Raw genomic sequence first — 72,089 nt, 5'->3', positions numbered from 1 at the left:
GGGATGAAATGTTCTGAATATATCTGTGATGTCCATCTGGTCCAGTGTGTCATTTAAGGCCTTTATTTCCTTGTTGATCTTTTGCTTGGATGATCTGTCCATTTCAGTGAGGGGAGTGTTAAAGTCCCCTACTATTATTGTATGATTGTTGATGTGTTTCTTTGATTTTGTTATTAATTGGTTTATATAGTTGGCTGCTCCCACGTTAGGGGCATAGATATTTAAAATTGTTAGATCTTTTTGTTGGACAGATCCTTTGAGTATGATATAGTGTCCTTCCTCATCTCTTATTATAGTCTTTGGCTTAAAATCTAATTGATCTGATATAAGGATTGCCACTCCTGCTTTCTTCTGATGTCTATTAGCATGGTAAATTGTTTTCCACCCCCTCACTTTAAATCTGGAGACGTCTTCGGGTTTAAAATGAGTTTCTTGTAGGCAACATATAGATGGGTTTTGTTTTTTTTATCCATTCTGATACCCTGTGTCTTTTGATTGGGGCATTTAGCCCATTAACATTCAGGGTAACTATTGAGAGATATGAATTTAGTGCCATTTTATTGCCTGTAAGGTGACTGTTATTGTATAGTTTCTGTTCCTTTCTGATCTACTACGTTTAGGCTCTCTCTTTGCTTAGAGGACCCCTTTCAATATTTCCTGTAGAGCTGGTTTGGTGTTTGCAAATTCTTTCAGTTTTTGTTTGTCCTGGAAGCTTTTAATCTCTCCTTCTATTTTCAGTGATAGCCTAGCTGGATATAGTATTCTTGGCTGCATGTTTTTCTCTTTTAGTACTCTGAATATATCATGCCAGCTCTTTCTGGCCTGCCAGGTCTCTGTGGATAAGTCTGCTGCCAAGCTAATATTTTTACCATTGTATGTTACAGACTTCTTCTCCCGGGCTGCTTTCAGGATTTTCTCTTTGTCACTAAGACTTGTAAATTTTACTATTAGGTGATGGGGTGTGGACCTATTCTTATTGATTTTGAGGGGGGTTCTCTGAACCTCCTGGATTTTGATGCTTGTTCCCTTTGCCATATTGGGGAAATTCTCTCCAATAATTCTCTCCAATATACCTTCTGCTCCCCTCTCTCTTTGTTCTTCTTCTGGAATCCCAATTATTCTAATGTTGTTTCATCTTATGGTGTCACTTATCTTTCAAATTCTGCCCTCATGGTCCAGTAGCTGTTTGTCCCTCTTTTGCTCAGCTTCTTTATTCTCTGTCATTTGGTCTTCTATATCGCTAATTCTTTCTTCTGCCTCATTTATCCTAGCAGTGAGAGCCTCCATTTTTGATTGCACCTCATTAACAGCTTTTTTTATTTCAACTTGATTAGATTTTAGTTCTTTTATTTCTCCAGAAAGGGCTTTTATATCTCCTGAGAGGGTTTCTCTAATATCTCCCATGCCTTTTTCGAGCCCGGCTAGAACCTCGAGAATCATCATTCTGAACTCTAGATCTGACATATTACCAATGTCTGTATTGATTAGGTCCCTCACCTTTGGTACTGCCTCTTGTTCTTTTTTTTGTGGTGAAGTTTTCCGCCTTGTCATTTTGTCCAGATAAGAGTATATGAAGGAACAAGTAAAATACTAAAAGCGTGGCAACAACCCCAGGAAAATATGCTTTAGCCAAATCAGATGAGATCCCAAATCGTGAGGGGGGGAAAAGGGGATATCAAGAGGTTCAGAAAGAAGAAAAAAAAAAAAAAAAGAAAAAAGAAAAAAAAAAAGAAACAAATAAAAAAAGAAAACCAATAATGAAAAAATATAAAAAGGAAAAAATGTATATATTTATTAGATAAACTAGTTAAAAAACGTTAGAAAAGAAAAGGGTAAAAGTTAAAAAAAATTAGCAGAAGAAGAGAAAAAAAATTGAAAAAGAAAAAAAAATTAAATTAACTGCAAGACTAAAGAATCATGGGGAGAAAGCCATGAGTTCCGTGCTTTGCTTTCTCCTCCTCTGGAATTCCGCTGCTCTCCTTGGTATTGAAACTGCACTCCTTGGTAGGTGAACTTGGTCCTGGCTGGGTTTCTAGTTGATCTTCTGGGGGAGGGGCCTGTTGTAGTGATTCTCAAGTGTCTTTGCCCCAGGCGGAGTTGCACCGCCCTTACCAGGGGCCGGGCTGAGTAATCCGCTCGGGTTTGCTTTCGGGAGCTTTTGTTCCCTGAGCGCTTTCCGTAGAGTCCGGAGGACGGGAATGAAGATGGCGGCCTCCCAGTCTCCGGCCCAGAGGAGCCGAGAGTCTGGGGCCCCACTCCTCAGTGCGCCCTCAGAGAACAGCGCCCAATTGCTCCCATCACCCTGGCCTCCGGCCGCGCTCCGAGCTGACCGAGCCTGCGAGCGGCTCAAGGTAACCCCAAGCTTAGAGCTCACTCCTCGGCTCCGTCTCTGTAGCCGGCTTCCCCGTTCTAATACCTGCGAGCTCTGCGACACTCCGACACCCCCGATCCTTCTGTGACCCTGTGGGACCTGAGGCCACACTGACCCCGCGTGGGCTTCAGCCTGGTTAAGCCTCTGGAGCGATGTCCCTCAGCGGAACAGACTTTTAAAAGTCCTGATTTTGTGCTCCGTTGCTCCGCCGCTTGCCGGGAGCCGGCCCCTCCCCCCGCGGTCTATCTTCCCGTCGCTTTGGATTCACTTCTCCGCCAGTCCTACCTTTCAGAAAGTGGTTGATTTTCTGTTTCTAGAATTGCTGTTCTTCTTCTCTTCAATCTCCCGTTGGATTTGTAGGTGTTTGCAATCTTTAGATAAGCTATCTAGCTGATCTCCCGCTACCTGAAGTAGTCTCAGCTGCTACTTCTCCGCCATCTTGACTCCTCCCCCTGGGGCCTGAGAATTTTTATTTCTAATAAGCTCCTAGGTGATGGTGATGCTGCTGGTCCATGGACCACATTTTGAGAATCACTGCTCTATCAGTCGCGTCTGCCACTTTGTTTGGAAATCATTTTCCTTTGCCAAAAAAGACAAAGGAAAGTTAAAAATTAACCATGAGTGACTGTAGACTCCAGGAATCAAACTGAGGGTTTTAGAGAAGGGGATGGAGGGATGGGTAAGCCTGGTGGTGGGTACGAAGGAGGGCATGTATTGCATGGGGCACTGGGTGTTATACACAACAATGAATCATAGAACACAACATCAAAAACTAACGATATACTGTATGGTGACTAACATAGCATAATAAAAATTATAATAAATAAATAAATAAATATGAAATAATTCTGCCTTCCCCTTGTAACTCAGGAACATCACGCCATCTTCTCAGAATTCATTCATTTATTTAACAAATGTTTATTGAGTAGCTACTATGTGCCAACTACTGCACTAAGCACTAAGAAGGCAAACGTAAACTAAAACCCCAGCTCAAAGAGATGTACTTTTGGACTTAGACTAAATACTAAACAATTAGAATCTTCTTGGAAAATGCTGTGTTGAGGTTTGCCAGGATCATGTGAGGGACCAGAGCAGTGCCTATGTGTATTTTTTTAAATTCAAGTATTGTTGACACACAATGTTGCATTAGTTTTAGACTTAGTGTATTATTCATGAGTATTTTGTAGGGGAGGGACAGTTCCCCTAAGAGGCAAGAATTGTTCTGTTACCAAGAGAAGTGATTCTGGGCAAACAGAATCCACACTCCACTTTGGGGTTTGGGGAAGATTTTGAAGAAAAGTTGACAGCTATGAATTATTCCTATAAGTCTTTCTTAAATTTTTTTCTGTTATATTAACTTTTATATTAGCTGTTATATTAACTTTTAGTAGCCCTTATTTACATGCATTTCCCTTTTACACTTGAAATCATTGATCATTTCACAAATAATTATAAGAAAATGAAATTTTAAAGTATTTTGAGTATCCTTTCCTCAGGAATTAGAGACAAAAGGTCCATGTTCCTACACCTGCCTGCTGCCCCCTGCACTGAGTGGGACTAGAGCCAAGGCCCTAGAATATGTTACACAGTATCACACCTACATCAGCACGGTCAGTTTACATTTGTAATCCAGGAAGCAGAGACATGGGAGAGGAAAAGGGAATCATGGGAGATACACCATGAGCTTTGTCTGATGTTGTTCTAGAAATCCAAATCTTATAGGGAAATCCAAATCTTATAGGAAATTATAGGGAAATTGAGTCAGAAACCAAGAAGAGGTAGGCAACGTCAGAAATGAAGGTTCTAGGTGGTACCAAGGAATTTTTCCAGAATATTTCTTTTTATCCTCCCCATGATTTGTGTTGGACTTTTGGTCATGATATACGAAAGGTTGAGTTCAGCCTTTGGCATAATTTCAGGCACAGTCTTTTTATTGGGTTTGAAAAGGCCCACAGCATAGATGCCATTTAGCTTCTCATAATGTGGCCTCATCTCCTCATAGGGGTACCCTGAGACAGCACTCTACTCCCTCTGAGGAGTAACAGAGCAGGCTAAGCTATAAAAGAGAAAATTCCCCCAGTCTTGTCTTGTACACATTACTTTTACTTCTAAAGGTAAATGACTCAAGGTATTTCAAGCTTTCAGCTTCTGTAACCCACGTAACCTCTCTTTTTTCTCTCTCTCCCTCAATGTGTGTTCTCACGCGGGTGCGCACACACACACACACACACACACAAGAATATGTTAAAAAAAAAACAACCCTGCATTTTCCTCTGGGTCAGGAAAAGTATTGGGCAATTATCACTTAACAACAAATATTTATTTAGGCTCTACTAAGTGCCATGTCCATTTTAGGTGCTTGGGATTGCCAATAAATAAAATAATCAAGACACCCTCTCATCCTTGTAAAGCTCACTTTCTAGTGATCTTGTACATCCTATGTGAGTGAAAGTATCATATCTTTCCCTGAAATGATATTTAAGTAGGAGGGGGCCCAGTTAATAAAGTATAAAATAAAGTGGGAGAACCACAAGGAACATGATGTGGACAAGTGACTTCTCTGAGTAGGAGAGTGGGTAGAAAGGGGATGTGTGACTGAGGTAAATTCAACCACTTTATAGTTTTGCTTGGGGTAAAACCATCTGTTTTTTAATAAAAATGGAAAAAAAATCTATTAAACTAGAAAGCATGCAGGTAGGCAAATTTTAATAAATAAAGCCATTTTCTTTTTCGTCCCAACAAATCTGTTTCTGGTATTAAGGCTTTAACATAATCCACCTACTAATCAGTTGGTCAGTCAGTCAGCACCTTATGCTTATAGTTTTACAGTAGGGTGCTTCCTAGATAAGAATCCCATTCTTTCTTTTTCTTACACAGTTTCAAGAGATGTCTGGCAGTCAGACTAATGAATTGAATTCAAGGGTGCTTTCAGATTAGTGCCATGAAGCAGACAATTCACCGTATCTCCACAAGCTACATTACTGACCCCCAATGAATGATGTCTGACAGAAACAGTAAAGAGTGGCTTATCTAGCATCTAACAGGCATTGCTTTTCCCAGGATGGGCAGAGAAGGGGATGCTGAAGGGAGGCATCACATGTAAGACATAGCATCACTGAGTAATCACAATGAGTACATTGTAACTAAGTCGGCCCACACCAACCACTGTGGCTGGAAAACTTAACCTATGGCACCTATCCTTAAACTGAAATTACATTTCAAGTGCGATAGAATAAAAAGTCCAATTTTCTGGAAACTCTGAAAAGAGATCTCATGTGTTCCTGGAGAAGAAGTGGCCTCTGAAATTATGTATGAGACCAGAGTGGGTTTGATGGTGGACTTTGTTGCCAAGTCTTGTGGGATCACAGGGCTAAAGTTGCTACCAACCATTCACCATGGGGAAAAGTATTGTCCTGGATTTTCCATTCAGTTATGGGTATGATGTCTCAGAAATGCCTACAGAAGTGCTGTAGCAAAAAGACCCTGCCAGGGGCAGTTAGCTAATCAGTTACCAACACTGTTGGCTGCTATTTTCTGTTGGAAACAGATTGAAGAACAGTGCAAGTAAATAATCTCATCCGGAGGTAGAGGAAGACTTTCCTAATCCTTAACAGTGTTCTTTGGGACTTGTTTTTGAGTTTCATAGAATCGTGGATATCACTGGGAATCAGCTCCAGATTTCCATAGCATTCTGTATTGTGAAAATTGCTACATCAAATGAACAATGAATTGGTTCACAGTTACTATGGAGTAGATGGGTGGGAAAAGCCACAATGGTTGATTCCCAATTTACAAACCAGTAGGATTTTTTTTTTCCCCTTGAGAATTTGGATACATAATGTAACTATAGTAGTCTGATACTTAGTTCTTCATTTTTTAAGAACCATGAGAAAATGTCTTCTATATTCAGTATTTTGTGTGCTAGCATCAGTGGAGAAAGGGCTTAGGGAGGGTGGATACCATTTTATAAAATAATTATTAAAAATCTGTATGGGGTGAAAATTTGAAACAAATACTTTTCCTGAAGTTGTAGATTCAACCTAAAATTAAATCTACAGTTATTCCAATGTGTCTAGAGGTGGTAATCAAAGATTGAGTGGATTTGCTTCACTGCGGGGTCCCCACTCACTACCAAATCCACCTCTGGATTGAGCCCTATTCCTGTAATGTAACTGATTTGGTTCTTTGGCACTTTCCCCCCTTAAACTCTAAAAGATTCCTGTGGCTTTTGTGTTCTATTTTCATTGTTCTTATCAAATAATTATTCCCATCCCATTTTGCTCATGCTTCTTTGCATCATCTCTTTTGTTGTGCAAGATTTAAACTTGCATGCACTCCCTCTCATCTCCTCCCTACTAATCCCGCCCAGGAATCATTCTATGGATGAATAAAAGGTGTTGACTTTCAGTATGTTTTCTGTGTATTTATTACTGCCTCTCCCCAGTTCTTTACTGCTAAGAAGCATGGAGATGTTCATTTAAATCTCTAGGCTTCTGTCATGTCACAATAGAATGGATGTCTGGGATCGGGTGGATGCTTTGAGTAATACTGAAAGCTGTGTCTAACTTGTGTCAGCAGTGAAGTGGCAAAGAATGCAAAAATACCATCCTCAGAGGATACAGAAAAAGCCTCTTCAGAGTAGAACTGTTTTCCAAGAAATATGAAGCTTACTAATTTCTAGTGTCCAGGGACTTGTAATCATAGTGAATGAGCTTAAAGTTTGAGATTTTGTAGTTGTCATTCAAAGAATATTGGAGATCAAGATATATCCTCAAAGTGCAAGCACAAACTGCATTCATCCTGGTACTTTCTTCTCTGCTAAATGTCCATCAATATCATCTATTTCTTTCTGAGCATATCTCAGTTTGGGGCCCTATGAAATATCATTGAAATAGGTGGCCATTAAAAGGAGGGAGTTGAACCTTATGACAAGGAATGATGTTCCTGCTACCTTGTTAAAGGAATATTCTTTGTGCATTTCATGACCTGCCAATTTTGTTACGTGCACACCAGACACACACACATAACCCAGGGAACAAAGAATTAAATTACATACACCAAAACATTAGCAGGGATATCTCTAAGTGCTGGGATTGCAGAAGATTCTTATATTTTTCTTTATGGTCATCTTTGTTCTTACAGTGAATGAAACAATATTATATATTATAAATTAAGCCACAGACAATTTGACTTCATATGTAGAGGGCCTCCAAGGGGCTTGGACTTATAAGAAACAAATGGAACAAAAAGTCCATGTTATAGTTGTATGATTTCAAAAGGAGTAACTTAGAGGCTTCATAATGATTTACTTATGAAGTAAATGAAAACAAGTTTTGATACATTTCAGTTAGTTTTCATTGAGGCTTTTAGTGTTCCTATTCAGTGTTCCCATCCAGTGTTCCAATGTGTGTTTTGCTTATATCTAACACTATTTCCAGATGGTTTGGAATGAAGAAAACCAAAGTTTTTTTAAGGCAGTGTCATCATATTTTATTCTCATATTTGGAAACAAACAATTTCATTGTGCCCTTCTTTTATGCATACATGTATGACCTTCTTTTGAGATAGTTACAGAATAATTTTCTACTTCCTTTTATGCCTTTTTGCAAGTTGGATCTTTTTAAAATTTATTTAGTGCTTTTTGATCTCCCTCCAAAAGCTTTATGACAGCCGAGTTTAAGTGGTTGCTTCAGGCTATAGAAGTCAAAGATGAAATTGAATTATGCTTCCAGGCTTGGCATACAAAATCAAGAAAAATTTCATTCATTATGATTAATTAATCCAGAGGCACAGTGGCAGTATTATGATTATATTGTATCTGGAACTTGGCATATTTTCAACTGACATTTACAGGGTAAAGGGGGAATGGTAACTCTGTGCCTGGTAAATTGCTCCATAATGGGCTGGGGGGAAAAAAGAAAATAAAAGAACAAACAAGAAATCAAGGAGAAGAAAAGATGTTATATATTGCATGTGGGGGGTTGGGTCTTTTGAGATTCCTCTCCCTTGATTATCTCTTGGAAAATCCTGTAATATGGGATAATGAATGGCTTACAAGTCAGTTACTCTCAATACCATTTTGACTATATGATTCAATTTGTCATATATGGTGTTATAGTGAAAGTTACTCACAATGATAGTGACATACATAAGTGAATAATAAAAACATTTCAAAAATGCCTGTTAGAGAAGAGGCATAGCTAGCAAGAATTGCCTACTCAAATCCTTTTATATGGACTTCTTTTCTTTGTTGTGATAAACTTCAAAATAGACTACGTGGGATTTGTATTACTATCTAGCAGACAGTTGATGTGTCTACTGGACTAGCACCAGCTGAGGAGGGAGACTTCTCAAGGATGAGAAAAATGGAGAAAAACAGAGAAAAAGAAAGGGAGAGAAAGAAGGGAGGAAATTAGAAGGATAATGAATCCCATTATCCACTGCTGTAATAACACTGGATAGAACAAAACAAAGTGCCAGTGGCATGCAACAGTAAATATGTATTTGCCATGCATGTGTGGGTCAACTCTGCTGGTTTCTGCTGGGTTTGCTCATGCATGTGCAAGGTCAGTTGCCCTAGGCTATTTGAGATCTACTGGGCTTCTCAGCTTCAAGATGCAGGTCTGTAGGTCAGCCTGGGGCTATGCTCCCCATCTTTCCTATCTAAGAAAGATGCCATATTCTTTTTATGGCAAAGACAGAGGCCCAAAAGAGCAAGTTCCACTGCAACAACAGCCAAAAGCCTAAATGCCATGACATCTGTAAATATCTCACTGGGTCAAAGAAAGTCACATAGTCTGAGCATAGTGGGGTGGGGAAATAGGAGATCCTGGAGAGAGAGCAAAGAACTGGGAGAAGTAATTCCATCATCAAAGAGGGTGAAAGCAGAAGGGGGAATGAGTATGGAAACAAGCAATTTCCTTTAGATCTTCCTCAGCTGATGGCCAAGCAAATAAGGAACTCATATTGGTAATGGTTTTGACCCTTCAAAGTGTTGGAATCTTCATTAGAATTTATTTTGGAGGTTTCTTGCTAATAAGGTGGTGATTTGGGGAACACATTCTGTTGTGGGTCACAATCTCCACTTTGTCAGCAACTTTCCAGTGTGTTGGCATGAAGTATTTTCTGAGTAGTGTGGGAGAAACTTTTCTGGGGCCTGTGAATTTCCATTTGTCATTAATTTTGAATCACATTGTCATCATGACAGCTTCGGGCCTTATGGATGCAAACATCAGCTAAGGCAGGTAGGTGTAAATCAGGTTGCTCTCTGAAAAGTACGCTTCATAGGTGTTATATATGGATGAGGATACAAAATATACTCCCTACATGAGAAAACCAGTTAAAGACAAAGAGCACTTTAAGGATGGTCAAATTAATTTTGTACTTGAATTTCTCTATTTCATCGTCAACAGAAATGTACTTATGTCATCAAGAATACAGTAACTATAAAATTTGTAAGACATAAATGCTGAGTTACAAGAATTCAAATTTTGCAAAATAAGATAATTTCATTATAATAATTTTTGTCTAATATTAATATAGTTACTACAGACAGTTTTTTAGTTGAAAAGTTAATTCTAAAACACATTTGGAAGAAAAAAGAACTAAGAATAGTCAAGATACTCCTGAAGAACTAGTAGAACAAGGTGAAAGGACTTGATTTACCAGATACAGATTTATTCCAGAGCAATGATTAATAAGGTAAAGTGGTATTGTTACTTTAGGGAAACTAACAGAAGAGAATGGAATGTCTAGAAAGAGACTCACATAAATTGGAAACTTCATATATGAAGGGCTGGCAATGAGGATCTGTGGAAGGTAAACTAGCCACTTCAACATGCTGAGAAAACTAGCTATAGGAAGGGTCATACTTTACTCTTTTTTTCTCTCTACACAAACACACACACATGCGTGCACACACACACACACACACATTTCAGAATGGTTTGGTGATTTATCCATGAATAGCAAAACTCCAAAATTTTAAAACTTTGAAAAGAAAATAGAATAGTGTTACGATTTCTTGGTAGGGTTCAGTAGGGAAGACAATAAGATAGCAACATTAAAAACCATGAAAGAAAAGATTTGTCTTGCCTTTGACTGCAGTTAGTTCCTGAAAGACACAGAATTCCAGTCAGATAAAAGTCAAATGCTTCAGATATTGGTCCTTCCTGGTACACCACACTCATCAGAATCATGTCCAAATGACTGGGACATAACAGGAACACAGAGTTAAAGACTGAGAGAGGGTGTTGGATAGACCAGGTGTGTAGGAGCACAGCCAGATGAGTGCCATATGAAGAAGACTTACTACCATTCCAGAAAAAGAAGATGTATAGGAAGGATAAAGTTCAACATGGAATTTCATATCACATCTCATTGTAATGTCTTGTCTTTATTTTCTGTCATATGATCCCTAATATGGATTTGTGGCTTCATTTAATATAAATTTTGTTTAATGAAAACCCTTGTAGAACATAACAGTTATACATAAATATATTCCCATAAATATGAAGCCTTCAAAACACTAAGATAGCTACTGATTTTTTTAACCACTGAGTGTCTACTGTATTTCAACATAATGTAAAATATCTTAAAATGTAATGGACTTGGCAAAAGGCTCTATTGACATTTTGAGGACTGAGGGGACAAACAGATGACAGATCCCTTCCTTGGAATGAAAGGACTGTTGTAGGTGAGGTGGAGAGTAGAATTGTAAGGCAAGACATGGAAGTGGAGAAATGAAAATGGGCAATCTCTTAGCTAGAATTCATGTACGAGAATAACATGTCCTTGACATGGAAAATTATTTTTCAGTTTTTATACTATTGCAAAAGTTCTTCCAAGGAACAGAAACCATTTTAATAAAATGGAAGTCTATCCATAATAACAGTTTAGAAACAGGTTGACCGATAAAACAAGTTCATGTTTAAAAAACCACTGCATCTCTTAGAACATCATAAACAAAACCTTGCATAGACTAATATCCTTGAACAAGGACAGGTATTTTGCTTTTTAACATTTTTTAAAAATTGGGGAATAGCTTTCCTTATTAAAGATTTCCTTACATGTTAGATAAAATCACAAATACAGGGGATAATGTCTTAAAAGAGGATATCTAATAACCTTAATCTGAATATGTAAAAGCATATAGGTCTCAAAATTAGTAGACCTGAGTTCAAATAAATAGTCTTGAGAACTTGGGCAAATTTCCAACGTCATTACATTTTTATTTTCTTGTCTGTAGTATGAGAGTATTGTACAAAATGATATCAAAAACAAAAGTGAAAATCCAGACAAACAGAAGGGCAGGCCTTAAGCACCAGGCAAGTTCCAGACTCTGAGTATAATAGCAAGTCAGAGAGGAAAACTTAAGAGCACAACAGAGCTTTACTCTTCAGAGAAACTGAGTATCTAGCAAGCTAATAAAACAGACAGCATTCAAGACAGGAAAAGATACACTAAAGTTAGAGGAGACTGAATCCCTTAAACCAGATGAAACTCCAGGCTGCAGAAGTGGGGGGTCTAAGGAGGAGGCTGCTTTCGCTGATAGATAGACTTGCTGCCATGTGTGGAACCAGTGCTCCCCAAAGCACCTTTATCTTTCTCGAGTCTGACATCGGAGTTTGGGATTGGGAGAGCCTGATCTAAGAGACGGAGCCAAGGGACTCTGAAGGAAGGTGACAGCAGAATCTGGGGAAGCAGGAACTTAAATAGCACTGTGGCTTTCAAGACATTAAGTCTCTCACAGAAGAATGAAGATCTCATTAGCACTTTTGTAGAGCCAGAAAACATAGTCCTAGACAGGCTATATGGCTGTCAGCCCAGAAACTTCACTGTAAATCATTTGGAAAATCATGTTTGTCAACAGAAAATTAAAATGCCTTTAATGGTAGTTGCTTAAATGTCGTCTGGTGTTTTCACCACAGCCTCTTTTCCTGGGGAGAAAATTTCAAATTTGTCATTATTATCCTCTCTTAGAAGTGGCTCAGGGCAGTTGTTGTATGAAACATAAACCAAAACACAACAATCAACTTCCAAATGGGATGCCAGTGTCGTATATGGAAGCAGCATGTAAACCACAAAGGGAGGAGGGTAGCAGCACATTTGTCAGGTTGCCAATACGAGACAATGTCTGCATTTCCATAACTAGATCTGCCTTTAGAATATTTTATGTTTTCCAAATCAGACCTGGGGTTTTCTGGAATGATGAACAGTAACACCCTAAGCAGCAAACTCTTAATCAGTACTACTCTGAAATTTGTAACTAAAAATTAATCAAGTCTCCCTGTTGAGGTTAAGGACATGATTATGTGATAATGTTGCTCATTTCACACATGGAAAAATCCCAGGGCAGTTAGGGGTCCTATTAAGCCATTTGTATTTTTAAATCATTTATTCAGATTCGACTTTTCTGGACTTGGTTTAGAAGCTGTTGCATTCTATAAAATCTAAGAGACGGAGTGTGTTAATCTCTACATCTCTCTGCCCAGTTTTCTTTCCTTATTTTAGTTAATTAATTAATTTATTCTTTTATTAACATATGATGTATTATTTGTTTCAGGGGTACAGGTCTGTGAATCATCAGGCTTACACAATTCACAGCACTCACCATAGCATATACCCTCCCCAATGTCCATCACCCAGCCACCTGTCCCTCTCCACCCCCCCACCCCAGCAGCCCTCAGTTTGTTTCCTGAGATTAAGAGTCTCTTATGTTTGTCTCCCTCCCCATCCCATCTTGTTTCATTTTTCCCTCCCTTCCTGCCATGAATCCCCACCTTGCCTCAAATTCCTTCTATCAGAGAGATCATATGATAATTGTCTTTCTCTGTTTCACTTATTTTGCTTAGCATAATACCCTCTAGTTCCATCCACATTGTTGCTAATGGCAAGATTTCTTTCTTTCTTTCTTTCTTTCTTTCTTTCTTTCTTTCTTTCTTTCTTTCTTTCTTTCTTTCTTTCTTTTTTGATGCTCTGCCCAGTTTTCAATACAATGTAATATCACAGGAAAATGGCTCATCTTTACCACATACTTTCTGAGAACCACTGAGTCAGGTATCTAAACTTTTGGAGCCTTTCTCCAGTCTGTAAGGATAATCATACCCACTTCACAGTCTTGTTCTGAAGAACAACCTGAGGGAACCTCTATGCAAGGCCTGGCATTCAGCACATGTTAGTTTCCTTCCTTGGTTTTCAACTGACCCCACTCTACCTACTTAACCACATTTCCTACTCACTTCTAAACCTACAAATTTCATTCCTCCAGCAAGGCAAGTCTCCTTAATGTTCCTGTCATGCTAATTCTTACTTTCCACTTTGGGTTATATTGGTGGGCCCATTCTCTTTACCTAGTTTCTACTCATTTCCAGGTCTATAAGGCAAACATGTCTACACATAAGTATCAAGAAAATGGAAATAAGTCATGTTATTTTATTTTACTTCTACCTCTAACAGTTTTTCTTAGCTACCTATTTGTGTAAGATGGTCATTCCTCAATTTGTGGATATCATGGGGAATACATAAAATAGACTTAATAAAGTTCATTTGTGTGACATGTATAATTGTAGAAATATTTATTGCTTGGCTACTAGGCAGAGGATATAATGTTGAGGGAAAAATAGTCCCTTCCCCTGTAGGCCCATTATTCCCCTGGGAAGAAAGTTGAGTGATACGCATGTTGTATTTTCACTCTGCTTAGGTAGTTTTTACGAATTATCTTGTGTCTTTACACTTGGTAAAATTCAAGCCATAGCCTTTTGCTTATATTTTCTGGAGAGTGAAATGAGATTATATAGTCAATGATTTAAATAATATATGATAATTTGTAAACAAGAGGCTTTAATTTCCATCTAGGCTATCTAAAACTTGTTTTAGATAATAAAAAACAGACAATTTCTTCTAAATTTACCAACAGATTATGGCTTGGTAATTGACTCATTAGGAGTTAAACAAAGGGCTTAGTGGTAAGGTGATATAATCAGAACACATTCTCAGGGGTTGCATTTATCAGTCAAAGAAAAATATGTTTAAGTACTAGAATACATGTCAATCCATGTGAAAAGTAAATCTGGTTAACTATGTTTAATGTATTTTGTCAGCTTTGTTCACATAATTTATATTTGAACTCAAAGGTGCTACCTTGATTTATTAGTTCTAGGCTGGGGGCTCATCTGTCTTCTATAACATTCCCTTTATGCACTATTAATATCTCCATCGCATAGACTGAAGCTTTTTCTTATGTTCCCCAAGAAGACCTTATTTCTTGGAAAATAAAAAGGAAGCAATGACACACTTCCTGGCAATATTTAGCTTGGGCTGATGTGGTAGGGAATTTTTATTGATTTTTTTCTGGGTAGAGGAAGGATATGGTCTCCTTGTGTTAGAAAAGTTACATGGGGGTGATGGTCTTTAACCTTTTGATCTGCCCCTCTGAGAACCTGCTGAGCATGATTACAGATCACGAGTTGGGCTTGGGTTTTCCCAAGCTGGCTGTAGAGACAACTTGTCTATGCTCCCAGTGAACAGCCACAGCCCACAGAGAATGTGTGTTTACCCAGACCTTTTCCATGGTTTACTTCTGAAAATTAGTTCAACCGCATGGGAATCTAGTTAGACTCTTAGAATTATAATCTTTGACTGGCACGTAACCCAAACATTTTTTATAGGATTTGGAAAGCAGATTGCAACTTAAAAAATGAGGAAAGAATAGTAAGAGTTCAGTCTAAACCTCTTTCAGGTCTGCCTGAAATCTACCTTTTAAAGCATGAGTTCCCATTACCAAATCACCTAATTTTATTAGATGTAATTTGGAAGCACAATTCTGGTGAGACATGGTGACAGATAATTTTTCAGTCCTCTTGCAGCTCATTTGGAAGGTAAAGATATGTGGAAATTTCCCCTATGAAACTAGATATATTCCACCCAGTCGTTTAGGAGGATAGGTTTTTGTAGGATAAGGTCGATTTTATAGAATACACCAGTGATATTTCATACATGAACCAAGGTCAGTCCTATGGTTGATAAACTGAAATATGAAGTTGATAGATAAACTCTTACTTTTAGAAATCTTCAAACTATTATATCTGCATTTCTGAGTGCAATTAAGGCTGATGCTTTATTTGAAAATGCATTGTTTTTCCTGTCAAGAATAAACCATACTTATTAATAGAAAAGAAAAGCTTATCCATAGTAGAAAGCTAGCAAAAAACTTGCTATGCAATGAAGAACTTGCCTTTTCTAGTTCTAACATTCAGTAGCTGAAAGCAGATCATTGCCATAAAGAAGTATTTACCAATTTTAAAAGGTCTTGGCCCATCATAGCTAGTGTTAGATTTGGAATATAGCTTTTGTTGCCAAGGTGACAAACACTTATAAATATAACACATCTTCTAATGTGCTTTTAACTTGGTATTTTTATGGCTTTTAAATCAGATACCATTAGCAAATATATTAGGTAATTTAGCTGAAAGACCATTTTCCTCTAACACTTTTTGTTACATTTCCCCAGGTATTTCAGTAAATGTCTGTTGTGACATTCTACTCCTGCTAGGCTTCCAACGTAAGGGGATACATAAAGTACATCTGGTAAAGATTAACATATATTACCTTGCCTTTTTTGTATTGATCACCGAAAAAATGTATAAAAGAGAGTTAAATTTGTAGTCTCCTTGAAGAGCAATCATTGTTCCTATTGTTATTTTGGGGTCTGCACCCCCTCCCCCCAAAACAATCTGGCTTTAAGACTCAATACACAGAGGAAAGGGTTTTGGGACAGCGTAATAACTATATATTAATACTCCCCAAAACCTCCACACCTAAAATGCTTTCCCTTAGATATTGAAAAAAGGAGGGGGCTATGGTGAAAATAATTACAATAGACCATCTGGAGCCCTAGTATTTCCATGAGCCTCAGTTTATTCTAAACAATAAATTCAACAGCCCAGGCAGGGAAGGAATTAGCTCCAAGTGTATGCACTGGATTTTTAAAAGAAGGCTCCTGAGGTGGACATATTTGTCACAGCAAAGATAAAATCAGATCAGACATATTTAGTTTAGGCCCAAATTTGCATTTATTGTTACCTTGTCAGAAATTCTTCCTAGAAGATTGTCCATTAAATCATTCATTTTTTTTTTCGTTCATTCATTTCACCAGCAGACATTTAAGAAACATCTACCATATTCCAAGAACTGGAGATACAGAGATGAGCAAGTCCTGGCCTTCAAGAAGATATTATCAGGAAAGAGGTAGGCAAATAAATGAAGTATTACAGCACGCTATTACGTGCTAAGGTAGAGACTGCACACAAAGAAGGGGTCAGAGATGAGTCCCAAAGAGGAAAGGTTCTTTGTAAATTGTTTTAAGAAAATCAAGATGGAAAAGAGGAATATATATTTTTAACAGCGAAACTCTTGACAGTTAATGTTTTATATAGTAACTCCAGAATTGCTATTTCCTTACTGTGTGATCCTGAATGCCTCTCTGTGCCTCAGTTACTCCTGCTATGTAATACAGATAATTATCCTTGCCACCCGCATAGCTCCTTGAAGATTGTTGATAGGAATAATGGGGTATGGGTGGTGTAGCTATTTGAATTCTTAGGAGAAGAAAGATGATGTGTAAACACACAGCATCCTTATTATTCCAAGCGGTAGCATTTTGGATAATCACTGTATAATGCTGCACCTTTGTGTGTGTGTGTGGTTTGTTTCTTTATAGAAAAGTAAGTGCTAATGTTGAGTTTCTCTGATGACTTTGGAAGCAATTCTAATCCAGCAGACAAAACATAATAATCTTTAGAGTAAGTTAAATCCTTTTGTATCTGAGTAGATTTTGTTATTTACCAAGGTCTTAGGCAATTTTACCACAGTTATGAAAAGCGGTGCCCAACAAGCCCAGCTCTCTCTGCGAGTATCTGAAAGACACCACTGCAGACAGGCCAGAAGCTTCTTTACAAGACACAGCTCAGAGTGTGTGCGTACGCGCACTGGCGCCAATGTCGTGTGCGCACCTGAGCCTTGGCCTTGCCAAGAAGAGCTGGGAACGAGCTGAGACTGGCTAGCATACCTGAGGCAGCTGTTAACATGGTGGCGCCTGGATTCTTCTCTCAGACTCCAGGGGGGGCTCTCCTCCTCCTTCTTCTCCTCCCCTTCCTCCTCTTCCTCCTCTTCCTTTTTATAGTCTTTCTAACTCTGCCTCTCACTGTCTTTCTTCTTCCTCCCTGTGCCTTGGTGGGTGATTCGCCTGGCCTAACACTGTGTCCTAGTCCTGCTGCCAGACATTCCAGGACTTTCTGACTGGTGGAAGAACCCACGCTGGTCAGGGCGTGAAGTCTCAGAGAAAAATGATCTCTTATCAATTTCCTCTTTCCTTTCCCTCATTCAGTCTCTTTCTCTCTCACTCTCTCCCCACTGCTGTCTAGTTCTCACCTTGATTTTTTTGTGGAGATTAGCCATGAATTGCATGGCAACCAGGGAAAGTGACAGTTCAAGGCAGACCTGCTCTTGGGCTCTGAAACTTGCTTCAGGCTATCTCAGCAAGGTATCATCTATCAACTTGACCTGGGATTTGCCAAGGCAGTCCAGCCATTCATTAATAAAAGAGGCAGGCTTTATTAATCCCTCCTTTCCCCCAGAAGCAGTGTTGTTCAGAAAGCTGCCTCGAGGAGATGCCAAAGAGCAGTAAGGTCATACACTAAATAACTAAATAACTGCAAGGATTAAAAAACAACAACAACAACTGTACAAGAAACTTTAATTTTTAGTTTAATCTAGCTTCGCATTGTTTGAGATAGCTTTCTGTAGACTGCCACCGGAATTGGACAGAACTAGTATAGCTGATCAGAATGAACAAGGGAAAAAAAAATGGTGCTAAACCAGCATGGGAAAGGCAAAGAGCCCTAGACCCCTGGAGGCCCCAGGGCCCTTGACGAGGGTAAAAGGTATGTATCACCAGTAGAAAGGCCAATGATATTAATCCTAAGAGATGGTCTCTGGTTACATTTCATGGACTTGGGACCCACTGAAAGAAAAGAACAATTACTTATAGTCATATATTTTTTTTAATTTGACAAAGATCCCCATCATGGTGGATTAGGTACATTTAATATCTCAATTAATAAGCCTTCTACAATAGTAACATGTCAACTTTGGTTCAAGAAATCCACTCCAGTTGATAGTCATCCAGGAAATGTCTTTCATGCCCACATATTAAATTTAATCTGCCACCCCTGTCTTATAAGACTTTGTATTCATCTGCTGAAGAAAAGATGCTTATTTTATCATTCCAACTTAACAGCTTGCTTAGCAGAGCTGGTGGGTAGGAGTTTAGAAGATATTCATTGAATGCCTATTTTGTATATTCACAAAGGAGGTAGATTTAAGGGAGTTACCCAAAAGCAGTATGTTTTTTGTCCCACAGTTATCCTGTTGGTCTTCCTTTCATTCAGCAGATTTATCTGTCATGAAGAATTTAAGTTTCATATTTTCCTCTGTCAGTTGTGAAAAGGCCTGTCAGCTGGGGCTTACACTACAGTTTGCCAAAAGGCCTATAGTACACAATGACTATACAATCTTATATTTGTGCTCCCAGTCCCCAGATAATCCCCCACTTTCCTTCTCTGCAGCCCAGTTATGATCAGGCTTAAGTTGCATATTCCATTTTTAGCCAGATTTTGCTGATAAATGCTATCAGCAAGACTGAAATGAAATACAGCAGGTTTAGCTCTTATTACCAATATAGAACATGCCTTGGGAGTTGTGTGTGTGATACTGAGACAGTAGTTGTATAAAACTATTTAATTCACATAAACTCAATAAAGGAATGTTAATGGTATTGGCTTTTATCTGCTGAATGTCCCAAGGTCCTTTATTCATGCACCTGAAAATATAGACCTTTGATTAACGTTCTAGGAGTTGTGCCAGAGATACCAGGCCATTTCCTGGATTGCTTCCAGTAGGGAATGTAATTTTGACAGAAAACTGTGCAAAGTCTTGGTATTAATTTGTTGAAACCCTCAAACATAAGGCAGTTTGTTTTTGCCATTTTTATTCTGAATTCACATGTATCCCTAGTCTAGGAAAGATTTACATTTCCCACATCCATGCAGAAGCTACTACATTCTCATTAAATTGAAACCATATACATAGTCGGAGGCCTGCAAACCATTTTTTTAATGACCTAGTGAGTCTGCAGCAAAAGGCAAAAGACTGATACACTAGAAAAATGCATCACTGATTTAGCCAAGGAGAAGGAAGGGTTAATCATTATTCCTAGAACTCTGAAGTGGAACAAAAGCTTGCAGCTTGACACCAAAATAACATTACAATGAGAAGTGAAATTGCTAAGGCTAAATTGCTTCATTTGAAAATTATAGTGATACTGAGAACAATTATGTCACTTAAACTTTCACAATTTTGTTTTTATAAATCAGTTATAAAACTATCATGTGGTTTAAATGCAGTTATTTAATAACGGCATTTGTAATTGTCCAACATAATCAATTATGCTTCAATAAGGTTCTTCTCTGAGGCTGTATTTTTGTTAGTGTCTGAGTCATTCTTATGCTTATTCATACTTTTGGAAAAAGCCAAATAAAATCATTGTTTTCCAGAAAAGTTTTTTCACCCCTCTGATTGCACAGTATTTCCCCCACTGCAAACTGAGTTTCAGAATTCTTTTTTTCCCTTTGTCTTAGAAACTAAATGTCCACTCAAAGCATAAGAAGAAAAAACAGTGCTAAATAATAGGGGGAGTGAAAGTTGGTTCTTTAAGAGTCATCATAGTGTTATGAAGTATGTTTTCTGAACTGAGTCAGGGACCAGAGTTGGGGGTAGGGGGCATGGAGCGGTGCTTGCGAGTTACCCAGCAGGAGCCATTACAAAGCTGGTACCATAAGCTGTATATCATGCCTTTGATTTTCTAAGAAGGAGGTGGGATGAATCATGGGCTGAGTCTAGGCTGCTTAGGCCTCCCAGAAGCTATAGGATTTTAGTTGCTGTGTTGTGCAATTTGTGAGCTATTTGGTCCACTTTGGATTGCCTAAAGAACTATGTTTTCCTTCAAAATTTCAACTGAAGTCTCTGTTAGTACCTTCTCCCTATGTTTTGCCTGACTCACCCTGATCTCTGTACCCAGTGGCTTGGCCAAGAGAATTTTCATGGAGCCAGGCCCTTAGCCTTTCTTTCCTCCCCATTCTTTTTCTTTTCTCTAGGTAGAGTCTCCCTTACCTTGATTTCTCTTTTACATTTTCTTTTTCGCTAAAGATTTATACCACTTCATAGAAGATATCAAGTCTTTTCACTCACTCTGCTGTGCATCCTGCCTTAAAAGCAGATACTTCTACAGAAGAGCATTTCTTCATTTCAGATCACTCTTCAAGAGAATGACTGAGTCCTGCCAGTGACGAGATGTTCAGCTTTAGCCTCATAGATTCAGCAAACTGGATCAGGGATCCCAACAAAGACTTTTCCATGAAGAAGCCCCTGAATTTGTTTTGAAAGCCAAATATGATAGTATCACTTTCCAGCTTAAACCAAGCCCATGGTGTTCCCTCACCTTAGAGTAAAAGCCAAAAAGTTCTGTGTACTTTGGCCTATATTATTTCGAGTTCTGCTCAAGCCTTCTTTCCCTTCACTCTTTGTTCCAGCCAAATAGGCCTGCTCTCTAAAACAGCCACTCTGTCTTCGAGCCCAAGACCTATACACCTCCTGTTTCCTCTGCTTACGATGTTTTCCCACGCCTGCCTCAACCCAAACCCCATATTCCTTACTTAACTTGTTCTTACTCATTCCTCTTTCCCCTTTCAGGCCAAGCACACTATTTCAGGAAGACCAACATGATGCCCTGAACTAAGGCATTGATAACACAAGTAAATACTACAACTAGGTATGAAATTTAGAAAGTGTAGGAAGGTGAGACTTTCAAAGTTCTTTCCTTCCTTTCCGTGTCATTCTCTAGCTGGCTTACAGTCAGGGGAATGTCATCAATCCACACTCTTTCCTTGGCCACATCACTACTATTTACTTTGTGGGGTCTTTCTTAACTGCTTTTGGGAATAACCGTATCTCTAAAGGGTAATGATAAGAGAATCATAATAATTTATAAATGAAAAAAAATAAAAGGAAATAAACTAGAGAATAGTAATAATATAGAATAAAAAAATCAACTCTATACAAAATATATCAAACTTCAATTCTTTTGAAATATTCTGTGGGACTAAGATATAGAAGATCTCAGAGCCCTAATAGGAAGTTGAAAATTAAATGAAATATGTAAGAATTCTTCAAGACTCAGCCTGTAACTCTAAGCTAGGAAACATTAGACACTGAAGTATCTAATGTACTATGGCCTTGTTCCTAACATAAGCTGTTTCTCTCTCTCTCTTTGTGGAAATAGAAAGTTTTAGAAGCCACTTTTTCCCTTACTCCCTTAGCCACTTACTCCCTTACATTTTGATGTAATGTCTTTAAATCCACTTTCCTTCTTGACTTTGAGTCAAGTGTATTGAGGAACACTCTTAAACCCTCAGGATTTCAGAATGACAGAAAGGTCTTATTTCTTAGATTAGATGAGAAAACTATTGCTTGGAAAGTCAAGATAGCTTTCCAAGGCTACTTAGCTGTCATCTAGGAGACTGTGGACCAGAACTCCTGTCTCCTCATTCATGGATATTTATGCTTTCCAAGATACTACCTTTCACTGTTGGATCTGGGGGTCATAATTTTAAATGTGCATCCATTGTTAATTCTGTGATTTGCATTTTTTTGGCGAGGCAGTCACCCAGCTAGTACCTGGGGGACAAGACAAAGGTGAAATCAGATGAAAAATGCTATGTGCATACGATGAAATATTATTCAGCCTTTGAAAGGAATAAAATTCTGACACATGATACAAAATGGGTGATATTAGAGACATTATACTAAGTGGAATAAGCCAGATACAAAAGGATAATATTGTATGATTCCATATATAGGGTGCCTAGAGTGGTCAAATTCATAGAGACAGAAAGAAGAATGGTGACTGCCAAAACATGGGGGAAGGGAGAAATAGGTAGTTATTCCTTAGTGATTACAGAGTTTTAGCTGGGAAGATGAAAAAGTTCTGGAGATGGATGATGGTGATGGATGCGTACCAGTATTTAATGTTCTTAAAGCCACTGAATTGTACACTTAAAAATAGTTAGAATGGGGGTGCCTGGGTGGCTCAGTGGGTTAAGCCGCTGCCTTCGGCTCAGGTCATGATCTCAGGGTCCTGGGATCGAGTCCCGCATTGGGCTCTCTGCTCAGCAGGGAGCCTGCTTTCCTTCCTCTCTCTCTGCCTGCCTCTCTGCCTACTTGTGATCTCTGTCTGTCAAATAAACAAATAAAATCTTAAAAAAAAATAGTTAGAATGGTAGATGGACTTTATGTATATTTTACCACAATTTTAAGAAGTGAGTAAAAAGATGAGAAATTATTAATTATGGATTCCAGCCTAAAAGGCATGTGTGGTAGGAATTCTTGACATCCAGATAGTACTATGAAAGTACTATGTGTGGAGGAGAATAGAAGGTAGGTGAGGGAAGGAGGAGAAAAGAGAAAGATCTATAGTATAGACCAGTGCTGTCCAATAGAACTTTGTGGAAAGGTTCTATATCCATGCTATCCAGTTTGGTAGCCACTAGCTAGTAACCACATTTGAACACTTGAAATGTAGCTAGTACAACTGAAGGACTGAATTTTTAATCTAATTTGACTTGTAATTGATTTATATTTGAATAGTAGAGGTCTAGACCTTTTATTATTGGTGACTTCATTTAAAAGTACTTGTATTTCTGCTTCTAGTTACTTTTTTTTTACATATATAAATTCAATACCATTTATTTGCTCATTTAGCCACTGTTGGCAAATCAGTGTATCTCCTGCATGCTAGACTCTTGCTAGGCAATAGAGATTAAAGGGAGCCAGAAGAAATTCTCTGCATTGCTGGAAGGAACATAAATTAAGTGTAACCACTGTGACCATCAATGTGGTCATATCTCCTGAGGTGAGAGATTTTCATATCCTATGACCCAGTGCTCCTAAACCGTAGAGAAATTCTCATATGTGTTTGGGGACATGGACATTAAGAATCATAAAAGGGGGATGCCTGGGTGGCTCAGTTGGTTAAGCGGCTGCCTTCAGCTCAGGTCATGATCCCAGCATCCTGGGATCGAGTCCCACATCAGGCTCCTTGCTCGGCAGGGAGCCTGCTTTTCCCTCTGCCTCTGCCTGCCACTCTGTCTGCCTGTGCTCGCTCTCTCGCTCTCTCTCTCTCTCTCTGACAAATAAATAAATAAAATCTTTAAAAAGAAAAAGGATCATAAAAGGCCTAAAGATCAATGAAAGAACAGATAAACTATGTTCACAGAGCAATACTGCACAGTAGTTAAAGTAAAGGAGTACCTTGTCAACCTATGTGGCTAAGCCCCCAAAACACAATAGTGAGCAAAAAGAAATATTCATTTGCAGAAGGCTACAAATAGGATGATATCTTTTTTAAAAACCCTTTTTAAAAACTTACAAAATTATTATTTATGGATACGTACATATGTAGAAAACATAAAACTGTGTGTGGGCATGAGAGACAGCACATTTAGGGTAAGTGGCAAGAGAGGGAGCGGGATGGGAGAAGGTATACAGAGGTCTTCAATCTATCTGTAATATTCTATTTACTAAAAAAGATCTGAAGCAAATATGACAAAACCAGAAGGTGAGTTCATTGATACTCATTATATTATTTACCATACTTCAGTGATACTTAAAATATTTCATAATAAAATTGATGCTAAGAAGTGGCTCTGCTGCTTAAAAGCTCTCAGATTAAAGGGGAATCACAAGTACAAATGAGACAATTTTCATAGTGCATTAATAACAGGGGTATGTATAAGGTGGGAAGGTGAACACAGAGGAAGGTAGAACTGTCTCAAGGAGTAAAAGAAGACCTCATTAGGTGATTGCATTTGAGTTCAATCTCTGAAGTTACGTAGATGTTTACTCAGGAGAAAAAAAAAAGGGGTATTTACTTGAGGCTGAGAAGATGAAGGTCAAGGTACAAAAGAATTTGGTGCCTTCAAGGAACAGCAAGAAAATTTGGCTTCATTAAAACTTAGAACTGACATGGTACAGGTGGGGTGCTAAGGCTGGTAAAACTGATTGGGATTGACTCTGGTCTGGCTTTGCAATGTAAGCCAGGGCAGCAGTGTGTGTAGTGTGGGTGGAGTTGAGCAGTGGTAGAATGGAACAGGGAGAGATTTGACACACAGAAACTCACATGATTGTCCAAGAGCCTGAACTGTGGTAATAGTAGTAAGACATGGAAGAGGATGAGTGGGGCAGGAGCTATCATGGGTAGAATCTATAGGACTTGGTGATTGGTTGAATGAGTGAAGGAATGAGCGAGGGCAAAGAACCAAAAATGAGGTTCCTATCTTGGACAACCTTGGCTAGTGGTTGCATTGACCTAGAAAGTAATAGGAGAAGGAAAAGAAGCATGGTTTCCCTAACCATGGTATTGAAAAGTTAGAGAGTCAAGAAGATAATGAGTTCAATTTTTAAAGTGCTGAATTTGAAAAATCTCAAGGCAGAATGTCTAGAAGGAAGATATGGGGACAGGCAGCATAGAGATAATAACTGAGATAGATGACACAGGCAAGGGCCATCCTGTAAAACAAGAAAACAAGATTGCACCATAAAGCTAAGAAGTTGAATGATCATGCTTTAGGCACACTAAGCTGTTGCTCCCAGAGAATGGTCATGTATTAGCAGGAGACTCTGAAGACCTGTAATTCAACAGCAACAAAGAGGACTAAACAATGGGATCACGCTCCAGGGTTTGGCATCCAGCCTTAGCACAGTAGTACAGTAATAAAGGTACCAGCTTTGTAGTTAAACAGACCTGTATTCAATGCATTCAGTGCATTTGAACTTTCACTCCTCACCTACTAGCTGTAAATTGGGCAAGTCCCCAAATTTCTCTGAGCTTCATTTCTTTATCTGGAAATGGGAATAATAATAATACCTTCCCCAGAGGATTATGTTGAGGAAAAGTATAATTATGTTTTTTGGTAAAGACAAATATATAGACAAATATAGAATACCATGTTAACTGCAATTATGGGTAAATCACTTTTAATTCTGATAGAAAAGTTAGAACATAAAAGTATTAAATATAACTACAACTGAAAAATTGTCAAATGATGCACAATATAAACATGTAAATTGTGGCAAAAATAACAAAAAGTATATGTTAGGGGAGAAGTTGAAGTGGAGTTTTTGTATGCAATTGAATGCAAGTCGTTATCAGCTTAGACTATTATAACTATGAAATATTTTATGTAACCCCCAGAGTAACCATACACACACACACACACACACACACACACACACACACACACATAAGCCTAGGAAGTTACACAGAAGGAAAAGAGAAAGGAATCAATGCATATCAATACAAAAAAAAAAAATCAAGAAGACACAAAGGAACATAACAAGAGTGGAAAGACAGACAAAAGAACTATAACACTAGAAAATAACAAAATGACAATAGTAAATCCTACCCTATCAGTAATTACTTTAAATGGATTAAATTTTCCAATCCAAACATAGGCATATAGTGGCCAAATGGATAAAAACAACAACAAAACCATCCAATTATATGCTTTCTACAAGAGACATACTTTAGATTTAAGGACACACATATGCTGAAAGTGAAGGGATGGAAAAAGTTCATGAAAATGGAAACAAAAATAAGCTGTGGTAGCATTATTTATATCAGGTAAAATAGACTTGAAAACAAAGACTGTAACAAGAGATAGAGAATAGCATTACATAATGGTAAAGGGATCAATTCAGTAAGAGTTGGTTTTTCTGAAAGATAAAATTGCAAACCCTTAGCTAGACTAAGAAAAAAAGAAAACTCAAAAAATAACATCAGAAATGGAAGAGATGATTTTAGAACTGATGCCACAGAACTAAAAAGGATCATAAAGACTGCTAAGAATAATTACATACCAATGAATTGAGTAACTAGAAGAAATGGATAAATTCCTAGAAATACACAACCTACCAAGACTAAATTTTGAAGAGATAGAAGAGTGAACAGATCTATAACTAGTATGGAGATCGAATCAGTAATCAGAAATTTAACACCAAAGGAAACAGTGGCTTCTCTGGTGAATTCTGCTAAACATTTCAAGAAGAATTAATGCCAACCTATCCCAAACTCTTCTAAAAAATTTAAGACGGGGGAATAATTATAAATTCATTTTATGAGACCAGCATTATTCTGATACCAAAAGGAAAGACTCCACAAGTAAAGAAAATGACAGGCCAGGGCACCTGGGTGGCTCAGTGGGTTAAAGCCTCTGCCTTCGGCTCAGGTCATGATCCCAGGGTTCTGGGATCGAGCCCCGCATCCAGCTCTCTGCTCAGCAGGGAGCCTGCTTCCTCCTCTCTCTCTGCCTGCCTCTCTGTCTACTTGTGATCTCTCTCTCTGTCAAATAAATAAAGTCTTAAAAAGAAAGAAAAGAAAATGACAGGCCAATATCCTTGGTGAATATAGATACAAAAATCCTCTGTAAAATACTAGCAATTGGAAAAAAAAAATACTAGCATTTGGAACTCAACAGTAATAAAAGATCTATACACCATGACCAAGTAGGATTTATTCCTGTGATATAAGGACATTTCAACCTGAAAATTAATTAATGTGATGCACTGCATTAACAGAATAAACGGTAAAAATCACATGATAATCTCAATAGATGCATAAAAAGAATTGGGCAAAATTCAACATTTTTTCATAATTATATAACTGAACAAACTTAATATAGTAGAGGCCATATTTATAAAGCTCACAGCTAGTATTTATACTCAATGGTAAAAAACTGAAAGCTTTAAGATTAGGAACAAGGGAAGGATGCCCACTTTCACCACTCTTATGAGACATAGTTCTGGAAATCCTAACCAAAGTAATTTAGGAAAGAAAAAGAAATGAAAGGTATCCAAAATGGAAAGGAAGAAGTAAAATTGTGCCTTTTTTGCATATGACATGATATTTTATTTAGAAGATCCTAAAGATTGCATTAAAAACACTGTTAGAAATAATGAATTCAGTAAAATCACAGGAAGGAAGATCAACATACAAAAATCTGTGGCATTCTATACACTAACAGTCAACTATCTGAAAAGGAAATTAAGAAAACAATGCCATTAATCATGGAAGAAAAAGCAAAATATTTAGGAATAAACTTAACTAAAGGAGTTGAAAAGACTTGTCCTGAAAACTATAAAACATTGATGAAAGAAATTAAAGACACAAACAAATGGAAAGACAGCTTTCATTCATTGATTGGAAGACTTAATGTTAAAATGTACATACTACTCAAGTGACTGACAGATTCACTACAATCCCTTTTAAAATGCTCATGGCATTTTTTTTACAGATAGAAAAAACAATTCAAAAATTCATGGAGAACCACAAAAGACTCAGAATAGTCAAAGCAGTCTTGAGAAGAAGGAACAAAATTGGAGGCATCACACTTCCTGATTTCAAATTATATTAGAGTTACCAGAATCAAAACAGTGTGTGGTACTGGCATACAGACATACATATAGACCAATAGAGCAGAATAGGGCATCTAGAAATAGATCTATGCATATATGATCAACTGGTCTTTAACAAGAGAGCCAAGAATAAACAATGAGGAAAAATAGTCTTTCCAACAAATGATATTGGGAAAACTGGATAAACACCTGCAAAAGAATCAACTCAAGAATGGATTAAAGACTTACATGTAAGACCTAAGACTGTAAAACTCCTAGAAGAAAACACAGAGGAAAAGCTTCATGACAGTGGTCTTGCTACTGATTTTATGGATCTGGTACCAAAGTCACAGGCAACAAGAACAAAAATAAACGAATGAGACTATATTAAACTATAAAGCTTCTGCACAACAAAGGAACCAATCAACAGTATGAAAAAGCAACTTACAGAATGGTAGAAATTATTTGAAAACCATATATCTGATAAGAAGTTAATATCTAAAATATGTAAGAACTCTTACAACTCAATTTAAAAAAATGTAATAGCCTAATTTAAAAATGGCTTGAGGACTTGGATAGGCATTTCTCCAAAGAAGACGTAAAATGGCCAACAGGTATATGAAAAGTGTTTAATGTTACTAATCATCCCGGAAATGCAAATCAATGCCACAATGGGATATTACTGCCCATCTGTCGAAGTGACTATTATTTAAAGTCAAAAAAGTAAAAACAAGAAGTGTTGGTGAGGATGTGGAAAAATTGGAACCCTTACACACTGTTGTTGGAAATGCAAGATGGTGCAGCTACTGTGAAAAACAGTATAGAGATTCCTCAAAAAATTAAAAATATAACTACCATATAATCCATCAATCCTTTCTGGGTATTTAGCCAAAAGAATTGAAATTGGACCCCAAAGAGATATTAGCATTCCATGTTAATTATAACACTATGCACAGTTATGGAAACAAGTTAAATATCCATTGCAGTTGAATTGTTAAAGAATATGTATTATATACATGATCAATGGAATACTACTTAGCCTTTAAAAAGAAGGAAATTTTGCAATATGTAACAACATGGGTAAACCTTGAGGACATTATGCTAGGGGAAATCAGCCAGTCACACAAAGACACACACTGAATGGTTCCACTTATAAGAAGTATTTAAAATATCCAAAGTCATAGAATTAAAGGGTAGTATGGTGGTTGTCAGGGGATGGGAGAAGGAAAAAATGTGAATTCCTAATCAACAGCCCTACACTTTCATTTAAACAAAAGGTTGCCTTCTAGAGATCAACTTTGTAGCATTATACTTACAATCAACAGTACTGTTGACTTAAAGTTACCAAAAAATTTAAGAGACTGGATCTCATGTTAAGTGCACTTACCACAGTAAAATAAAAAATTTTTAAAGTATAATGTTGATAAAGTATTTAGTAAACATTAAATACTTACTAAATATTAGTTCCTTGTCCTTCCCTTTGTTATATCCTTGCTAATGCCAAGACTTGTCTGAGAACATTTTAAGTAACTTGCTGTTTCCTCAAGATAAGCAACATACTCCTAACCACAGAAGCTCTAGATTCCTTGAAAGCAGAGACTGTATCTTATACTTTGATCAATCAAGTATATATTGGACATATATTATTTGCCTAGCAAGCTATAGATTACCAACAACATGTAGCACAATGCTAGTACATAGTAGGTACCAGATAAATAAATAAATGCCTCCTGAATTGATCTTTTCTGTAGCCCAACCAATAAAAATACACATAAAATGTTTTATAATTTAGGCTAATGTATATTCACTTGGTAACAACCTTGTTAAGACTAACAACTTCCACAGGCAATAAGCATATCATTTTATAAGGAAAGGGAAATACTTATAATAGCTATTTGTTCAAGTTCACAGGGAAAAAAAAAAGTCATTTCAGTGCCAAAAATAGACAGCAGTTAATCTAACTGTCAGTAAATATGGGGAAAGCTCCCAGTGGTATTTCAGTTATGGGCCCAGTGAGGCGTGAACACACTGTCCCTTAGGATTTCTAATGCAAAAGAATAAACATAAAAATAGAAGACTGCTTTTCATGTAGTTAATCCCAAGTTATCTAATCATATTCCAAGCAGCAACCAGAGCAGAGGACCTGGGGTCAAGGAGGAAGTGGATTTGGCTTAGAGGAAACCTGTTTGGGTTCAAGGCAATGGGGTATACAAATTATGGAACAAGCCCACATCTTTGTAGTGCTTTCTTATGCCCTATGTTGTAAAATAAGCTGATAGCATAGAGTCACCACAGAAATGAGATCTCATTTAATTTTTATCTTTGTGACTTTCTACTTAGATTGATTATAGGAAAACTGTGATTTAGCCTGGAGTATAAGGTAATAAGTTTTGTATTAATAAGTTTTATTAATCTCAGGTATTAATAAGTTTTGCCAGTAAGTACTCAGAAGTGAGGTTAATGGGTTGCTGAAAAGCACCCAAGTAGCATACTGACTAACTGGGATATGAAGGAGGGGTGGGAAGATAGCAGATTCAAAAAAGAAGAGGTGGCCAAATGAGGCAGAGTTTGAGACAGAGATGTCTATGGCGTGCTCAAGTTACGACAAGAATAAATAAAGTTAGAGACTCCTTTCTGAAGTGGACAGACTAAGAGGGGTAGAGTCCCATCTCTCTCTCTGGGCTACCATATTCTCATTTGTAAAATGCATGTATTGTGTATGCATATCTACAGAGAATATTCTACTTCAGAAAATCTGTTGCTTTGAGATATGGAAGTGTCAGTTGGGGTGGAGGGAGACAGGAAAGGCAATTATATAGTTAGTTAGCAGATGTCAAAACCTGAGAAGTCAGGAGATTAGTTAGAGGCAACAAGAGGGATTTCTCCTAGGAAGCAGAATACATAAGTAATCCTTTTGTTGTGGGTTGAATTGTGTCCCCCAAAATTATATATCTAAATCCTAACCTCTGGCACCTATAACTGTGGCCTCATTTGGAAGTAGGATCTTTGCAGATGTAATCAAGTTAAGATGAATTCATAATGGATTAGAGGAGAAGGCCATGTGAACATGGAGGCAGAGATTGGAATTATGTGACTATAAGCCAAGGAACAAAGGAATGCCTACAATCACCAGAAGGTAGGAAAAGGCAAAGAAAGATTCTTCTCTGGAACATCCAGAGGAAGCATGAAACTTCCAGTGCCTTGATTTTGGACTTCTAGGCTCCCTAACTGTGACAGAATCAATTTCTGTGTGCTCATCTGTGTTCCTAGAGCATACAAATGCCTATACCTCAAATTATTTCTTATCTTACTAGTAAAAGAGGTAGATATGGTGTTTGGCCAAGTAAAAGAGTAAGCATTAAAACAATTTATAGACCTTTTGAGTTTAGGGAAACCAATGAACCAATGGCTGCATTTTAGAGTCACTGAGATTTTAGTAAACACAAGTATCTAGGTACTACCTGCAGAGATAAGACTGTGGTACAGCCAAGGTATTTTTTTTTTTCTTTCTAGAAAGAGAGAGAAAGAGCACAAATGGTGGGCGAGGGGCAGAGGGAGGGAGAAAGAGAGAATCTCAAGCAAGTGCCACACTCAGCACAGAGCTGAGATCATGACCTAAGCCAGAAGCAAGAGTCAGATGCTCAACTGACTACCCAGACACCCTAAGGTATTGGTATTTTTAAAAAGATCTCCAGTGTTGTCAAGTTGAAAATGTGTACTGTGTGATGACTGGGATGATAAGAAAGGGGTCTATGATGAATCCACCCAACTTCTTGCCAGGTCATAGAGAAGAAAAATTTATTAATTTATTAGGTGGATGATTATACCTGGTTCAGATGATTATACCTGATTATGCCTGTCAGAGTTCTGTCAGAATTACTCTTGTGTTTTAGACCTAACTTCTAGCTTTGCCCCAGACTCTTCCTTCTTCTTCATCCCCGACACGCAGTCATCAAATCTTCTTGATTTCTGTCTTTAAGTGTTTCTTAAACACGTCCCCTCCTCTCCATTTCTTTGGTCATTCTCTCACCACTTCCTGCCTGGATTTCTACATAGAAGCCTAATTCAACCTCCTGCTTGTAGTCTCCCTATTTTCAATTAATTCTCCCAATTGCCACCAAAAGAATAATTTGGAGGTACAAAAGTGTGACTCTCCTGTTTAAACCCCTTTAATGACTACCTTTTACCTGCAGAGTCACTTGGCAAACAGGACTCTCCACAGTCTGGCCCTTGCCTCCCTCTCTACATTGTTGCCACTCGACCTTTACACTTTATTCTGTAGCCATAGATCACTCTGCTATTTCATATTTCAGTCTTTTTATATATTGTTGTCGCCTTTGCTCAGCAAGTCCCTCCCTAAACCTCCCCTTTGGCTACCTGGAATACTTATATTCCTGATCCAGGAAATCTTCTTGACATGTACTCCCACTATTTCTTCTCTTGTATCATCCCTATGCTTTATTTTTAAAAATTTTATATTTAAATTCAATTAGTCAACATATAGCACATCATTAGCTTCAGATATAGTATTCAATATAATAATACATATAATAATATTTAGAGTATACATACATATATATATATATAATAAGTTGCTTATAACACCCAGTGCTCATCACATCATGTGCCCTCCTTAATGCCCATCACCCAATCCCCACTACCCCATCTGCTTCCCCTCCAGCAACCTTCAGTTTGTTTCCTTTAGTTAGGAGTCTCTCATGTTTTTTCTCCCTTTCTGATGACTTCCCTTTCACTTTTCCCTCCCTTACCCTGTGATCATCTGTGCTGTTTCTTATATTCCACATATAAGTGAAACTATATGATAATTGTCTTTCTCTGACTGACTTATTTTGCTCAGCATAATACCCTCCAGTTCCATCCACATCAATGTAAATGGTAAATATTCATCCTTTCTGTTGGCTGAGTAATATTCCTATGTGTGTGTGTGTGTGTTCCACATCTTCTTTATCCATTCATCTGCTGATAGACATCTGGGCTTTTTCCATAGCTTGGCTATTGTGGACATTGCTGTTATGAATGTTGGGGTGCAGTTGCCCTTTTGGATCACAATTTTTGTAAACACATGAAAAATGCTCCACAAAACTTGGCATCAGGGAAATATAAATCAAAACCCACAATGAGATTCTGCCTTACACCAGTCAGAATGGCTAAAATTAAAAAGAAAGGAAACAATGAATGGTGAGGATGTGGAGAAAGAGGAACCCTCTTACACTGTTCGTAGTAATGCAAGCTGGTACAGCCACTTTGGAAAATGGTATGGAGGTTCCTCATTTTAAACATAGAATGGTCCATGCCAGGCTTCTAATATGATCTTAGTTTCCAAGAGAATTTTTTTCCAGTTCATTGTTCTATGAAGATGAAGTGATAGAAAAAGAATTCATAAAAAGATTGAAAGTGAGTTGTATTCAGGGTTAAGATTGCTCATGCGACAATGTTAGCACTATACACTTTTACCAGCAAGAAGCATTGCAGATCATAGTGAAGGAATAAGTCAGAGGCACAGTTCTTCAGGTCTTCAAATAGAGCAGGATTTGGACTAAAAAAAAGGCATAATTATTCTTATCCTGAGGAATGCTGTCATGGTGAAGAAGTAGAACAGGAACTCTTTGCATTAGTCAATGAAATCCAGAACTTGCTGGAGCACATTAGACTTAAAGTCAGAGGAGGATAAGGATCTTGTAAGATCTCCCTGGATACCCAGCAGGCTGATGTTGTGTTGCAGAAACTGGTCTTCTGCTGGCCAGGTAAATACTTCTCTAGCCTGCCTTGCAACTTGCACTACTGGAGGCTGGCCCAAATCATGCAGACATACACGATGTGCTGGGCCAAGTCCTGTGAGTAAATCAAGATAATATCAAAGGGATCCTTTATAAACTGTTGGAGCAAGGCCAGTCTATTGCATCATTCCTAATGACATTCTACTCATAATGACTGTACTGAGTCCTGAGGTAGCTTTGCTTTTCACTCTAGATTCAAACTAGTTTGTATGCCTCTCAGAGGTCATTTGGTGTACACAATTAATGTACATTATTGGTCTTACAAATTGGAGAGCATTAGATGATGATTGGGATGAGAATCAGTAATCTTTCATAACCCCATTTGTTCGCTTTAATATTACATAAGATGAATCAGAACCCAAGGAGCAAAGAGAGAAGGGGAAATGAGCCTTTACTACAAATTTGCCTCAGTGAACTTCAGGAGTTGCTTTGTATCTGCTTTTTTATCTCCAGGCTTACTATTGTTAGATGTTTACCCTTTTTAAGGTACTGTGCTAAGCTCCTTGTGTACATTACCTCATTTAGTCCTCACAGCAATCTCTGAGGAATACATGGCTAGTCGCTCCTTTATACCCATGAGGAATCTTTGGAATTTGCTAGTCAGCAGAGTCAATTCCATAAGGCAATATACGAGATCTGCTAGGATGCATATCAATCTCAGTGCAGTGGTTGAGGTGGAAAACATGATGTAGAATTCATAGGGCATCTAAAATAAAGCCCAGATCAACTTTTGCATATATGGTTCAGTTTGCCTATATAGTGGCCCAGGGGAATCATAAGTAATGTTAGCAAACTGTATAGACGTAAAAATCAGTTCTCAGGAATACTGTGTCCTGGGATTCAAATTACCAAGGTAGGGTTCAAATCCAAGGAAATCTGAGAAGAAAAGGAATTAGAGATACAATTCTCTCTTGTTAGTTCCTGATGATCATTGTTGGCGTCTGATCTTAAAAGGCTAACCAGATGAGAATAATTTCTTTTTTAATTTTTATTACTTTTCACTATTTTTTTTTCATTTTCTAAATTTTTATTAGTAGAATGATTTCTATGAGAAATCAGAGATCTAGGAATGAAGGCAAAATCCAGGTCAATGTAGTCAAAGTATAGTATAGTCTTAGACCCTGAATCAGAGTTTCCACACATTAAATCTTCCAAGTCAAAATCTCTGAAAATATCTTGTAGAAATGTGGATAGGATAAATGACAAGAGATGTGTTCATTCCTATTAATATTCAACATTCTTAAAAGCATCCAATCAACTACATGCCAGTTTAGAGGGGAAAAAAAGGCCAAGGGCATATGTGTGAAGCTGTTCTATGGTTATGGGCATTGTGAATAAATATGCCGGTGGAGATACCCATCACTTGTCTACTTTGTAAAGCCTGTAGTTCTAAACTGACTGACTCCATTGCATTTTGTCCCTTACTCAAAGTATGAACTGAATAATTAACGGATGAAGCTAATATAGAAAGCTTGTATGAAGTGGCTAAAAGAGGGATATTGGATCAGTAGAATTGTTGAGCCCATTAAATCCCAAAGATTTCTGAAGATTACAACTCACTTTGAATCTCTGTTTTAGAAGACATCAAATTCAGAGAGTGTAAGAAACATGCATTTGGAAGAAGCTAGTTTTTACCTTAAGATTGAAGTTCTATTTCTTTTATACTCAAATTGTACCAGGAATAACTCCAGGATTTTTAAGCGAGCTATAATTTGCTTCAGTGGCTCTCTATTCAGTATTTCTTTTGAATTGTTTAGACCCCTGGCTAGAAGAAGTCATTCTGCTCCTCAGGCATTGACAAAAAAGTCAGAAATGTCAGCTAAAGACATGGGTTTGTCTATGCAGAATCAAAACCTGTTTGTGTATATTCAAATGGGCTGATCTGGAAGCAGAAATTAAATTTCAGAACTATATAAACAATTACGAAAGGATAAAAGATATTTTCAGCCTGGAGTTCATCTAAAATACATGATAAATTCCTTTTGGACATCACATCTTTTTGAAGGGGCACTGGATAAAAATATAAAATGGGTATTTCAGTGGTGATATTGTGTAAAACAAATGTTTTTTCTCATTTTTGTGACTTACAGTTTAGAGCACTAGTTCTCAAACTATTTTCCCTTGAAACATGCTGAACCTAGATTTTTCTGTTGCTAAAATGAAGCAACAGGGATCTTTTCACTCTAAATTAAAAAATACTCATTTTTTCTTCTTATTATTAATACTGTTAATAAATAGCTCATGAAAACTAAAGTGAAGAAATAAATGAGGGGCACCTGGGTGGCTCAATGGGTTAGGCCTCTGCCTTCAGCTCAGGTCATGATCTCAGTGTCCTGGAATCGAGCCCTGTATTGGGCTCTCTGCTTGCGGGGGAGCCTGCTTCCCCCCCCCTCTGCCCCACGCCTGCCTCTCTGCCTACTTGTGATCTCTCTCTGTCAAATAAATAAATAAAATTAAGTTAAAAAAAGAAATAAATGATCACATTGACAGATGAATTAACAATTATGCTAATGAAAGAAGTCATACAGAGAAAGACAAATACTGTATGATATCATTTATATGTTAGATCTAAAAAAGCCAAACTCATAGAAACGGAATAGAATAGTGGTTGCAAGGTGCTGGGATGTGAAGGAAATAGGGAGTTGTTGGTCAAATGCTCCAAACCTTTAGTTATAAAGTGAGTAAATATTGGAGATTTAATGTATAGCATGGTGACTATAGTTACTAATGCTGTATTATATACTTGAAGTTTGCTAAGACCATAGATCTCGAATCTTTTCATCACACACACACACACACACACGTACACACACACACACACACGTACACACATACACATATACACAGAAGTAATTATGTGAGGTTATGAGGGTGTTAACTAACATTGTAGTAATCATTTTGCAATATATAAGTGTATCAAATCACCACACTGTACACCTTAAACTTACAAAATGATATATGCCACTTACATCTCAATAAAGCTGGGGGCAGGGGAGAAAAAACAAAAACAAAAACCCCCAGAAACAACTGATCCTTGTGTGCCAGCTTGGCTTCTTTGAGAAGTGGGGTCATGGTGTGTTGTCACATCACCTACATAAAATGTTGTCATGCTGTATGGTAGAAAAAGTGCTCATATGACAGAAATTCTCCAGCAATATATAAGAAAATCCCCCAAAGAGCACTGGCACTACAGGAACACCACCCACACAAAAAGTTTGAAAATTATAAATTTTGTTATGCACATACCCTCTGATCCAGTTTTCCCATTTCTAAGTATCAATTATATCTACAGCACAAAAATATTTAAATGCGTAAATGGCGGTTCTTATAGCATTGTAATATTGAAAACTTGGAAGCAACTCAAACATAGGAGAATTTTTTGATAAACTCATTTTGATAAATGGAAGACAGCTAAAGGATAATCCATAAAAATGGTCTGATATTATACATACTATACCGGAGGGACAGAAATGGGGCCTTAGAAAAAAAGTCAGGAATGATACACACCAGACTTAATAGAGATTGCCTCTAAGTGGGACAGTGAGTTTGAAAGGGCGAAGGATAACTTGAACTTTTTTAAACTGTATATTTCTGTATTATATAAATATACCCGAATCTTTTGTGCACCTGAAAAACCATTTTCGAAAGAAAAATTATGTGCTGAAAGAAAACCACATGCAAAGAAATTTCTTTCCTTCAGGATTTAGTGCCAGAAAACCTTTGCCTTCAAAAAAAGAATTTGCGGACATACTTCATTCTGATGCTTCCCTTTAAATTCTGACTTTCAGGAAACTCAGATCAAAATCCATGCTCAGTCAGAACAGCCATACCAGCCTGTGAAGTTAGCATATATACTATCACCTCTTTCCACGGATCCCGTTTCTAATTCCTGGGTTTATTTCATCAAACTCATTTTATATGTGATCTTGGTTATAAGCCACTTCATATGTTTTAAGAAAGAAATGAGGAATATATAAATAAACAAATAACCTAATAATTATTTTCATTGAATTTAAAAGTCATTTCATGTTTCAGAATTTCTGTTAGTGATAGTTTACTTGTACCCAAATATAACTCAATTTTAGACATTCTTATTCTATAACATGTAACTCACACCTTAAAAAAATAATCAGAGGCTTCCAGAACTTGCAGAAAAATATATACAGTATCTCGCTTTTTCCCCTTGTATGGTTTGAGGTACTTGTTTAGATCTAGTGAGCCATCCAAGTTAATTATACCCAGAGGAAGTCCATAGACCTGAGGGATTTGATAGCAATGTATCTATTTATTGAAGTTCTCTGTGGATGAAGTAGAACAGTCCTTAAAGAATATTCAGTGGAAAAGCCCTGGTACAGATTGATACAAGAAAATGAAAATACAGCTTACTTTTCGCTAGTAAGACTTTTAAACTGCACATTCTTTAGAATACTGATGATCATGAATATAAACACCTACCTTCCTGCACCCACGGCCGCCCGGCAACATACGCTCTCACACAGCGTCCTGTTTCACAAGACCTAAAGTTGGCTCTGTCCTTGGTTTAGAAGGAAAAAAAAAATGTAGATCACTTTGGGTACTTTGTAGTGTGTTTTTTATTTTGAGTGTCTTTTGAAACACATCCTGCTGTGTTCCAGAAATAAACTGGCAGCTCCCTCTTCTTGCCCTGTTGAAATTGCTCACCCTTCAGTTCCCCATGCAAACAAAGCTATGAGAACAGTGTTTTGGACAAGTCCTTTTCCCAACTAGAGGGTTCAGTGTGCTCTGGGAACACTGACATGATTTTTAAATTAACATTAATTCTGTTTTGCTTCAACTATGAAAGAAATGGGGTTTCTTCAAACAGCAATTAACAAAGCAAACCCCAATAAAGGGAAAATACTCTCTCCCTACCTCCAGCCCCCAACAGGAAATTCCCCCCTGTTGAGTTTTCCCCAAGGTCTCTATAAAGCTGTTCTGATGAACTTGCTAGAGCCTTAATGAGAATGAATCAGCACAGATTTTCCATCATATAAACAGAAATATTTAATTTCATGAAAGGGGACAGCATGCTTGACTCTGCCCAGCCCACCACATAATATCTTCAGTTTTTCCTCCTTTCTGCTAATTTATTTCTCATAGTATTTTCATTACAATAATTTTTTTCAGGATTTCCGAAACCTGAGGACTACACTTGCATATCATAGATGAAACAAAAAGACTTAAAAGCCTTTCCTTCATTGCTGACTCCATTTTCTTACTTGAAGCAGAACATATTTGTCGTCTTTGTGTTTGCTCAGAATAAATTTTCCTGCACGGGCCACTCCCAGGACCCAGAGGGATAATCCTACTTCCAGACGTGCCCAGGGGGCAGAGCAACATATCCAAAGATCCCACTAGGACAGTGTTTCTCACACCACATTCAGAAAAAAAACACAAGATGTTATTCTGTGTACTACCCAGAAAGGGTTCTGTGGTCAAATAAATTTGTGAAATGTTGGAAACGATGTTTTTTTAGAGATTCATAAAACATATTGGCATGTTAAAAGCTCTAAAAAGAGCTTTAATTAAAAAGAAAACTTAAGTAACTTTGCTTAACCCTGTTTATTTTGCCAACTAATTTGACCACACCACCTTTCTTCACAGAATATTAGCATTCTATAAATCACAAAAAAGTGGGAAGGAAATGAATACTTACTAAGCACCAACTAACCAACTACATGTATTGATTATTAGAATTAATCCTCCTAACTCAATGAGATAAATATTATTAAACCCATTTTTACAGGTTAAACATACACACACGTGCACACATACATGCACACAACACACACTATAGCAAACTATAAAGCTAACATTCTAATCTAGGTCAGTCTGATTCAGAGACCTGCCTTCTTTCTACTCTATTACATTTACCGTTTAATCCTCAAACTACTTTGTGTGACCTAACTTCAACTTACTTCTTGCCCTATATTAGCAGAATGGTTTCATCGAGGTCTCCATAATGACAGATGCTGAACCTGTTGTGTTTATATTGTCTCTCTTGTACTCAGCACAACACCCTCAACAGCTGTTGGACAAAAGAATGAATATGGTATCAAGAGCAAGTGAAGGTACTACTAGTTGTCCACAGAGTGTGTTATTTTAAAGGGAACTAGAGAACTTTCCAGGGACAGTAAACCACAAGTGAGGAGTCTTAAAACTCCATCACATGAGGAAAAGTTAAAAATTTTACCTGCTAATCTGAGTTGGAGAAGTCTCTGAAGAGGGTAGTATGACATGATGAAGTCTTTGAATATTTTAAAGATGAGACTGTCGTGTGAAAATTGGATTATTTAGACATTAGGTGGGGTGAATTTATGACCTTCCAGATTCCATCTAGGCGCCTGAAGTTGTATGAGCTTTGGGGCTGTTAAAGATGCATAAAAGGATGGTGTAGTTCATAGCCACCAGTGACCAATTATCTTGCATGCTCAACTGTGGAATCATATAGCTTAGAATTCCTGTACTAGTCAGAGTTCTCTGGTGAAGCTGAACCAATATGAGATGTGTATACACACACACACACACACACACACACACACACACTATACAAATTGGCTTACACAATTACAGAGACTGAGGTATGCTACAATATGCCATCTACAAGCTGGAGAACAAGGAAAGCTGTAGGTATGATTTAGTTGGAGTCAGAAGGCCTGAGAACCAGGGGAGGTGATAGTGTAATTTCTAGTCCAAAATCAAAGGCCTGAGAAAGAAGAGAATGGGCAGCACTGGTATAAATTCCAGAGTCTGTATGCCCAAGAATCAGGAGCTCTGATGTCCAAGGGTAAGAGAAGGGTAAGAGATGTCCAAGGGTAAGAGAAGATAGATGACCAACACAAAGAGAGAGAAAATTTGTTCTTCTGCCTTTCTGTTCTGTTTGGGCCTCTAGCAGATTAAGTGGTGAGGGTGGATCTTCTTTATTCAGTGTAGTTAAAATACTAATCTATTCTAGAAACACCCTTACATACACATCCAGAAATAATGTTTTACTAGCTATCTAGGCATCCCTTCTAGCTCAGTCACATGGATGCGTAAGATTAACTGCCACAATTCTATAGGGTGTCCTCGCAGCTTGTAAATGTAGCCAAGGAAAAGTAATTTCAAGTCTACCAACACAACAATGTTTCAGTCATACAAAAGGAACGTCAATGGTTTGATGATGGAAAAGCCAAATCTTTTCTGTACTGTAATTTGTCCTAGGAAGAAATTTGGCATAATACATTAACATCTCTATTTTATTTTATTGGAACCTAGCCAATGACCTTTATTTATAAGAAGTGCTCGAAAACCTTATAGTTTGTCCTCTAAAACACCCATTATTCATGGTTCTAGTCTACAAAAGGGATATTACAGAGAACATATTAAGGTGTAAAGAGAGTAAATAACATCTGGAAGACTTCTTGTATATTAATCAATTAGTTGCATTATTTATAAAAATCTTCCGAAGAGCATAGGGAACCATATTGGATTTGGGTCAGGAGGAGTGCTTAGAAAGTTAAATATGTAGAGATAGACATGGAGACAGATATATTCTGACTCAGCAGAGAGTAGGAAAACATGAAGGAATTATATTAAATAAAAACATTATATTTCTATTTGTGTGTATAAAACCAGTAATATTTTATCAAAGAATTCAGGAAAACCACCACAAATGATAAAGGGTAGCTCTATATACTGTGTATACCTGTTTAGGATTTTTCTAAAGACCAGTGTGGAAATGTTAAGTATTGACAAAATCAACTCCATGAATTAGGTTCCCCTATAATCCTATGCAAACTGTTTTCTATCCTGGTGTGAAATTAATACTGCAGTGCCTAATTATTTGTTCTGGTTTTCCTCCTTGTTCCTAATCCAATTATTTAGGACTAGAAACAGTGTTTTAATGACTTTGCTAGGGAAATCATTGGGAATTGCTCCTATATAAAATTATTTGTGTTAATTTTATTAAAAAACAAAATGGAATATGCTTTAGATAATTTAGAAGTCATTTATTGAACAAAATGTGCTGAGAGCCAGCTACATTCAGGGCATTTGGGGGATAGAGCAAGGTGTGAAATGTGGGTCTAGAAAAGCTGATGCTCCAGAGAAGGAGAAAAACTTGGCAATAAAAAGAATACAAAGTAGGAAAGGGCAGTCACTGCAAGAGATGGAGAGATGAAGTATGGTGGTTTCCAGAGAATGGTATTTATTTACCAACATGGTACATGTGTCAGATGTACCAGAGTCAACAGACTATCCCTGTTTCACCTTCCATGATATTCTGATCAATACAAAAAAACTGACCAAATGTTCAGGATAAACATAAAGTCTAGAAACATCGTTAATTAATTTTTTTCAGGTTGAAGTTTTTAAATGATATTACGATTGTTTGCCTATATTTTCACATTGTATAGATGTTTTATAGATGCAAAAACAGAGCAAGTTTGTGTATAATCCATCCAAAATGATATGAAATAAATGAGTGTCTTGGAATCCTGGATAATTCCCATTGCTCAAAATGTGATTAACACTTAATTTGCTAATAATTAATAGGAATCAATTATAGAATGATTATGGAAGAAAAGAGATACCTTAAAGTCTTAATATATAGTGGACAGGCATAAGTAAGAGAATAACCCTATTTTTATTTCTACTGCTAGATTCTCCTTGATTTTCTAAATGTCTTCATGAAAAAACTAGAAGATAAAAACTAGAGAAAAATTACCTTAAAATGGATAGCATATAAACTGTTTAATTGCCAGGAACTAATAAGCATTTTGAATCAAGTAGGATTGAAGGTTCTTAAACTTCAGGTAGCTTAAACTTGTTATGTACCATAAATTAAGAAACAAATTTTTTCTTCAAAGGATAATTTTATGCTCAGAATTACTAAAAGCATGTAGCATAGAGTGACTCTACCTTTTCCTATCGTTATCTTTTCATTCTTCTTTTTTTCTAAGACATAACGTGACATATCCAACTGCTTGTCCTTCATCAGATGTTTCTATGAGCAGCAGAGCAGAAAGCTCTAATATCTATTCATTCGTAATGTGTCATTCTGAACATATTAAGGACAATTGACTTCACATGTCATAGGTAATTAGAAAAGTCACCTTTAGTTCCAGGTTTTTAAAGTACAGTACCATATACTTTTAATAAATATGTGTATTGATGTCTTTCAACATGTCTGAATATCTTTCCATCTCTCATTTTTATGGTGGGCAAATTATCTCTGTGGTCATTTAATTTAAAAGATGAATGAAAATATAATTCCTCTTATTTTAATCCCTGAGCTGGAATTGTACAGTAGAATTTTACAGTGTTTTTCCTTGTAAACAAGAGAATTTATTTCTTTCCTGAGATTCAGTAACCCAGAATGTTCTATTCCTAGAAGTAATTTTAGGCACTCACCTGAGAAAACGAGAGGTGTAGGTGAAAAATGTAAAGTTGATAAGTCATGTTCAGACAGCAGGGAATAGTAGGCTCATGAATGTTGTGCTTTTTAGGAAGGGCAGAGGTAGTTCAGTTATGAATGGCCAACTTGGCTTTCTACACTTATTAATGGCAGTTCATTTGACCTACCTGCCAATGCATCCTAGTGGGCTGAGCTAGAATGACCCAAATGTCCAGGCTTCAGATAAGTGTGGATCAAACTTTAGAACTGAACTATGCTTTTACTGCCATTCAAGGACATGGGTGGGTTTCTTTCAGATTTATACAGATTTGACACATTCATTAGCAGAAGATGGACATTTAGGGCAGCATTCATTTTTCCAGATAAGGTATCTTTAATGCAGGTCAACTTTCTAACACTTCTCTGTTGGGATCTTGCCTCCAGAGGCATCTTTACACCAACCAATCATCAAAGCATCTGTTAGGTTTCCAGCCCCCTTAGACTGTACCTCTCTATAGCATGAAATATGACTGATCATGGCTTGTTTCTTAAAGCACCTTTCCCCTTGGCTTCCTCGATCCTTCCTAGATCCTAGATCCTTCCTCTGTCCTAGTTTTCCTCCAATTTCCCTGGCCTCTCTTCTGAGACTTGGTCTAAAACAGCCTTTAAAAAGATACCATGGATGTGTGGTCAACTACAAATGATAGCCTAGGGGAAAAAGTAGACAATACGCCTGTACTAGTTCATCCCAAATACATATTGGAGTTCCAGTGCAATTGAGGTTTATTTCTTGCTAACTTAACAGTTCAGAATGGGGATGCAGAGCTGGTAGGCAGCTATCTCACACAGTGATTCAGGGATTCAGGCTTTTGTCTCATGACCTCACCCTACCCATTGTCACCTATTTGCACACAGCAGAAGAGGATAAAAATGCAAATAGGAATCATAGCACAGACATTTTGGTTCATAATCTACTGTCTAAAACATAATCACACTTCAGTGCAAAGGAGACAGGGAATATGTTCTAGAATGTGCCTAAGCAAAGAAGTGGGGGACAGGTTTTCAGAGACAGCCAGAAAACTCTACCTCAGTATATTACAATGGATTAGTAAATTGAGTAGAAGGAAACACAACATACAAATTACTAAAGATATACACATAAGTAACACCAAAGCAAAAACTCATGCCACCAATGAAGAGACATTCAAACTCAGTATTTATCAAGGAAATGCAACTTAAAATAATGATATATCATTGTCAAATGTTTTAAAAAGCAGTAATACCAAGTGCTGGTGAGTATTCAGGGAAATGAACATTCTCTTATTGATGGAAGTGCAAATTACAATAACTTTCAAGGAAAATAATCTGCAAATGTATGTTAAAATATAAATATATACTTTCTAATTATAATACAACTTTTGGAAAACTTTGCTATGGATGCTGTGATGCACTCTCCTAAATCACCCACTAGGACTGAAAATTCTTTCTCCTAAGCTGTCAGGAGTGTTGCCTTTTGATAACTCACAGCTGTGTCTCTTTTCAGGAATTTTCCCCCACGAAAGGATGCTGCCTTACCCTAGGCTATATCCCCTCCCTTGGGGCAGCCACCTGTGCTGACTGGTCAACTTAGAGGGTATAAAGTCTGGCATCCTTACTTCAGTTGAGGATATCTTTCAAGGATTGGCTCAATGAATAAAAAATACATGATTTCACACAACAGTGTCTGCAAGGGCCATTACATACCAGAATGACAAAAGTCAGAGATAAAATTGTTTTATTAGCAAGTCAATAAATCACAGAAAAAGAGCTTTAGATTTTACTTATTTTGGATACTAGTATTAGATGAATAACTCTGTTTGGGAGGGGGTATTTTTTTATTTTTTTATCTCACGGCACAAAGTTAACTTCCCTGTAACTGCATTAAGTATGTTAGAGGCTTCATCTAATTACAACAGAATAAATTGCCACTCTTGCTTTCTCAGCCATTTTCATTTACTACCAAGTTAGAACTGAACACAGACAACTTATTTGTACTTCAACCTGGGTAATTTATATCCCAGTGTTTTACATTCATGTGCCTTATATAGTGGTTGTGATAGTTAATTTTATGTCAACCTGACTGCACCATGGGTTCCCAGATAAAACATTATTTCCAGGTGTGTCTGTGAGAGTGTTTCCAGGTTAGATAGCATTTGAATTGGTGGACTCAGTAAAGCTGACTCTCCTCTCCAATATGGGGGGGTGTCATCCAATCCATTGAGAGCCTGAACACAATGGAAGACAGAGGAAGGAGGAATTTGTCCTTTTCCCTTCCTCAGTGCTTGTGGTAGGACATTGATCTTGTCCTGCCCTTGCACTGGGATTTACACCATTGGCTCCCCTGGTTCTAAGGCCTTTGGACTAGGGCTGGAATTACAATACCAGCTTTCAAAGTTCTCCAGCTTGTAGACAGCAGGTCACGAGATTTCTCAGCCTCTCTGGCCATGAAAGCCAATTCCTCATAACAAATCTCTCTCTATATATCTATAAAATTTAAAATTTATATATGTATATATAAATTTAAAATTATATAATTTAAAATTATATAAATGTATATAAACTAAGGAAAGATTATATAAAGCATGCATATATATAGATACATGCATATCTCTTATTGACTTTCTTTCTCTGAGTACCAGACAAATATAGTGGTCTTCACTTGACCCTCTCATGACAGCTTTGGGAAGTAGCTAAATGGTTTTTAATGTGCCCATTTTACAGATAAAGGAACAGTTTAAGGACAATACAGAAAAAAATCATTACCAGTTCATTATAGAACTGGAACTTAAACTGAAGTCTCTGATATCTAGAATAGATGTATCCTTTCAGCCATTTTTTTTTTCATAAAGTCCCATATAGAAGGCTTGAAGTTGCTTCCTTTTTATAGTATTTCTTTCATTTCATCAAAACCAGTACTTATCTAAGTAGGAACTTACATACAAATCATACCATTTTAAGGACCCTTTTATGTAGTATCTCCACTGGGGAATGAAAAGAAAGATGCTTCTTGAGCAGGGGCTACATCTTCTTACAAGGTTTATAATGGGTTCAGGACATTTGGGTAATGTCTACAAGATCAGATGTTTTCTCCACTAAAAGCAATAAGAGAGTGTGTGTTTGTGTGTGTGTGTGTGCGTCCAAAATGGCTAAACTCCTGACTTCCCATTTCTGAAACTGAAAAGCTCTTGCTCACAACTCTAAGGGTCTACAGGCTTCAGAGCATGCAGCAGCATTGAGAGGCATGCCCAAAAGGACTCTGCCAGGTCGGTGTGAGATATGCTGCCCCAGGGCCCTAGCCCCTATAGAATCTAGGCAAACTACAATGTGAGTATCTTTCCTCCTTTTGAACATGCATCTGACAATGATCTTTCATTGTAATAATTGCTGAGCAAGTAACCAAGGTGTGGCTTTAGAACAATCACTTCTTTTCAGAATGGTAAAACTACTTTAAGGAAGCCTTAATTTTGGTCCCTAAAATTAAATTTTTAAAAATGTGGTTTCAAAAAGGCCTTTGTTCTGAATATACTCTATATCTCTACTCTCCTGTTAGCCTGCCAGCAACTGTCTAGACCTATGAGGTAGGAGTTCCTGTGTAGTTGGTGAGTTTTGGCCATTACTGGAGAATTCTACACCTGACCATTTAACGTTGTATTTATTTTGTTTAGGGTATATCTGGTATAACTCAACCCAGATTTAACTTTTAACTGTTAAATTCCCTGCTGACAGAGACCAGTAAAATCATAGTCCTAAGTTTTTATTTGGAATCCCAAGCTGGGGATATATCTATACCTGCATCAGTGCCTTCAGATCTCTGGAGTTGCGTGAAGGTACAGTCCCTTTCCAAAAAGAAAATATGTCAGCCACCCAGTCTCAAGTGCACAAGGGGCCCAAAGGATAGTGTAAAACTTCTCATCAGTTTGTCTTTTGGTTCATATCAAGTTGGCCTCAGATAGACTCCCAGATACCCCAACCTCCCTGGTTTGCTTCCCTCTTCCTTCTCCCAACACCTGAGCCTTGACCCATAATGGGTCCATCCTCCTTGTATGCTTCCTACATCTACATCACATACTCAAGATCACAGAGGCCAGCATTTCTGATAAGTTCATGGAGGAGGTTGATGACACCACATAGTGTGAGGTCAGTGGTCTGGAAACTTCAAATTACTCGGAGTGAAGGATTTAGAGATGAACCATTCTGGTGGGCTATCATAGGGATCACATCCATGAATTATGGTACTAAGTCACTCCTTCTTACAGAGATGGATGTGGGCATGGGTGAAGGTATAGAGGACATCCTGTCACATTTTCCTTTTTTACTGAAGTATAATTGATCTACAGTATCCCATCAGGCATACATCATAGCGATCTGATATTTTTATACATTACAAAATGATCCCCACGTAAGTCTAGTCACCGTATGTCTCATGCAAAGCTATTAGAAAATTATTAACTATATTCCCTTTATACATTGCATACCCATGACTTATTTATTTTATAACTGTAAGTTTGTACCTATTAATCCCCTTCCCATTCCTCATTTACCACAAACTCTCCCCTTTTGGCCAACAAGTTTTTTTCCTGTATCTATGAGTCTCTTTCTGTTTTGCTCATTTGTTTTTTAGGATTCCACATATAAGTGAAATCATACAATATTTCTTTTTTCTGTCCAGTTTATTTCCCTTAACATAATACCCTCTAGGTTCATCCATGTATTCATAAATAGCAAGTTTTCAATATTTTTTATGGCTGAGTAATATTCCATTTGTGTGTGTGTGTGTGTGTGTGTGTGTGTGTGTGTGTGACATCTTCTTTATCCATTCATTATTATCCATATATTATCCATTATCCATTATCAAGGAATATGTAGGTTACTTCCATATCTGACTATTGTAAATAATGCTGCAATGACATAGAGGTGCATGTATCTCTTCAAATTGGTGTTTTTGGATAAATACCTTGAAGTAGAATTGCTGGATTTTTATGGTAGTTCTATTTTTTTATCTTTTTCAGGAACCTCCATATTATTTTCCATAGTTGTTTCATCAGTTTACATTGCCATCAAAAGTGTGTAAGGTTGTCTCCCCATTTTTGTTAACACTTGTTACCTTTTATCCTTTTGATAATAGCCAGTCTGCAGTGATACCTTATTTATGGTTTTGATTTGCATTTCCTTGATGATTAATGATGTTGAGCATCTTTTCATGTGCCTTTTGGCCATCTGTATGTCTTCTTTGGAAAAATGTCTATTCAAGTCTTCTGCCCATTTTTTAATCAGGTTGATTATTATTTTTTTTATATTAAGTTGTGTAAATTCTTTATATATCTTGGCTATTAACCACTTGTTGATGTCTGACTTGCAAATATCTTCTCCCATTCAGTAGGTTGCTTTTTCATTTGCTGATGATTTACTTCTCTGTGTAAATCTTTTCAGTTTAATATAATCCCATTTGTTTATTTTAGCCTTTGTTGCCCTTGCCTGAGGAGACTGATCCAAAAACTATTGCTAAGACTGATGTCAAAGAGCTTATTTACCTATGTTTTCTTCAGGGAGTTTTATGGTTTTAGGTCTTGACCCATTTTGAATTTATTTTTTATGCCTGGTGTAAGATAGTAGTCCAGTTTCATTCTTTTGCATGTAGCTGTCAAGTTTTCTGAGCACTACTTATTAAAGAAACTGTCTTTTCCATTGTATATTCTTGCCTCCTTTGTCGTGGATTAATTGACCTTATAAGCATGGGTTTATTTCTGGGCTGTCTATTCTGTTGATCTATAGATCTACTTTGGTGCCAATACCATGCTGTTTTGATTACTATAGCTTTGTAGTATAGTTTGAAATTAGGGAGTGATACCTCCACCTTTGTTGTTACTTCTCAAGGTTGCTTTAGCTATTTGGAATTTTTTATACTTCCATATAAATTTTAGGATTCTTTTTTCTAGTTCTGTGAAAAATGCCATTGGTATTTTGATGGTTACTGCATTGAATCTGTAGATTGCTTTGAGCAGTATGGACATTTTAACAATATGAATTATTCTAATCTGTGAGCATAGAATGTATTTCCATTTATTTGAGTCTTCTTGAATTTTTTTCACCAATGTTTTATAGTTTTCAGAGTACAGTTCTTTCACATCCTTGGTTAAATTTATTCCTAAGCATTTTATCCTTATTGATCCAATTATTAATGGGATTGTTTTTTTAATTTCTTTTTCTGAAAACTCATTATTGACATATAGAAATGCAACTGATTTCTGATGTTAATTTTGTATCCTGAATTCATTTATTAGTTCTAACAGTTTTTTTTGTGAAGACTTTAGTATTTTCTATGTATAGTATCATGTCATCTGCAAAAAGACATAGTTCTACTTCTTCTTTTCCAATTTGGATGACTTTTATCTCTTTTTCTTGTCTAATTGCTGTATAGGATTTCCAGTACTGTGTTGAATAAAAATAGTGAGATTGGGTATCCTTGTCTTGTTCCTGATCTTAGAGGAAAGTTTTCAGCTTTTCACTATTGAGTATGATGTTAGCTGTGGGTTTGTCATCTATTGCCTTTATTATGTTGAGGTAATTTCCTTCTATATCCACTTTGTTGAGAGTTTTTATCATACGTGGATATTGAATTTTGTCAAATGCTTTTTATGCATCTGTTGAGATGATCGTATGATTTTTATCTTTTGTTAACTAACGTAGGGTATCACGTTGCTTGATTTTCAGATGTTGGACATTGTATCCCTGGAATAAATCTCTCTTGATCATAATATATGATTCTTTTTTTTTCATTTTATTTTATTTTATTTCTTTTCAGTGTTCCAAAATTCATTGTTTATGCACCACACCCAGTGTTCCATGCAATACATGCCCTCCATAATACCCATCACCAGATTCTTTTAATGCATTGTTGGATTTGGTTAGCTAATATTTTGTTGAGGATTTTCTCATCTACATTTGTCAGGGTTTTTGTCTTGTAATTTTCTTTTTTTTGTTGTGTCTTTCTCTGGCTTTGGTATCAAGGTAGTGCCGGCATTGAAGTATTCCTTTCTCTTCAACTTTTAGGTACTAACTCTTCTTTAAATGTTTGGTAGAATTCACCTGTGAAGTGGTCCAGTCTAGGACTTTTGTTTTTTGGGATTTTTAAAATTACTGATTCAGTTTCATTGCTGATAACTGGTCTATTCAGATTTTCTATTTCTTCATGATTCAGTCTTGGGAGATTGTGTTTTCTTGGAATATATCCATTTCTTCTAATCTTTCCAATTTGTTTTTCTATAATTGTTTGTAGTAATCTTTTATGATCATTTGTGTTTTTGTGGTGTCAGTTATAACATCTCCTCTTCCATTTCTGATTTTATTTAGGCCCTCTTTTTTTTTTTTTTTTTTGATGACTCTGGCTAGAGGTTTATTGGTTTTGCTTATCTTTTCAAAGAAACAGCTTTTTGTTTCATTGATCTTTTCTATTGTTTTTTAAAACTCTATTTCATTTATTTCTGCTCTGATCTTTATTATTATCTTCCTTCTACTAACTTCAGGCTTTGTTCTTTTTCCTTTAGTTATAAAATTAGATTGTTTATTTGAGATTTTTCTTATTTTTTGAGGTAGGCCTGTATTGCTATGAACTTCCCTATTAGAACTGCTTTTGCTGCATCCCATAGATTTTTGGAAAGTTGTGTTTCCATTTTTATTTGTCTGAAGGTATTTTTAAACTTTTTTTGTTGACCCTTTGATTGTTTGTTTTTTGGATTTTAGTAGTAGGCTAACTTACTGACAATTCCTGGCCTAACCTTTAATTATGTTTACAACCTCCAGTGGAAGAAATGGAGCAGGGAAATGGGCTGACAACAAAATATAAACTGAGAATAAAACCTGATGCCAGAAAAAGCAAATCAGGTCATCTGCATTCTGAAAAATCAGGAGTTGACCTAATTTTTCAGTTTATTCAGCATTTTCTCACACTGACTTTATTGTTTTTACAAAAGGTAAAAGAGAAAAAGGAGAACAATCATCAAACATGTTGAAATTTTGCTTAAGTAGCAAGCACATGAATGTAAGTAAGAATTCTCTGGAGTCCTGCTCTAACTGCTACCCAAACTGGACATCCTTCCCTTCTGCCTAATGCAGTTTTCATTCAAAACACAACTGCTTTCAAAGAGCCAGGTGTCTGACAAGAGGAGCTCATTTTTGTTAAAACGCAAGAAAGGTCTGTACTATGTCTCTTCAACCAGGAACTCAAGAGAGAAGTCACAAAACCTCAGCATGGAAGGATCTACTGCATACCCAGGAACCTGTCTCCACAAACCCAGCAGGTTGAAATTAGCAATCCATTTTAATAATTTTAGACAGCAAGATCCTGAATAACATTTGACACAAGTAGTACAACTGGCTCTAGAGATTCTAGATATTTTAGGAAATTTGTTTTCATCTTTCTGGAATCAGCATAAACATGTTGCCCATTAAAACAAAATGTGCCAAATTGAAAAAAAAGGATATGACTTTTTTTAAAAAATCTCATTTTGGGGAGCAGAGTATCCATGACTTCTGAATGAAGAAATAACCATTCTCATTCTAGACTAAATGCTACAGGTCATTTTACTTAAAAAAGGAACATTCTTCACATTTCCCAAAGATCACAAAAGAAAATTAAAAGCATTACAAATGTTGTATGGTTGCTTTATGAATTAGTTCTTTAATGTTTAGAAGCAAGTACATCAGATAAGCTTCATGGTAGTGCATTTTTTTCCTTTAAGGGACCAGGGAAGTGATATTTTTAATTCAGCTCTGGACTTTCTCCAGGAAATCACTAATAATTACTAATTGTATTTTTGTTAAGTTAATGAAAGGATGCAGGATTTTTTCAATGCCTCCTTTCACTTGTGTAATTAATGATATTGCTTTTTTACATGATTGAGTAAACCTCCAATACAAGGACATGAATTAACTGAGAACATTTCTTTGTGCAGTCTTAGAAAAATTATGTATAAATCCTAGTCATGCAATTCTCTTAAAAGAAACTATTCCTTTATCATCTTTTTCCCCATTTTTTTGCTGCTTAGATTTGTAATAAACACTAGCAGAAAAAAAGAACCATTTAGTGATGTTCTAAACACAGTTTTGCATTTATTTGTTGATGATCATATTTGCAAAAATGTATTAATGGGATTTTCTTAGAAAGCCCTTTCACAGTGTTAAATGGAATTGGATGTCAATAAGAGTAAACCACCTGGAGTATATTTTCTAATGCCTCCAAGGTTTCCAAACTGCAAATTTGGATAGCTTCTTAAATTTATGAAGTCACATTATTCAATAAAATCTCCAGTTATTTTGTTGGATTGAGTGGAAGTTTATTTGGGGAAGGACCTGCTAGAAATAATAAGAAAGAAGCACTCATGTTTTGCATAAGGAAGTGTTGGTTTCTCTTTGGAACTCTTCGGATAACTAGGAGGACATCATTATGAAAACACGTACATAGTTTCACTTACAATGGTTTGTGTTTTGGAACATCTTACATTAAAGACTTACAGAAATTGACTATGCATTAGACTCTTTTCTCTCCCTGCAAGCTCCCTATGTTTTCCTCTAACATATTCTTTCTTTTGTCCTTTCTTCTTTCCTTCCATTGTCCTTCCATCCCTCCGTTCCTTACTCTCACTTTCTTTTTTATTCCTTCTTTCCTCCCTCCTTTGCTTTCTTACTGTTAGTATTATTATTGTTATTATTATTTGGTTCATTTTTCACAGAGAAGAACTCTTTCAGTCCTTAAAGAGAGCTTAAAACCATGGATTTATTCCCAGTTTGGGCATGAAGAAGGGACTCATTACCAGATATTTTAAAACAGCCATACATTCAGCGTGTGATTGGAATATTTGGGTTGGGGGCTGATAGCAGGAGCATTGGGTGTGCAATAACCCAAAAACAACTAAGGAGGTACCAAGAGTTACATGTTAATTGAATATCAGGTACCCATGGCCACAATCAGGTATCAGGTGAGAGGAGTGATCAAGTTCAAGGCATTATACTACTACTAATACCAGCAGATACTTAAATAGTACATACTGTGTGCCAGGCACTTAGTTTATATATTCATATTCCTTACAACAGTCCCATAAGGTAGGTACAATTATTATATCCATTTTACAGATTGGGAAATAGAGGCACAGATGGGATAAATAACTTGGCCAAGATCACACATTATTATAAAGATTTAAATCCAGTCATTCTGAAGACAGTCATCCTGTCTTCAAAATCCATCTTCTTAGCCACTATAGTATTCTGTCTCTCTGCTAATTGGTTTCTTCCAGTTCAGTATCTTTTAATGAGATCACTCACTGTTAGTGTCATTTACCCATTGACATTTTGAAGGAACTATTTGTTATTTGCCATTGACTAGTCCTTTGACTAATCAGTGCATGCTGTGACATAGCATTATCCCCACCCAGCTCCTAGGCCACTCTGTCCCAAGAAAGCAAGTCTGGCCATTCATGCTTTATTCATCTTTCTTTCCATCCATCTAGATCTGAGATCCCCAGGATTCTCACAATAGGACTCCTCCCAGCAACATTTTTATACAGGTGAAATCTGGTCAGGATGGACATTGAAGTCAAAGGCAGCCTTGAAAGGGGAAAAAGGCAACCAAGAGGGAAACATTACTGCAAAGAGAATTATGCAGCCAGAGAAAAGTGGAAAGAAAGCATGAATGTATCATGGTTAAGCATGCTGACTTTGGAATACAGACAGACCTGGATTTAAATCCTGCTTGTGCTACTTTATTGCTGGGAGACCACAGGCAAAGTACTGAATTCTGAGTCTGTCTTCTCAGCTCTCAAATGGGAATAATTACACATATCTTGCAGGATTATTGTGAGAATTAAAGGAAGCAATATCTGTCAAGTTCTTTGTAGTCTAATGCCAGGCATGAGGTACTTAATAAATAAGACATTCATACACATAGGTCTGAACAGATATGGAGTGGTAAGCAGCCTTCAGATTTCTGTGTGGGAAGAAACATTTCTGTGACTAAAAATATTCATTGCTCTTTGCCTATAGAGTTGTTAAGTTCTAAGATAATTTTTGAATTAGCAACCCCTTGTTCAGTTGTCAAGAATTCATCCATATTTTTGAGGTTCCTTTTGAAAAGAAGCAATGCCATGACTATGCACAAGACACATACACACATATGTCTGCACAAACTCACACATAACATTGGGACAAACTCTTTTGTGGCTTGAACCCCTTGCCAAGAAATACAAACAGCAGAATGAATGAAAAACACTGGAGGTGAAAGCTGTGCCTGACTACCCCAACCCACCGCCAATGCTAATGCACTTATGTTTGATACACACTTCAGTTAAGGCAGTAAACAAACTTCACAGCCCAAGAATAATTTTGGATTATTTATTTCTACAAACTCATTCCCACCGGGTTCCTACTGATTGTGAATTAATTTCACTCTGGTATTTCTCAAGGGGAGTATTTTATGAAATTATCATATGCAAATAGCTTGTGGCATATTTTCCCTTTTATTTATTTATTTTTTTATCTGCACCAGTTATTTTATGGAGTGCTTCTTCAGCAGCACATTGAAACTTGCTTTTTAGTCATTGCACACAAAATATAGACTTCAGTACTTGGGGTTGGTTCACAAGTCTTGGAACTAGATGACTAATTTTCTTATTTCAGAATCTGAGAATCCAAAAGTATTTTGGATTTTTTTTTGCATATTTATTTATGCCTGGTGACTCAGGTACGGGGGAAAATCATCACATGGAATAAATTGCAGTATTGTTTATCTCAACATGCAAAGTTATTCTATGATACCTAATTTCAATCTGTTATGCCTAATTAAAGTGGTGATAAAATGAGAAATAGAGAATTTGAATTTTAAGTAAATTTTAAAATATATGAGAATTTTTTAAGAACTTAGGGGTAGAAAACTTCTACATAAAATACACTATCATGCTTAAAATAATCTTTAGAATCTTTCCTTTTTGTGTGATTGGCAGACCACCCTTCAGAATGCTCAAACTGGACCATCTCATGATGGACCAAGCAGTTGGTCTCTTTTAAGAATAACCCTATTTTAAAGATAACCAGTAGGATTCATGCTCCGTGTTGCCTGGGGAGGTCTAAATGATATATTTGATACTCTTGTCTTGTGAGTTTTGGAAGGCCTAGGGCTTAAGTCAATTCTAAATTCAAATTTTGTACCAAGATGTGAAAATGCTTCATGATAGAAACTTTTGCTTCTTTCAGATTCCAATTTGTAAGTGGCCAGGCTGTGTCAACTCAGTGCACCTACTGAGAAAGGTAGTTCTTGGGTTAATCAGAGTTCAAGCTAATGACATTATCTTTTGTCAAAACATTTCCATAAGTAAAAATCTAGATGTGAAGAATTTTATTCATCAAGATGCTAATGGTTCATTAGTAAACAAATACATCTATGTAAAGTGAGTCTAGTTTCTATGGATATTCTAAGGAAAGCCAGAATCACATGTTTATTTGGTAAATAGCAACACACCCAAGGAGTCTCTATTCCTGATCTAAAACAAGTTTAGAACTACTAGACATTGTTCTCAAGTTACGTGGCAGCTTAGTTTGCCTTTATATGCTCGTGAGCTAAAAGACACGATAGAAAAAGATATCTGGTAAAGAAAAAGGGCACCAACGCACTATTCCCCCAGTGTCTTGGGGATCCAAAGTGAGCTAAGCCTAGACTATGCTGAGGTCTTGTGTTTGCTTCAGTAGCTCATCTGGGAATTCTGGCCTGAGCAGAAGCCCTTTGTTCTGCTGGGGGCTATATGTAAGAAATTTCAGTTTTCTCTAAATGGAATAGATGTGGCTCCGAATCAGACACTCAAAACCACTGCCAGTTTTCTTTCTGGCCTCTTCTCCCTGCTATGGAAGCCACATGACACAGAGTGGAGGGGGAAAAGTGCATTTTTCAGAAAAGTAGATTTCCTAACAGGGAAGGTGCAGGCACTTTAGATTTGCAGAAGTGGGAAAACCCAAGACCAGATGAAGTCCTAACTGGAATAATTAAGGTAAACAGCTAATTAGAGGCTTTTGAAGCCTGAGTGGATGGAGGAAATGAGAAATAAAGATGAAGCAAGCCAAAATGGCAAGCCTCCTTGACAAATTGCTGCCTAAAGCCAAGAGGGCTGACGTTCTGCCAAGGACAACAAAGACTGGAAGGTTTTAGACACTAAGAAGAGTTTCAGAATTATTACATTTTAGGCTTAAGAAGGAAGGCCCAAACTCTAGTGATAGAGTATATTTAACACATCTTTAAATGCTTATAATCTTTAATATTGTCCTTTATTATGATTGCCTCTTGTCCATTAGGCTATTAGAGTAAGTCATTCCAGGTATTTATTTCTTTAACTAAAAGACTAGATTTATTGAATATGCAATGGTGAAAGCATAGTCTCTTCAAAAAATCATGTTGGGAAAATTGAACAGCTACATGCAAAAGAATGAGACTGGACCACTATCTTACCCTATACACAAAAATTAACTCAGATGGATTGAAGACTTAAATGTAAGAACTGAAGCTATAAAATTCCTAGAAGAAAATATAGGCAGTCAGCTCCTTGGCATCATTCTTAGCAATTTTTTTTTTTTTATCTGACTCCAAAGACAAAGGTAACAAAAGCAAGTATAAACAAATGGGATAGCATCAAACTAAAAGTCTTAGGCACAAGAAAGGAAACGATCAATGAGAAAAAGGCAACCAACTGAATGAGAGGGTATTTGCAAATCATATATCCAATAAGGAGTTAATAGTTAATATCCAGAATATACAAAAAACTCATACAATTTTAAAAAATCTGATTTTTTTAAAAAATGGGCAGAGGATATTAATAGACTTTTTTTTTTTTTCCAAAAAACAACATACAGATGGCCAAAAGGCACATGAAATGATGCTCAGCATCACTAATCATCAGGGAAATGCAAACCAAGACCACAATGAGATATCACCTCACATCTGTCAGATTGGCTGTTACCAAGAAGACAAGAAACTACAAGTTTTGGTGAAGATATGGAGAAAAGAAACCTCCATGTACTGTGGATAGGAATATAAATTGATGCAGCCACTATGGAAAACATATGGAGGTTCCTCAGACAATTTAAAATAAAACTACCATGTGATCCAGAAATTCTACCTGGGCATCTGTCTGAAGAAAACAAAAACAACAAAAATGCTAATTTGTAAAGATAATATGTTCTCTATGTTCATTGCAATATTATTTACAATAGCCAAGAAATGGAAGCAATCAATCAACTGACTGCTAGGCATCCATCAATAGATGAATGGAAAGGAGATGTTATTACAACAGAATACTACTCAGCCAAAAAAAAAAAAAAAAAAAAAAAAAGAATGAAGTCTTGCTATTTAGGACACCATGGATGCACCGTGAGGGTATCATGGTGAGTAAAATAAATCAGACAGAGAAAGTGAAATCTAAAAACAAAACCCAGACTTATAGATACAGAGACTAGATCGGTGGTTGCTAGAGGGGAGGATATTGACCTATTGGAGGGTTGGAAAGGAGGCTGAGGTGGGAAAGAGGTCAAGAAGTGCAAACTTCAAGTTACAAAATAAGTCATGGGGACATCATGTACAGGTGAGAAATAGAATTGGTAATATTGCATTAGCTTTGTATGGTGGAAAGAAATGACCTTAAGAATGAGGACACCTGTAATGTGAGTTTTTTTGCTGATCCCCACATAGTGGTAGGTCTTAGTTTTAGGACCATTGATGGAAAGTATGTGTAATGATAAAAAGCTGTTGTGAATTCAGGAATGTTTTGACAATAGCATGCTATAACAATGTTTATAGCAGCTTTAGTCACAAAACCCAGAAGCTGGAAACACCCTGTGTTCATCAATGGATGAACAGATAAATGCAATGTAGACAAATAATGAAACATTATTTAGCCCTAAAAAGGAAGGAAATTCTGATGCTACAACATGGATGAACCTTGAAGGCATTATACTAAGTGGAATAAGCCAGTCACAGAAAGGCAAATCCAACATAATTCCACTTATATGAGGTTATATGCAGTAGTCAAAGTCATAGAGACAGAAAGTAGAATGGTGGTTTCCTGGAGCTGGGGAGAGGGAGGAAGGAGGAGTTATTGTTTAATGAGTACAGAGTTTTAGTTTGGGAAGATTAACAAGTTCTGGAGATGGAAAGATGGTGGTAATGGATACGCAACAATGTGGATGGGCTTAATGCCCCTGACCTATAACTTAAAATGGTTAAAATGGAGCATGTGGGTGGTTGAGTCAGTTAAGTGTCCAGCTCTTGATTTCGGCTCAGGTCATGATCTCAGGATTGTGAGACTGAGTTGTGCTTTGGGCTCCACACTCAGGGGGGAGCCCGCTTGAGATGCTCTCTCTCCTCTTCCTCTGCCCCTCCCCCGATCCCTCTCAATAATACATACATATATAAAATCTTCTAAAAAATAAAATGTTTAAAATGACAAATTTTGTGGGTAGGGTATTTTACCACACAAAAAATTGTATCTTATTTACAGCAATATCTCAAAAAAAAACAACCAAAAAACAAAACTGTATTTATTCAATCACAGTCATACTAACTTGGCTATTCTTGGAAAAGTCCCACTAGTTGTTATGTAGAGCCATGAGGTAAGGCACCATTATTTATTAGGCAGGGGCCTCTTGAACTGCAACATTAAGATCAGGAAAAATTGTCAAAACTCTATAACCAAATATTCCTGCACCTCCTCAGTAGTAAAGACCATACATGCATGTCCCAGAGAGAATCCTAAGTGTCGTCCCGAGTTGGCACTGTCCCCTTGCTTCACAGAAGACACAGAGACACGCCCCAGCTCAAAGTATTCTTGTTTTTCTGCTTCAAACCACAGAGAGCTTATGTATTAAGATCAACATCTTAAACTTTCCTCTGCGGCCTACTGCATACCCTGGCCCCTGGCGCAGCATGCTACATGACTTCAACAGTTAAAGCACTTTCTTCATGCTCTACCAGGGAAACGGGAAATTACACAAAACTACAGTTGTATTGGTATTAAAGAAAAAGCACCTCAGTCTATTTTCACATTCCTAACTCAGATAAGAAAAGACAATCTTAGCCATAAATTCCAAAAAGAAATCCAGAAGTAAAAGTGAAATCAGACGGGTGACTAAGAAATACAGCAATTAGAAATCTAAATAAAATAAATCACAGGGGTGCCTGGGTGGCTCAGTTGATTAAATGTCCAACTCTTGATTTCAGCTCAGGTCATGATCTCAGGGTCATGAGATTGAGCCCCGTGTTGGGCTCCACAATGGGCATGGGGCCTGCTTGAGATTCTCTCTTTCCTTCTCCCTCTGTCCTCCCCACCTCACTCTCTCTCTCTCTCAAAAAAAATAAAAATAAAAATAAGCTTAAAAAATAAATCTTAAAGTAATATATATTATATAATCACATTTGTTTTATAATCAAAATTAAGCACATATAGAAATATTATATGTATAATCCTTAAATGTATTTTTTAAATGATCTGAGAGAATATACCTATCAGTGATTACCTTTGTGGTGGGAAATGAGATACGGAATAAAGGGGAAAAGGAAAACCTAGATTTTTTTACTCCACTTATTCAGGCTTTTAAAAAATGTTTTAACAATGAACATATATTATTCATATATATGTTTTAACATATATACGAATATATATATATGAATATATATGAACATATATTATTCATAAAAAATGTTTTAACAATGAGCATATATTATTCATATATTATATGTTTATATAAAATACATATATAAAGGTGAGAGGCAGCAACTAAAAGGTTCCTTACCTATAGTATCCTAAATGTTTTCTTTTTGCCTTATCTCATTTTCTCCCTCATTCTCCTGTCCTACTAATGTAGGAATTCTGTCTGGCAGGATTTCCAAGTCCCACCCAATGTCTTTTTATAGAGAGCTCTTTATTTTTGTAACACTTGATAGAATTATGTTACTATATATTTTAGACCAGCAGAAGATTGATGGATTCATATTAGTGGACATAGTAGTTTGCTAGGACTACCCTAATAAAATACAACAATTGGGTGACTCACACAACAGAAATTTATTTTCTCACAGTTCTGGAGGCTCGAAGTCCAAGATCAAAGTGTCATCAAGGTTGGTCACTTCTAAGGTTGTCTTCTATGGCTTGAAGATAACCATCTTCCTACTTTGTCCTTACCTGGTATTTCCTCTCTGTGTGCCTATCATTTTGTGTGTCCAAATGTACCCCCTTTTTTTTCCTAAGAAGCTACTTTTTAAAGCAAATTTTGTATTTGAGTATAGTCAACACACAATGTTACATTAGCTTCAGGTGTAAAACATAGTGATTTAACCTCTCTGTGTTATTCTATGCTCATTAAAAGTGTATCTACCATCTGTCACCATACAATGCTATTACAGTATCATATTCCCTATGCTAGGCCTTTTATTCTGATAACTTATTCATTCCATAACTGGAAGCCTGTATCTCCCACGCCCCTTCACCCATCCTGCCACTGCTCTCCCCTCTGGCAAACGTCAGTTTGTTCTTTGTACTTATAGGTCTCATTCTGCTTGTTGTTTGTTTATTCCTTTGTTTTGTTTTTTTTACATTCTACATATGAGATCATATGTTACTTGTCTTTTTCTAACATTTCATTTAGCATGATTTCCTGTTTGTCCAGCATGTTATTGCAAATGGCATGATCTCATCCTTTTTATGACTAATATCCCATTGTATATATAAACCATATCTTCTTTATCCATACGTCTATTAATGGACATTTAGGTTGCTCCCATATCTTGGTTATTGTAAATAATGCTGCAATAAACATAGGGGTGTCTATATCTTTTCAAATTAGTATTTTTTGTTTTCTTTGGATGAATACCCAGTAGCAGAAATGCTGGGTCATATGGTATTTCTATTTTAATTTTTTGAGAGGCCTCCATACTGTTTGCCACAGTGGTTTCATCAATTTACATTCCTACCAATAGCACATAGAGTTCCTTTTTCTCCATATCCTCATTAACATTTGTTATTTCTTATCTTTTTGACTTCAGTCATTCTGGCAGGTGTAAAATGATATCTCATTGTAGTTTTGATTTGTATTTCCCTGATCATGAGTTATGTTGAGCATCTTTTCATGTGTCTGTTGGCCATCTGTATGTCTTTTTTGGAAAAATATCTATTTACATCCTCTGTCCATTTTTAATTGGATTATTTGTTTTTTGATATTGGGTTCTAGAAGTTCTTTACATATTTTGGATATTAGCCTCTTATCAGATATATCAGTTGCAGATATCTTCTCCCATTCAGTAGGTTGCCTTTTAGTTTTGTTGATAATTTCCTTAGCTGTACAAAAGCTTTTAATTCTGAAGCAATCCCAATAGTTTATTTCTGCTTTTGTTCCCCTTGCCTTAGTAGATACATCTAGAAAACGTTGCTACAGCCAATGTCAGAGAAATTACTGCCTGTATTTTCCTCTAGGATTTCTGTGGCTTCAGGTCTCCTATTTAGGTTTTTAATCTATCTTGAGCTTATTTTTGTGTATGGTGTTAGAAATTGGTCCAGTTTCATTCTTTTGCATGTAGCCATCCCGTTTTTCTCAGCACCACTTATTGAAGAAACTATCTTTTCTCCCATTGTACATTCTTGCCTCTTTTGTCATAGATTAGTTGACCATATAAGTGTGGGTTTATTTCTGGGCTCTCCTATTCTGTTCTCTCGACCTATGTGTCTATTTTTATGCCAGTACTATACTGCTTTGATTACTACAGATTTGTAGTATATTTTGAAATCTGGAATTGTGGATACCTCCAGCTCTGTTTTTCTTTCTCAATATTTCTTTGGCTATTTAGGGTCTTTTGTCATTCCATATAAATTTTAGGATTATTTATTCTGGTTCTGTGAAAAATGCTGTTGATATTCTGATAGAGATTGCATTGAATCTGTAAATTGCTTTGAGTAGTATGGACATTTTAACGATTTTAATTCTTCCAATCTAAGAGCACATCTTTCCATTTCTTTGTGTCATCCTCAGTTTCTTTCTTCAGTGTCTTCTAGTTTTCAGAGCACAAGTCTTTTACCTCATTGCTTAAGTTTATTACTATATTCTCTGTGTCAATGAATCTGGGTTTTATTTTTTTGTTTTGTTTTGTTTTGTTTCTTTTGTCTCTTAGATTCTGCTTTTAAGTGAAATCATTTGGTATCTGTCTTTGTCTGGCTTATTCACTTATTGTAGTAATCTCAAGTTTACTAATAGCAAGATTTTATTCTTTTTTGTGGATGAATAGTATTCATGTTTGTGTGTGTGTGTGTGTGTGTGTGTGTGTGTATCATATCTTCTGTATCCATTCATCCGCTGATAGACACGTAGGTGTTTTTATATTTTGACTATTATAAGTCATGCTGAAATGAGCATATGGATACGTATCTTTTCAAATTTATGTTTTTCTTTTCTTCAGACAGATACCCAGAAGCAGAATTGCTGGATCATATGATAGTTCTGTTTTCAGTTTTTTGAGGCATTTCTATACTGTTTTCCATAGTGGCTGCGCTGATTTACATTCTCACAACAATGGATGGGATTTCCCCTTTCTCTTCATGTTCACCAACACTTGTTATTTCTTGTCTTTTTGGTAATAGCAATTCTGACAGATGTGAGGTGATAGCCATTATTGTTGTTTTGTGTTTCCTTGATGATTAGCGATAAGGAGATCTTGTCATGTGTCTGTTGGTCATCTGTATATCTGCTTTGGAAAAAATGTCTGTTTATATCCTGTGCCCATTTTTTGATCAGATTGGTAGGGTTTTTTTATTGCGATATATTAATTCTTCTAATTTCTAGGATTAAAAAACTTCTTGTTAGTGTCTTAAGAAGTTTGAGATTCCTATAAATATTCACATCTCTTTAAAACAGACCTTTGGCATGTTATTCAAATTCCATTCATTACCCCCATGTGCTGGGAGATGGATTCTCATCAGTTGCTGTCTTAGAGCTTGCTTCCTGCCAGAAGAGCATGAGTGTTCCCTAAATTTGTGATTAGACAGAATATCGGAAACACTTTTTGTAGAGTTGTTTTGGAAGATTTTGTTTAAGCAAGGACCAGCCATTTGTAAATATCTTTAATTAATTTACCATAAACCAGCTTACTCTATTTCAGACACCAAGCTTAAAGTCAGATTTCTTATAAACCAAAAACGCTCCTGGTACTTTGAGAGTCCGTTGGCTTATATAAGCTGTGGTCTCTGCTTCACAAGTTTTGCCAACCCTCACTTGAGGAAGAAAAAGATCTCACAAAAAACCCACATCTGGATTCAATTGATTGGACCTTAACCAGCCTCCATCGCAATATGCAAATAATCATCCTCTATAGTGTGTACTTCATGGCTGATAAAGCTAAGGTGTCATATTATCAGAGCCCCAAACTTCTTTCTCATTTCCTTCCTTTCTCTGATAGCAAAACCTTTCAGACACACAGTGGGCTTCATCCAGAATGTATCTCAAATGCTGGCCAATACTGCCTAAAAACATCAATGCTGTACTGCACAATAGAAAACAAGCAGATGTTAAACTTTCCACTAACAAGTTTGCTTCATTGTGAGGCAGACTGACTTGTTTTAGCCACTTCCATTCATGGATAAAGAGGAGACTTAGAACATGGACACAACTCTCTCCAAATATCTGTTTTTCTCACTTAAATTCCTCTCACTTTTTACTGACCCATATTCTCTCCAACTGTCCAGAACATCAAAATATCTGATTTTTTTCTTTTTTTGCAAATATTACTGGTCATTAATCTCTTCGCTTCTTTCAACTCTTCATCATTTTCTATATTTTGCTTCAATGACTTGCTTATTTTTTTATGATCTCTCTTAAAATGTCTAAAACATGGAGGTTGTTTTAATACTTGGGAAGTAATTCAGGATACCCAAGGAAGGTAAAGTAAAAAATTTGTATGTCAAAATTTCCAGAATACCTGGTAATCTGAGTTTCCTAAAATCTGGAGCCAGATGTGTCTAATAATCATAAACTTGAGAACTTGAAGACAGCTGATCAACATGATTATATATCCCTAATTTTAGTTCTAGATGTGAAACGATATGCCTACAAAAATATTCCCATCAATGGTCTCTACATTGGATGCTAGTCCATTTGAGAATTCAGACTCAGATATATCATCCTATTAGTTTTGCTGACATTTATCCCCACCCCCACCCCACCCCCAATTCCAGTTCCATGTGAATTTGACACAGGTGCAGACTCGGGCTTAACATAAGGGAGCAATTTTCTGATTCATTCATGTAAGACCCCGAGGGAAAGAGAGAACAAGATATACCAAGGTAATACTGCATTGTTAAAAAATTAACTTAGCTTGCTATTCTACTGAAGCAAGAATATCCACATCCAAATGCTTAGATATATAAACCAGTCCTCACATACAGTTCTTGTATTAGCACAGTGTGGTAGCATTTAAAAAAAGAAAGAAAGAAAGAAAGAAACAACTCATTTTTAAGAAAATGGTTTTAAGGGAATATGGATAGAGGGTTATTTTTGTGCTTTGGGGGTGGGAAACCAACATACATTGTTGTTTTAATTCTACTGGGGGCAGGGATACAACAGCAAAAAATTGAGTGAACACTCCTCCTCCACCCCAGGCACGTTGCTCTGCAAAAGCCAGTCTTGTTCTGAAAGGAAATGACCTGTTGAAACACATTTTTTATTATTATTTATAAAAATTCTTGGATTTTATTAGTACAAGGCTCAGTGAGTCTTCTAGCTGAATTGTACAGTTATTCAGTGCCTAAAAGCAGAATGGAGGGGGGAGATTAATTAGCATAGTTCTTACATCACCTCTGGAAATTCTTTATTTGCCCTCAGGATCCACATTGCTGTGTCTGCTCAACACTGTTAAATATGACAAGGTCAGTACCCCTGTTTTTGTAACAATGAATGCTAACAAACTCAGGCTTCACACATATTGTCATTGTTTAACAAGGTCAACTGAGTTAACCAAGAGCATTATGCATGTAGAGTGCCAAGAAGACCCCATCAACAGTCAAATATACAATGTTATCATATTAGCATAAGTAGTGGAGCAACAGATGGCCCAGCTGTAAGTCAGACTTATCCCAAGATTCTGCACCAACCAACAGTTGAGCAGTAGAAGGATCTATACCATGGCCCAGAGGACACTGGACAGGGAAATGGGAGATGCGGTTTCCAGTCTCACCTTCGCCACTTCCTCTCTGAAGACTTAGTTTCCGCAGCAATAGGAGAAATCAGACCAGTTGACATCAAAAGCCTGTTTATGCCCTCAAAGCCATGATTCTGAGGCAGTCTACAGGTTGAATGTATTGCCAGTATGAATTTCAACAGTGACATATTCTTAATACAGTGTGTTTTGTACAACAATAGGTTTCTATTTTTATTCCTTTGGCATTTGACAGAGAGGTAAAGAAAGCTGAATTCCAACAAGTCTGGTTACCTCAGGTGGTGTGTGTGTGTGTAGGAACTTAGAAGTCTGTACAAGTTAAATAAAGTGATGACTGACATGTGCTTCTTAGGCCTTACAACATCATCAACACTATAATGCGGTCTACTGAGTACTTCTGAGAAACTCTGCTTCAATTTCCAACAAGAATTTGTGACTCTTTTTATAATTTTAGTGAAATAAACATTCTTTAATCCATTTCTCCAGTTTGAGAAATGGAGCCACTTCCAGTTTAGTCAGTATTAGGATAATTTTAACTCTTGATCGACAATGACTTGCTAAATTTATGTTGTTCAAATTTGCTTTTTTTCTGTCATCATGCAACAAAAACAATTCATAAATATCAAATAAATACTATCACAGGGTGGAACTGTAACAATATGCCTAGAGAGAAAAAAATGCAATATTCTGTAAACATGAAACAAGATTCTTTTGGTGGAAGGAAGAGAAACAAGAATAAAAGAAACCTGTCTAATGGAAAAGTACTATAAAGTATTGTAGATTGGCATATAAATAAGACAAAAAGTATGAGGGAAGGAGTGTTGCTTTTAAATCCATTTTAGTATAAATAGACATCTTAGAAAACAATTTATTTTTAATGCAAATTGTTCTAATGTTATAGTACAAATTTCCTTTACATATCATATTGGTTAAATTACATCTTTTCAACCTTAATTTATTATGTTAAATTGTAAATGTTTGTAATGGGCCTTTTAAATGCTTGATGCACTGTTATTATTCTTCAGCAAAACATTTCTCAAATGTGCAACATTATTTTAAAATAAATCCCTCAAGATGAACATAGTTTCTGGAGTCTTGAAATTTATGGCATGTAAAAATAGACGTGTGTTTCTTCAGTGCAGGAGTTCTTCAAGGGAATTTTTGACTGCTGATGCAAACGTTAGTAAGCAATGCACTTGTTTGGTTAAGACTTTTAGCCTTGACCTCCAGCTTTAAACCTTGTCCTTTATTAATCACGTGTTTCCTGAATCAAAGAGAATATTTTCGGAGAGGGAAAATTGTTCTGGGACTGAAGGAGTGTTATATACCAAACAGACATGCCCAGATGACAAATAACCCCTGCATGATAGCCAGGGTTCATCCAGCTGGTCGGCCCCATATTTTGTGATTGATGGTGTTGATGTTCTAAATAGGCCTAAGATGTGCCAAGTATAAGAGCCATAACAAAGTCCTTCAGATTTATACTGTAGATAGAAGGAGGAAGCAAGAAGACATGTTCCCAGCACATGGCAATTCTAAGAATGGTGTCATGATTACAAGTAACCTTGCAGGGTTTGTCTGGTTTCTTTCGAAGTGAAACAAAAACTATTTGCTGGTCAGGAATGAATAAGGTCACATAAGGTCTGTCTGAACCTTACGATTACTAAAATGTTTCTCTGTAACTGGACACCTTCTAAAGCTAGGATAACATTGGAATCCATTGTAGGGATCAATACACTGATTTTTACTTTGCCTTTTGCGGCTTCTGAGAAAATAAGAACAGTTATTTGCTTTAAACAAAAAAAGAAAAAAAAAAAAGAAAGTGATACCATGACATATATTGAAGTCATTAAATGCTTGAAGTAAAAAAACCTTAAAGAGTATTTAACCTAACCCTACTCTCGTACATTTAGGAAAATGAGATTTTTTTTTTAATCAAGGAGAGTCACAAGATCTCTTGTTTATTTTTTAAGACATTTGTAAACAATCTTTAAAAGTAGGTAATATATTTTAAAAAGCCAAAAACTTATATTTGAGTTTATCAAGAAGAGTGATAATGATAGCACTTACTATTTTTAAATGAATATTAAATATAACTCATATGCATAGGAAGCTGTTGTACTGTTATTTTATGTGATTTTCATTAGTGAGAATTAATATCCTTATGTGTCTATAGCAATTATACTTGTGAACCTTCGAAGCACTTAGGAAGCAGCTCCCAGGAAACTAACCCCCACTCCTCATCTTCTTTATGAAATTGATTTTACTAAATTGATTCCACTGGGTGTTTTAAGGACCAGCCCTGGAAAACTTGTTCCCAGGACTGATGTTAAGCATGTTGTTCAGGACAATTTTCTGTGCATTCTTTCTAATCTCAGTAAGCAAAATGGTTGTGCTTCTCTAAGTCAGTGTACTTAAATTTATCATAGAGACCTGAGGCATGCAAAGCTGAGGACATTTCTTTCTTTGCATTGGCCTTTAAAAAGCATGGAACCTAATTTGAAGCTCATTTTTCACAACAAAATAGGGCTTAGCAGTGAACGTTTTGGTTTCTAGTTCATTCCTGGACCCATTAGCTGTCCTATCTTTTCTTTTCATTGAGAATTTCTCACAAAATTTTGTTATCTTGCCATATTGATGTTTGTGATCGTCATGTTTTCTGGGAACAAAAGAAGACACATTGATTCATTAATGTTTTGGTTCATTATGAAAACATGTTTTTCCCCATCAACTTGCAAAAATTTCATAAATGGGAAAACTAATAAAATGCAAAGTTCATTGGACGGACATGGATGGTACTGTGGCTTAATGTAACAGAGTATTTAAGATCAGAATTGTCAACTAATAAGGTAATACGAGGCTTATGTTATCATTGTTAGAATTCTATTTCCCAACTGAGAATGGTTTTACCAGTCAGAAAAGCCAGTTAGATTCTGTTACTTAATATTTATAATATTTATGATATAAATGGGTATGACTATATCTAGAAAACTAAAGATGGTTAATACTTCACACAAGTGAAGAAAATCAAATCATGATGTTATTACATTTTTATGACTCATATCAACAATGCTTGCCATAACATTAGCAAAAATGTTTAGAGGGACCAGGTAAATTGTAATCATTTATTATGAAATCAGAAATCATCTGGTGGTATGGTACATTCGAGAAGGCATAGCTTTGTTTTGTTTTGTTTTCTTAAGATTTTATTTGTTTATTTGAGAGAGAGAGAGAGAGAACATGTGCATGCATGCACAAGTCAGGGAGGGACAGAGGGGTATGGAGAAAGAATCCCAAAAGACTCCGTACTGATTCTGTATGGAGTCCGTATGGAGCCTGACATGGGGCTCAGTCCCCTGAGATCATGACCTGAGCTGAAACTTAGAGCCGGCTGCCTAACCGACTGTGACTTCCAGGAGCCTCCAGAAAGGCATAGTTTTTAAAGAGCTACAGAATTGCCCAGTTTTGAAAAATATTCAGCAGACACATGTAGAATCTGATAATTTTCCAAGATCAGATGCTGATGTGTTTTATTTACTTTTTACTAATATAATCATTTAAAAATCCTTAAACTTACAAATCATGGGACATTCTATCAGGAAAAACATCCATAGTTCTAAGGATGAAATACTCCTCCTCGCTTAAAGGAACAAAAGTGAAATTTTCCTCTCTATTGTAGTTTTGAAAAATATAATGTTACAGTACTCTCTTTGGTTTTATTTTCATTTTTGGCACATTGCTGTTTCTGTTGTTATGATTGTTGTTGTAATTTAAAAGTGCTTTATATTTGCCCATTTAGCCTTCACTGCAGCTTTCCAAGGCTTGGAAATATCTAGTTTCTCATATTTAGTTAACAAATACATAAACTAAGGTACACACTTGGATTCTTTTTCACCCATTATATGGCAAGAGTGGAGTATAGCCAAGAATAAAGTCTGTGATCACATGACTAAGGACAATTGGCTGCAAGCGTGGGCTCAGGTCTCCATGAAAGGTGTGGCCAATCATGGTTAATTAGACCAAGCAACATAAATACATAGGGATATGACCACAGAAGATTTCTGCCACAAGCTCTATTCTGAGTGGAGAAATTTTGAATCTCTAAATTATCTCCGGATGATTTTTAATACAGATAAAATTGAAAATAAAGTCTCAAAAAAATCACTGCTGTCTTTTGCTAAGAGATCCAGCAAGATCTCTTAGCAAGATTGTGGATTTAGTCAAAGTATGTCGCAGGATGACCTGGAGCGTCACCCATTGATTCCTGAGCTTTTGCGCCTCTAAATAATAGAATTTTGACTTCTATAATCAGTTTGTCCTGTTCACATATTCATTTTTAGCACTAGGTGAATGACTTAGTTAAAAAGACAACAAAAGCACCCATTCCTAAGATCTGAATTCTCATTTCCTCTGAATTCTGCTGATTTTCTTTCTTATGTCAGGGTCTTGTGATTTTTGGTGGGTTTGCTCAGTCATTGAAAATGCAGTTGCTCCAAGTTCCCTTGAAGCAGGGTTTATCTATTAATAGTATTCATAAGGATGTTTGCCTCTTCCTAACCTTTTCAGAAAAATTCTGTCCTGGTTACATAACAGGCTGGGAATGCCGACTCTGTTTGCTGCCCTAGGTTTGCTCCAAGCACTGCTATAACCATTTCCCTCTGAGGTCTCCCTGTGCTAAATAAAAGAGGTTCTATTTCATACCTGAGGGTGGGGGAGAGCTGGAGGGCCGGGGGAGTGGTTTCTAAAAAAAATTCCTCAAATACACATCATGATCTCACCCACTCCACCATCATTTTAAATCAACACTCTATCATGATACATCCTCTTTAACAATAGTAAATATGTATGGACCAGCTATTAGAGAACTCATCAGTATTCCAAATTAGATTTTACTTTGCTTAAGGGTGAATCTTTCATTCAAGTCACTTGTCAGTGTTGATGGAGTGGTTTCCACTCTACTAAACATCTACCTGCTTTCATAGTTTCACTAAGGCACCTATGAAGTCCCCTAGTTCTTCCCTCAGGTATCTTCCTCTGTTCCTGGCCTTTTATTTATTTTCACTTCAGTTACAGTGAGTGTATGCTGTCTCCCTGAGCATTTTCCTCAGAGACTCTGTACTATTATTCCAAAGGGCCTAAACTTCTATTCTATCTGTCAAAATGGTTAATACATGAGTATTAACGTCCCGTTTTTTATATAGTAATTGAAAGGTTGCCTGCTGTGCACAAGACTCTGCTCTGCTAGCCTGGAACCCGACTGGACACAGCATTTGCCAGCCGCCTGCCGGGAGCGACAGTGCACTGAGATAGAAGGTGAACTCCGTCACCCAACAGGCGTTTGCCAGTGTCTGATTTCTGTGATTCAGGCATGTACCTTTTAAAGGCTCTTCATCCAACTGCAAATCTTCCCTTCACTCACCCACTTGTTTGGATTCAGAAGATAGCACTTGGCACAAAGAGACACATTCCCTAATAACGTTTTATTCTTTTCTGTCAGCCACCCTCTCTTTAATTCCCTGCATGTGGTGAGCTTACTCGAAGTCCCCTGACTATATATCCTGAGCCCATATCCTCGAATCTTTGTGTCCCTTTTTACCATTATCACTCCAGAGAGATTTTCTTTGTAATTTTGGTCAGCCCTACAGACTCGTCCTTTGTAATGGTGTGTATTAATATCCTTTCCTTTCTATAGCATCCTGTAGGGTTTTCAAAACCTTCTGATTTTTAGCTTTTCTTCTGTGATTTTCTTATGGCTCCATTTTGCGCTTGTTTAGAGACTTTCAATCTGATTGACACATCTGTCAAGATCAGTTTTTTGACCCACTTTCTGCTCAGCTTCTAGGATTCGTTTCAGCAGTACACTGTGGTTTGTTCATCCTTTTTGACTTTCCTACCGTCTAGACTCCTGCAGATCGTTAACGCTGCTTTCTCAGCACGGTTGTCACAGCCATCACGGGGCTTGCGGACTCTTGCAAAGGTCTAAGATTTTTTGCATCTGTAACTTTTAACTGCCTTAATGACTTTACAAGGGTTTTTCTTCTCTGCAGTGAATAAACTTCTCTCTTTCTTTACAGAAACACTCACTATCCTAATGATTCCCATGCTGTTTAGTTCCCTCTTGTTTTTCAACCTTACTTTTGATTAGTTTGTATTAATATGTCAGTATGCTTGGCTTATGTTTTAACTGTCCTACTCCTTGTGCCTCTAAGATTTCAAATCATCCCCATGGTGATGAGTTTGTATTTCTCCTTCCTCCAAATTGTAATTTTTGTCAACACAATGCCTATTTATCCAAAAGGTTTAGGCTTGAGCCATAAACCTAAATGTTGAAGATATCCAACCCTAAATGTGTAACTTCTAATTTTGCTGATTTGATTGGAGAACTGCAGGAATTATTATTTCTGTCTTTGAGTCTTTAGAAGATAATTGTTTTCAAAGATCTTACATTTTACGACTCTCCTGAAGCTTAAGCTCATTGATGACTAATGAGAGTAATTGGAATCTCTTTTTTTTTTTTAAAGATTTTATTTATTTATTTGACAGAGAGATCACAAGTAGGCAGAGAGGCAAGCAGAGAGAGAGGGAAGCAGACTCCCCGCAGAGCAGAGAGCCTGATGCGGGGCTCGATCCCAGGACCCTGAGATCATGACCTGAGCCAAAGGCAGAGGCTTTAACCCACTGAGCCACCCAGGCGCCCCGGAA

This window comes from Lontra canadensis, unplaced genomic scaffold (assembly GCF_010015895.1).
Source record: "Lontra canadensis isolate GAN:19392208 unplaced genomic scaffold, GSC_riverotter_1.0 scaffold2, whole genome shotgun sequence".
In the NCBI taxonomy this organism is placed as follows: Eukaryota; Metazoa; Chordata; class Mammalia; order Carnivora; family Mustelidae; genus Lontra; species Lontra canadensis.
Note: the sequence above shows the minus strand (reverse complement) of the source record.